This window comes from Pezoporus occidentalis, unplaced genomic scaffold, assembly GCF_034315485.1.
Source record: "Pezoporus occidentalis ecotype Australia unplaced genomic scaffold, CSIRO_AGI_Poc_V1 ctg114, whole genome shotgun sequence".
Classification (NCBI taxonomy): domain Eukaryota; kingdom Metazoa; phylum Chordata; class Aves; order Psittaciformes; family Psittacidae; genus Pezoporus; species Pezoporus occidentalis.
Genome location: NW_026912929.1, coordinates 2,173,718 through 2,234,492, shown reverse-complemented (window position 1 = coordinate 2,234,492; position 60,775 = coordinate 2,173,718). Strand labels below are relative to the sequence as shown.

Below are 60,775 nucleotides of genomic sequence, written 5' to 3'. Positions count from 1 at the left end.
TCTTGCTGGGAATGCAGACTCCTTCCTGCTGAGGAGAAATGTTCTGCAGTCTTCATCTTGGGATCCTTGCCAGTTCTGGGCCAGTTTCTTTGCAAAGCAAAGCTTATTCTGGTGCATGCTGCGGTGGCAAAGGGCCTTGCTTGTGACTGTCCGCTCCTTGAACAACTGCGCACAGGTACACTCTGTGCTTTGCTCTGCCTCCTGAGCTAAAGCAGCCAGTGCCAGGTAGAGATGATGGACTTGGGCTCCCTGACCTGTGGATCAGTCAGGGAGGGCTGTGTGTTGGTCAGGCCAGTGGTGATGGTGTAGCAGAGCCTGATGCACATGAAGCGGGAGAAGGCAGAATCAGATAACACCATTGGGATCTCTGGAGGTCTCTACTCCAACCTCCTGCGCATGCTTCAGAGTCAAGGCTGCTTCAGGTCTTGCCCGGCTGTTTTGAAAGCCTCTAAGGGTGGGGATCTCAAACTCTCCATACAATGGAAGGTGAGATCCGGGAGGCTGAGCTTGGGCTTGGTGTGGATATAAATAAATCATAGAAAAATCAAATGGTTTGCATTGGAAAGGACCTTAAAGCTCACCCAGCTCCAACCCCTGCCACGGGCAGGGACACCTTCCACTAGAGCAGCTTGCTCCAAGCCCCTGTGTCCAGCCTGGCCTTGAACACTGCCAGGGATGGGGCAGCCACAGCTTCTCTGGGCACCCTGTGCCAGTGCCTCAGCACCCTCACAGGAAGAGCTTCTGCCTAAGAGCTCATCTCAGCCTCCCCTCTGGCAGGTTCAAGCCATTCCCCTTGGCCTGTGATGCTATGGTTGCAGTTTCAAGGCCCATTGTGAATAACCACTTAGACCTGATCCCGAGCTGACAACTTTAACTACTTCCAGAGTTCCCTCAGAGCTCAGTACTTTTGGGACCCAGGAGTGTGCATTTGGCCCATTTTAAAGAGAGCCACAGAGCTGCAGCCAAGAAGACTTTCCTAACCAGGGCTATAAATCCAGGCTCTGTGCAGGGACAAATGACCCAGGAACCTGAGGCTGCAACTTCATCGTTCTGCGTTAAGCTCTAAAGGCACAATTCCAGCCTTTTCCTGGCCTTTGCTTTGTGGCAAAACTACAGCTCCTGTGACTGCATGGGAACTGATCCAGCTGAAAAATACCCTGCCTGGGGAAGAGATCCTTTCTTTTCTGATCACTGTGATGGCTTGAGGAAGAGGGATTCAGGGGCTGGGAGAAGGTGGAATTGCCCCTTTCAGTGCTTTGGTTGTCTTAGGGAGATACTGAAACTGCAGCTTTGTGCTGGTAAAACAGGCTGATCCTGAGAGCCCTGCACGCAAATTCCCTTCCACAGGGGTGTATGGAGCAGACCAAGAAGGATTCATAAAGTAAAGCTATAGGTCATGCTGATTTCTGAGAGCTGCAGTGGGAAGCAAACGCTTCATGGCTCCAAAGGGCTTCTGCTCATGTGGAATGGATTAAAGATAAAACCAACCCTGTCACTCACTTTGCTCCTGGGCTGTTTCAGCCCTGTCTGTCTCATTCTCCAGAGATGCTTGTGCAGGAACTGCTATTTGTGATCCAGAACTGTGGCTCATACCCCCAGGGTAGCTCATGGGATCCACGCTCCCTTGCCAGGGAATGAGGTGCCGCTGGGTACCAGCAGCAGTGGTTTGGTGCCAGCCTGGCTGTTTGCTTGCAGGATGCACCTATTTGTATCTCTGATTTAATGTGGAGTTCTGGGGCACAGAGAAGCAGTGATTCCACTGATGCTGTGCTTTTGGTGGGACAAACCCCAAATCCACCTCTTGTATCTCTTTAGCTGGAATGACGGACAGCACAAACATGCTCCTGATGCAATGGCAGCTTCATTACTTGGAAATGCTAGGAAGTTTCCACATCCTGTTCCCGTTCCTTTGTCTGCACCTGAGTGAATGCCCGCTGTTCTCCCCACCAGGATGTCATCAGATCCCCTGGCTTGTTTTCCACTGAAATGTCTCCTCTTAGGTAAATATTACATCTGGGGTTGCTTTGCCAGTGGTTTTCCTACCTGGATTTGTACAACGGGTCAGTGCCCTGCTCAGAGATAAGAGGAATACCTGCTATGAGTGCGGTTTGCTGCTGTGATTTGCCACCCTGCTCTTCCTCATCAGCTTCTCCTTTAAAGGCTCTTGAATGCTGCTGTTGTGGAGGCTTTAGCAAAGTGAGGGATATCTAAGAGAAGCCATGGAGTGCTCGGCCGGAGCAGAACTTGTCCATTGCAACAGCCGTGACTTGTGAATTATTCATCTCTGTGTAACTGAAACACACAGATCCCCAAAGGCCTTGTTACAAAGAGGGGAGGGATCAGCGAGCATTGAGCAAAGCAGGAAGGGGAACAGGTCCAGGGGCACCCTTCTCCATCCACCTGCATCTGCTCGGCGCTGATGCTTTTTAATGCAGAAGAAAGCTGACAAGTGAAGCAACGCGCAGATCTGTAAACCAGCTTCTTGTGTCAGTTTTCCCTCCCGTGGGAACCCGAGGTTTGAAGCAGTGAAACCCATACACAGCCTGTGGGCACGACCCAAGCATCTATGCACAATAGGCTCTGTGAAATGAAGACATTTCCAAAGGCCAAGAGAGATCGGAATAGCCGGCTAAGCAGAAAAGAAGCCAGCATGGGTCTGCTCAGTACTGCTGCCTCCAGACAAAACCAGACTTCAGCTGATTAAAGAGAGCAGATGCAAGCTGGAACATCAATTGGAGCTAATTAATCTGTGCTTCAATCTGTATTCTAGCTCTCCCATAGCAGGTTTGGAGAAAGAAAGAGTTAACCCTTCAGGTGGCACAGCATGGCCTTAGAAGAGAGCACAGTGAAACATCCATGAATACCTTTGGATCCTCGTCTTTTCAGAAGCAAAGAGTTCTCTGTCTAATCATGCATCATCACCCCAGCATTCTCACCCCTTCCTTCTCACTGTGCTGTCAGTAACGTGATCTTGCTCGGCTTGCAGAGCCCTTGTAAGCAGTGCTGGGGACAGGGCCATACATATTGTGCTAAGAAGACACCTCTTCTTTAACCTGTGCTCATTTGCTTCCCTTGGCCTGTGTTCCCTCTCATTAGACTAGATGTATGATCTATAGAAAGTGCAAAGAGCTCAGCTGACATCTGATATGCTTATAAATAGCTTGTCTGCCCTGCCACGGTTCTGTAGCCATCCCACCATGAGCAATACTCTTGACGTATTGCACTCTTCCTGGAATTGGGATGCTACTGAAGATTTTCCTCTAAAGCATCCAGATTTTGCCTCTGCTGGAAGCCGGGCGCTTGACTGCAGGCACCACTGGTCTGTTCCGGATGGGCAATTCCTTGGTCTTGTCCTCTACTCCAGTTCCTCCCTAAGAGACCAGGCAAAGGCATTGTTTGAGTATTGAGGTTCTACCACTGTTCCCTGCCCTCCCTGCTCCAGTCCTCTGCAGAGGCTCCGTCAGCACATCTACAAGCCCTGGTCCTTTCCTCTTCACTCACATGCCACCCCCATGCTCCTGTTCCTCCCTTCATTCCCATACCCCGGGTTTCCTCCTTCTCCATCAAGGGCCAGATCTCATTTCCTGGATGGAATCACCAGGTCTATCACGAATCTGGCAGTCCTTGCTGAGATCTCATAGAATCATGTAATCCCACCCTGGTTTGTGTTGGAAGGGACCTTAAAGCTCCTCCAGCTCCAACCCCTGCCACGGGCAGGGACCCCTTCCACTAGAGCAGCTTGCTCCAAGCCCCTGTGTCCAACCTGCCCTTGAACACTGCCAGGGATGGGGCAGCCACAGCTTCTCTGGGCACCCTGTGCCAGCGCCTCAGCACCCTCACAGGGAAGAGCTTCTGCCTAAGAGCTCATCTCAGTTTCCCCTCTTTCCTTTGTCCAGTGATGCTGTCCTGAGCACCAGTGCTCCCATCTAACCACAACACACTCTGGCTTCCGTGGACCAAGCATAGGTAAGACAGCAGCCCCCAGTGCAAACTCCTCCCTGTTATATACCTTCCTTGGTACATATCCCTTAATGCCTTTTCCTTTTGCCTCCCCCCACCCCGAGTGATAACTATTGCCATTTCCCACCCCTTATTTGCACTGAATGAGCCTCAGATTCATCTCCCAGAGAGATTGCCAGAGAGAGATGAATTTAGGCAAGAGATCTATGGAGGCTTGGGGGGCTGATTGGGATATTTAAGATTATCCCTGACTCACTGTCTTGCAAGTCTGATGCAAGAAGTGAGTCAGATCCCTCCAACACTGTTTGACCCGACCGCAGCAGTGTGCAGAGCTCATGTTGTTTTGCAAATGGAATAAAGTTCATTTAGCACAGCAGGCAGCTGCCTGTATTTGCTGTTAGCTGAAAGGCCTCTCACCTCAAAACAACTTGCAGATCACTTGCCCCATCACTGCTCGCAGGTGGAATTAGCTCCTGAGAGCCACCAACGCTGGTGGAGGAGGTGGGTATTTGAGGAGGGACTCTTTTTCCCAAGGCAGGGTAAAGGTCCCTTCCCTGCAATGTTGAGTTCGTTGTGCTTGAGATGCTCTCGGCCCCTTTTAGGTACCCAGGATCCTGCCTGAAAGTGCTCTCCTGCATCTGGGCCTTCTCTCTTAGCAGTGATGCCAATATTGGTGTTAATGTAACTGTGCTTTTTTAGGCTGCTTTCTCTTCCTAGCTGTGACTGCTGTCATCACTGACACCCGCTTCCCATGGGTACCTTCAGCCTGTAGGATAATCCTCCTTTCCCCCCAGCTCAGCTGCAGGCAGGCATCTCCTGAGGCTGGTGGCTTAGGTAAGTCGCTACCCCTGACTCAGTTCTTGTCATGCTGAGCTCTCAATGTGTGTCTTCCTTGTGGATGTGCCTTGTTGACAACTGACAGCCATGGGTGAACGGCTCACTCACTGATTGATGTCTGGTTTTCAGACATTTGGAGGTTAGGAGATGAAGTTGATGGAAATGCGTTTCCTAATACATACCTCCCACGTTCTGCCACCATCTCCCCCTGTTGGCACCCTCTCCAGTCTCTGGTGGTCTGCTGTTTGCCCTCTCAGCCAGGTTCTGGTTCAGACTCTGCCCATTGTCTTCCAACAGGAGACAAACTTCTACTACAGGTTGTATTTGCAGCTGAGCTCTATGGGGAGAGCATCAGCATTGCTGCACCTGGGCTGGGGGAAGGATTTCCCTGATTTACCTTCCCTTCCCCATGCACTGTGCTAAACCCAGGCCTTTGTGCTATGCTCATCCTGGGTCACAGCTCAGTCTCCTTCAGGTGGCAAACCCTGCAGCACCATTAATGTATAGCTGCTCAAGACAGCCCCTTGAAGCAGCCCATGTGGCTCCTCAGCCCTTACGTGGGCTTGGAGGCAGCCAAAGGAAGCTCCTGGCAGGTTTTCCTCCCAAACATGGGGATGAGGGAGGAGGCGGCTGCAGTGATTGAGTTGACAAAAGCTCTCGGCTCCTCTCTGGGTCTCAGCAGGCTCCAGAAGAGGGTTGGGAAGTGCCAAGTCCTTGGGCTGGCCCTGTCCCATGTGGAAGCTGCCTTCCAGTGCGGCTCAGGAGCCTCTGCTCAAGGTGATGTCTTCGTCATCGTGCTTATTCCTTCCTGCGCCTCTCGCTCTGGGTGGATGAAGCTTTTCTGCTGGCTCATGCTTTTACAAGCTTCCATCTCGCCCACTGGGACACCTTCCCATCCCCTGGTTCCAGAACAGCCATGCTGCAGCCAGGCCTCCCCAGGGATGCCTGGACACGGCCCTGGGAGGCTCAGCTCTGCCCTTGCTGGGAAACAGAATGCCTGAGCCCATTGGGACCAGGCAGGGCCCAAACAAGATGAAAACCCTCTCCTTCACCCAATGCAAACGGGTCTTTTGTCCATCATTTTTCTGCTGCACAGTGATGTTCCCTTTGCTTTAAAATGTGTTTGCCTGAAGGCAAATTATTAAACAGCATTTTGTGCAGATTTGCACCAATTTCAGTGCCAAACTCTTGCTGTTTCTATGCACTGAAGGCCTGATCCTGCCGGTGCTGAACCATGGTTATGCCAAATTCCTCAGTAAAGCCTTTCAGCATTGCACAACACGCCTGTTCTATCGGTGGGGGGGAATGGGACATGCACAATCTCTTCTCGGGACAGACGTCTGAGCTGGTTCCCGCTGGAATGACGTCAAAGGATGCAATGTTGAACCTCTTCCTGGCACAGGCAGAGCCCTGCCTGGCCATGTGCTGCTGCAGTGGCTGCTGCTGGTTCGACACGTGCAGCACGATTAATCAGTTACTGAATGGCAGCAGAGATGTGCTTCCATGCCCGGCTCTTCCCTGCAAATCCCTGCTGCTCCAGAAACCTCTGACTGGGAGCACATGGAAGTTGTTTCGAAAAGGAGCATCTTCTGATGCTGACCTATGAGCACGTACAACTCCAGTGCGTTTGCAGCCTTTCCCATGCGTTTGGGACTCAGGCTGGCACAAGCAAATACTGGTTATCACAGAGATGCAGCAGGCAGCACAAAGGAGGATGCCAGGAAGTTGCTGGCTGTGGTTTAGTGCTCATCCCCATGGCACTGCTTAGGAGAATAGGAATACTTTAAGAAGCTATATTGACTGCTTGCTGCTGAGGTTTGGATTAGACATCAGGAAGAAGCTCTTCCTTGTCAGGGTGCTGAGGCGCTGGCACAGGGTGCCCAGAGAAGCTGTGGCTGCCCCATCCCTGGCAGTGTTCAAGGGCAGGTTGGACACAGGGGCTTGGAGCAAGCTGCTCTAGTGGAAGGTGTCCCTGCCCGTGGCAGGGGTTGGAACTGGATGTGCTTTAAAGGTCCTTTCCAACCCAAACCATTCTGTGAGGTCTGCTGAAGGCAATGGTGGCAGCTGAAGCAGCGCTCAGCTCGCACCCATCAGCCACAGTGAGATAAAGGTGATGTACACTGCTCCACCTGACTGCAATTGGGAAGGTTTCCCAGTGCTGTACAGCACATCCTTGGGGCAGAACAGACTTCCCCATGCCCCAGGGCACCCCAGCCTGTTGTGGTGTTGTGAAACCCCACTGTGCTGCTCAGCAGGACGTGATTCATTGTGACCTCTTGGCATCACTGCAAGCTTTGTCTGTGCCTCTCCAGCCCTTCACCGGACCTACCCACTGGTGAGGCAGCTGCTGACATTTCACATCTGCCAGACCTGGTCTGAAGTGGGCTGATTCAAGCCTTAGATGGGTGAAATGGTGTTTGTGATTCAGTTGGCTGCGTGCTGGCCCATCCTAGGGTCCATCTGACAGCTCTGTGCATAGGTCAGGGGGAAAGAAAGAGTGTTTGACAGTGTAAGTTTTTATATGAATGCCCAGGCCGTTCTTGGATTCTTCCTAAAAAGGTGCTGACACATTAGGAACAGCTCCCAAGTTTTGCTTTTGGAAATACTGGCATTTTCCAAGCTGTAAATCCAGCAGGAGGAGTTCCAGCATCCGCTCCTTGAGGCAGCTCAGTGCTGTACTGTGGTCGCTGCTCCCTGGGCACTGCTGCACTTGGTGAATGCCTTAGGGAGAGCAAGAAAAGATGCTCTGCTATGTTAATAGGCATGTTATTGATGGCTCATTAGGTGAGGACTCTATAATAAGTAGAAAGCTGCATTAAAAAAGCTAGGCTTACAGAAATGGGAGAGTTTGGGTTTTAGCAGGTAGAGCTAAGGTACCTTTAAAACATGTAATTTTGAGCTGGAAATAGGACTGAGACAGGTCCTGAAAGCAAATATTTAATTACCAGATCAATTTTGATAAAGACTCAGGGTTTGTCATTGATTTCTTTCATTTCTGCTGAGCTCACCAGTGAAACTCCTGGTTAGCATTGGTGGTGCTGTGGGTCCCATCAACAAATAACTTATGCTTGTGATTGCAATTGATTTTTGCATGCTAGAAGTGGAAAAACCTGACATCCCAGCAGCAACATCCTTTCTGTCTTCTCTGATAGTGATAACTCTCTTATTTCTGGGTGTAAAGGCAAAATCAGCTTTCTTGACTGGTGCCATTGAGGTTGTGAGAAGAAGGGCTGTTGAGGCAACGCTGTGCTCTTTGCAGGGCAGGAATTAGCCAGTGGGTGCCTTAGGGGCTGCGAGACAAGAATTGCAAGGAGAATTACAATAGTGAACTTTCTCTGATGAGTTTGCATGATCAACACTTAACTGTAAGAGAAGGGTTGATTGACAGGGACCACAGTGCTATCTAGAGAAGCCCCACTGCCCACACTGCTGCACAGGGTGATCACAATTAAATGCAAGGAGATCTGAACACTACTCAAGTGCTGAGGTTAAATTGGCTTTAGAGCCAAGGGAGCTGGATGTGCTGTGGCTCTGCAGCAGGCAGATCCCAAGCCCGCTTGGCCACGTACTGGATGATGTGCAAAGGTTTAGGGTTACCTTTTTCTCTAGTGCAAAATGAGCTAGCATGTCATTAAGTAGAGGTTGTGGAAGAATCAAGTCATTAAATGGGATGTGATGTTTTCTGCCATTCAGTGATTAAAGGTTATTCTCATAGGAGCTGACATATTCCTGGTGCCACTGGCATAGTTCAAGCATCCTGAAAAAAAGGGCTGTTTGTCATCCTTTTTCCTCTATGTTCTTCACCAGACAATTGAAGTGCATTTTAAGAACATCATTTTGTTCAGTGTTGTACAACGTGAAGATTATTGTCCTTAGGGAACAGGTGGAGAAACCAAAGAGCGAGGAGATGAGGTGAGTTGCTTCTGGCTGTGTAGACAACTAAATAGTAGCAGAATTAAGAAAGGATGTGGTTTCCTCTCAAGCCATGTTTATGGGAGGAAAAAAAAAGCCAGTAATCTGAATTTAGCTGTCTGCTATTTCTCATGACGCCAATAGGGGTGAATATTTTGCTCCCAAACACCTACAGAATAAAGAAATGTGCATCTCTACCTCATGGGATGTATGACTAAACTGCCCCCAAACTTTCTGACAAGTCCAAGGTTGGTGTGAATGAAAACACTGGCTGGGATCACATCTGTATTGTGAGGATGAATAATCCAGGTCTGATTCAGTGTTTTTTCCTTCTTTGCTTCCATTGCTACCAAGGGCTCATTAGCAGAGGAAACAGCAGATTACATCACAAGGGCTGATATTTTAAATGAGCAATCCATTTGCTCCAGCTTTTATTGTTTGTTTGCTTTTAATGATTCTGCTGAGGATAGCTGCCCTGCGACAAGGAAAGCAGGCAGCGCTCAACAGCAGCGCAATAAATCTGAGCCCAGGGTGACACCCATTGGGAAGAAGCTCCAGAGAGTGGTGCTGCTCGAAATAAATTGAGGCATGATTTTGAAAGCTCGCATGGAAGAAGGGAGTTTTGCCAACTATTACAATTGAGAGGAACTGCTGAGTGGGTAATTAGTCCCTGAGGAGCACGGGAGTCTGGACAAATGTAAGACAGAACGAGAAAGGGGGGGTGGAAAAGAGCGCATGAAGAATGAAGTTTAGAAAACAAGCTAGAACATTAGTCACAGGAGGGATATAGCTCAACTTTCATGTAGCGTTTATTTGCGTGGTGAGCAGAAATGTTGTTCTTAACCCCTGTACTGAAGCAGGAAATAGGAACCTTCTCTCTTTTGGGGGGCAGCTGGAACTGCTTTATTGAAGCTCATCTCTTTGATAAGAGAGTGAAGGGGAGGGCAAAGGAATGTGCTGAACAAAGTGCAAACTCAGCAAAGGGGACTCAGACTCCAGTGGAGATTCATGTCTCTTGTCCTCAGTGACTCCCCCATCATGAAGGCAGAGAAATTAGCTAGGGTTTAAAAGGTAATGCCCCCTAAAACATATCCTCACAGCCTGTCTACAATGCGTGGTCTCATTTGCCCCTGTGCTGAGCAGCACCCCAGCTGCAAAGAGGTGATTCCCCTACCCAGCATGTTGCAGGATCTTGGCATACCTCTGTGCTGGGTTTAGAAAGACTTGGTGAAACACAAGTGCAAAGACAACTCGAAGTATGTGAGATACTTTTGAGGTGATGTAGTGCACATGAGGTTGGTCCTGCCATTCCAGAGCTCCTGGTGCGTAGTGCTATGCTAACTATTGAACTATAGACTTATCCATAGAGTTTCTACACTTGTTTTTTTTTGTGGTTCATTGCTCCCATTACCATCTCAAGAGCAGCAATTTGCTAATCAGTCCTCTTTGTAGAACAGGACTAGTATTACTTGGCATGTTTGGTGCTAAGAAAGAAGAAGAATGTAATTCATGTGAGTGGAGAAGAAGGAAGCTTTGCAAAAACATCGGATGCATTCAGGTGTGAATCTGTGGAAATGGATCATATTCACTGAGCTGTGTGCTGGAAGGTTAATAGTAACATCAGAGCTGAAGGTTCAGGGTAAGACCCCCCAATAAGATCTTCCCAATTCTGAGGATTTCACACTTTGGAACTGTCTCTATAACCTCCAAAGAGATTGAGTCAACCTCCCTGCTGGGCTCTTCCCTTGTCATGGGCTAAGTGATGGGGTCCCACCTGCCCATTCTGTGCCAATACCAGTTGGTGCTGTGCTGTTGCATTTCTGACCTGGCAATGCTCTGCTATGACCTGAGCGAAGGTTACTGATGGTTTCATGTAGTTTCATGTATTTTCATCTCGGTGTTTACTATTTAAGGTGAGCAAGAGGATTCCATGTGTTGGGTCACCCTCTCTGTTTCCCAATTCAATGCAAACGGCCAGACAGGCAGGCAGCTCTTCCTTGAGAACATTCCTGTTCTCTGCAGAGGTGTGCCAGCTCCTGCCAGACATGGTGTTGGCAGCGCACCATGGACACAACACGGTCATAGCTGTTCACCCCTGCAAACACTGCCTTCAAAACCACCATCTCCTCTCACCGCCCTGAGCCACTTCACTGGAGTGCAGCACAAACGCCCCCAGCTCTGGCGTATTCCTTCCAGGAGAGGGCAGGGGAATACAGTTTATTGCAGATGCACTCCTGAGCTGGAGCCCGCATTCCGCATGTGGCTCATCTTCCCGTATGTGTTCCAGTCTGTTTCGCTTTCTTAACTTGGATGAGCAAAGGTAGGTGCTGAATCTCCTCGCAGTGAGTCAGTGGGTTACAGACCTGTCTGTCCCTGTGTCATCTTCAAGACGGATAGTGGGGGTTTGGCTGCTTCCCTTGCTCTTGAGCCTCATGTCACATTGAAGGCACTGGCAGCTTCAGGACCAGTGTTTCAACAGCGGAGTCCCAGCTCTTCTGTTTCATCTCACCATCAATCCAGGGGAGGCAGCAATGGGACAACTTGCCTGTCACACACTCAGCGCACCCGTATCCCCATAGAAGTGGTCCGATTCCCTCAGACATTCACAACGTTCACAGCTCCAGCTCTGCCAATAGATTAAAATGCAGGAGCTGTGCACGGAAACCCGAGGTTGGAGCTGGACCTGGCTAACGATGGCCTAGAGAAACAGCAGCCAGAAATCAGCTGGCATTTTCCCTCTCAGTATCTTAATGAATAAGAAGTTTGGGAGCGAATCAGGAACTCAGCTCCCCACTGTCTTTAATAGTCCAAAAGGGTATTATCATAAAAAAAAAACCCTAAAATGGGTTTTATCCAACTCATCACCCCCTGGACCTATGGCTCTGATTTGAAAAGACAACACAATTCCCAAACTAGTGAAGGAAAGGAAAGAAGCAAATCAATAGCCTGTCAGCCCTGCAGCACAGATGCCCTTTCAAGGCCAAAGAAATTAAGTCCTGAGATTGTTGTTGCCGTTTCCACCTTGTCCTGCGGAACCACGGCCAGGGATAAGCATATTCTTTGTGTCAATACTTCTGTAGTACCCAGAGAACTCGCATTCCTTATCTATGAGTGTCAAGGACTGCTGAGTTAAAGTGGTCATAACAGCTCTGGAGAGCCTGACGGGCTTTTTTGTTCTCTCTGTGTCCATGTAAATGTTCCGGTGCTGAAAGGCACAGCCCATCAGAGCTCAGCTGCACGCAACCATCGGCTTTGGGACACATGGAAGGGATCCAAAATAGGATTTGAACTTCCTTTTATTTTTTACTTTGATTTCCTTTTCTTCTTTCTTTGGAAAAGAGCAGCTTTGGTTTGTAAATCCCATGGAAATGTGCAAGTGATCAGTTCAGCCCGACTAACCCCTGTTTGGCCAAGTGGCTGGTTGGCTCATGGGGTTACTAATAGCCTGTTGCAACAGTCAATAGTGAATTGCAGGGGCTGGGGCAGACATACCACAGGTGACCTCTAATCACAGCAAAGCACTTTACCCTGTGCAGCACAATCCCTCTTTTTGCCCATCCATGATTGTCAAGCAATTTGCCTGCCAGTCCCCTCAAAATCAAGATGTTTGTAATCCAGAGCTGCACAAACAACCTATAGGATATGGCAAAACCTGGGGCAGGAAAAATCGGCTTCCTACAGAAAGGCAATGTGTGGGCAGAGCCAAACAATTCTTAGGTGTAAATTGTAGAGCCTTTTGCTGCTTTTCCCACCTTTAATGGGTCTGTGCTACGTGGCACAGCTCGGGAACAAGTGCAGCCTACGGTTTCTTTTTAACTTTCTAATGCAGCGCTATTATTATCTCCATGGAAATTTCAAAAGGCTTTAATGCCAAGGTTTATTTGTCTTTCCTGACTGGATCTTTAGCACACAGCCATCAGACAAAAGCCAATGAAAAGGTCCTTCACTTTGTATTAGCCCCGGTGTTTGACTGGGCTGTAGGAATGCTGGAGAGGTCGTCTGAGCCGGGGAACCAGTTTGACCAAAGTTCTCTCCCAAAAGGTGGCAACAGAAAGAGTGGAAAATCCCCAGGCGGGATCACGGGACAGAGGAATAACAGATTTTAAAAGGAGCTGGTGAGGAGATGAACAGAGGGAAGGAAATCTCTTAGTGATGAATGAAATGATGGGGCAGGGGACAAGAAAAATGTAGTTTACAGCAGGGAGCAGGGCTCAGTTTTGTTGCTGTACCAGGTGAAGGATGCTGATGTGAGACATCGGTCACAGCTGCACAAAACCTCTTCCCCCAAAGCCTGTCCCAGCCCAGCAGTCATTCCTGGTTCTCAAGGAAGCTGGCAGCTAGAAGAGATCAGAAGTCATTATATCTATCTAGATCCGTGCTGTTCCTAAAAGCTTTCAGAACCCTGAGCACAATTTCGATGTGTGTTGGTTTATCAGGAGGCTCCAAAGGATGAAGCAGTAAATCAGTCCACAGCTTGAGAAGTGCTGCGCTTCCAGGGGTGGATTGAAATGAGCTCTTAGGCAGAAGCTCTTCCCTGTGAGGGTGCTGAGGCGCTGGCACAGGGTGCCCAGAGAAGCTGTGGCTGCCCCATCCCTGGCAGTGCTCAAGGCCGGGTTGGACACAGGGGCTTGGAGCAAGCTGCTCTAGTGGAAGGGGTCCCTGCCCGTGGCAGGGGGTGGAGCTGGAGGAGCTTTAAGGTCCCTTCCAACCTAAACCATTCCATGATTCTATGAAAACTAAGATTGTAACTGATGGTTGTTTCAGTGGTAATAAACATCATCAGGGAGGTTCCTATTTGTACAGCTGCCAAGTCAAATTCCATTTAAGCCCAGTTTCGAGGGCTTGGGATTTTAGCTCTATCTGTATCTCTTTGCATTGCATCAAGCTAAACTTCACCTACTTGGGGAATAAAGGGTTTTAATTGAGAAAAAGCAGAAAAGGAAGGTTTGCCAAAAATCTATTTTGGGTAAAAATACTTCAGACCAGTGTTGTCACTAATGTAATGCTTTTTACATCAGTGAAGTTACGCTAATGCAAAACTTGGCCCTGATGTACTTGTATAAATATAGTATCTAGGAATTTGATGAGTGTGGATTTGTGCATTATTCATGGAGAGAACGTTAGGAAGAGCGAGGTCTGTGCAGGAGAGCAGAGCCCTGAGCACCCCCAAGTCCTTTGGCCATCCTCACAGCCCTCAAAAGGGTGCACAGACCTGTTGTCACATGGCTGCATCCCGGTATCCCTGAGTGCACATTCCCAATGATGTGAAAAATGGGAAAACGAATGGGAAAAGCCACTGACTGGGCAGAAAACCTCCCTGGTGCTGCAGCTGGCTCCCCTGCAGCTTCCTCTGCTGGGCTTTGCCACTGCGGAAGTTAAATACGGGTCCTGATCCATGCTGAACATTGCGTAACCACAGTGTGAGTGTGTGTGTATATATCGATACACATAAATATTTGTGTGTATATATGTATTTAAGTGTATGCATCTATATGAAAAGCTACTGAATGACTGCAATACTGGGGTGGCACCCCAATCCCCCTGTCAGGCAGGAAAGGGGCAGGTATGAGATCTGGGGCTTGCACTCTTCCAAGGACTTGCTCATCTCCAGGAGCCTCTACAGGTCCATGTGCTTGCACCCCTTCAGGGATTCACACAGCTGCAGGAGCGTGCAAAGCTCCAGTTGTGCACATCCATCCAGGCAGGGCCTTGCACACTTCAGAAGCATGCAGAACTCCAAGTGCCTCCCTCCAGGGATCTGCACGCTTCCAGGACTGTGCACCCACCCAGGGATTTGCACAGCATCAGGAGCATGCACCCCTGCAGGGATTTGCACACATCCAGCAGTGTGCACACCTCCACGAGCATGCAAAACTGCAGGGGTCTTCATCCCCAAAGGGATTTGCTCACTTTAGGAGCATGCATCCCTGCAATGATTCACACACTTTAGGAGCATGCATTCCTGCAGGGATTCCCACACTTTAGGAGCATGCATCCCTGCAAGTATTTGGACATTTTAGGAGCATACATCCCTTTAGTGATTTGCACACTTTAGGGGCATGCATCCCCGCAGTGATATGCACACTTTGGGAGCATGCATCCCTGCAGTGATTTGCACACTTTAGGAGCATTCATCCCTGCAAGGATTCACACACTTTAGGAGCATGCATTCCTGCAGGGATTCACACACTTTAGGAGCATACATCCCTTTAGTGATTTGCACACTTTAGGGGCATGCATCCCCGCAGTGATATGCACACTTTGGGAGCATGCATCCCTGCAGTGATTTGCACACTTTAGGAGCATGCATCCCTGCAGTGATTCGCACACTTTAGGAGCATGCATTCCTGCAGGGATTCACACACTTTAGGAGCATGCATCCCTGCAGTGATTCGCACACTTTAGGAGCATGCATCCCTGCAGTGATTTGGACATTCTAGGAGCATGCATCCCTGCCTGCAGTGATTTGCCCTCCCCGCAGCAGATGGCTATGCACGCTTTGGGAGCGCGCTCCCCGTGGATTTACACAACCGAGGAGCGCACACCCCTATGGATTCGCACACTCGAGCACACGCACCCCCGCTCGCCGGCGCCGCCACCTCCGGCCCCTATCGCCACCGCCTCTCGCCCATGCTCCGCCGCGGGGGCCGGGCCGGGCGGGACCGCGGCTCCCATTGAGGCCGGTGTCGGTCCGGCCCCCGCCGCGGAGGGACCAATGGGGGCAGCGGACGCGGTCGAGCCTCTCCCCGGCCTCCCCCGCCGGCGCCGGGCTCCCGTCCGGAGCGGGGATATAGTACTACGGGAGCGGGGCCGCGCTCCGCAGCCGTGCACCCGCCTCCCGGGGGAGCTGCGCCCGCCGCCCGCCGCTCCGCGGGCCTCTTGTCCCGGCTCCCGCCGCTGGTTCCGCTCCGTTCTGCGCCTTTATTCCTTTAATCAGTTGTGGTTCCTGTAATTATTTTTTGCTTTTTATTTTGTGGGGATTTTTTTCCTTTTTTCAATTTTTTTCCTTTTTTTTTTTTGTCTGTTTGTTTTGTTTTTTTTTTTCCCATTATTTTTGCCGCCTTCTGCTCGTTCTTGGTATTATTCTCGGTATTTCTCCCCCCTCCCGGCCCGCAGAGGAGTTCAGGTAAGGGTGTGCGAAGGGCGCGGAGCATTACGCAGGTGCGCATCGCGCCAGCAGCCCCCCTGCGCCCCGTTACCGGGGGGGGGAAGGCTTGGGGGGGGGGATGTGTTTAACCTCCCACCCCCCTCTGTGTCCAGGGAGCAGCGGCACAAACTCCAAAAGCCGTGCCGCGGGGGGGGGGGAGTTCGGGGTTGTTTTCATGCTGGGGCTGAGTCGTGACAGGCGCGGGGGGGGATGATGCCGTGTATCGCGATAAGGGGACAGCGCCGGGTTGGGGGGGGGGGATTGGACCCCCCAAAACTCCTGAGAACGGATGTAGGGAGCACGAAACCAACTCTAATGAGGTGGGAATTGCCCCCGCCCCAGCTTTATCCGGAGGTGCGGGTGGGGGTTCGCCTCGGGGGCTCTGTCGGCTGAGATAGGGCTTCCTCGCAATGAAACCACGACTGGGGATGCAGGGGGCATAGCTCTGGGAAATGAGCCCTTGGGAATGTGCCTGCAGCTTCCCAGAGGGGCTGGTCTGGGGAAAAAAACAACGGGGAGACCCGAAACACAACACCCACCCCGTGTCCAGGGAGCAGCGCAGCCACCTTGCACAACAGATGGGCGCAAACGCGTTTCCTCCTGGCTTTTGCCTTCTGTATTCATTTACCCGTTTATTTATTAAGGGGGTTTTAATCCCCTCCCCATGCATTTCTAGTTTAGCTTCTTAGAAGTGCCAGGCCTGGTTCGGTGCCTGGTTTATGGCTCTGTTTGGCTGCGGAGCAGGGGTCAGCCTGAAGAGATTTAAAGTCTTAGGGGGAACAAGAGAAAACGCTGAGGAGATCAGTCCTAAACTAGAAAAAGCTGTAGCAGCGCACATAGGAAACCGGTGTCGGTGCTTCAGAGCCCTTGAACTGGTGTGGGATCGGTTGTGCTGCTCTGACCACCCCAACGGGACAGGCTGGGGAGCACATCCCGTGTCTGGGCAACTTCCCAGGACTTTCCATTTTAACGTTACTTTGAGTCAGAATGTGCCTTCTCTGCTCTCTTTTTTTTTTGCGGGGAGGTTGCTGCTATTTTCTGTAGCTGGCGATGGGTTTTAAACAGAACAAGATGTTTCTGGCAGAAAGGACATCATAACAACGCAGGGAACTTAAACGTTGGAGGCAGCTGTGCTGCTGAGCAGCTGCTGTATTTCACTCCAGAAGCAGCTGGTTTTGGGTGGCTTGGGCACTGCGGTCCCCATCGAGGTGTTTGCAGGCTTCATGTAAACAGCATCGTTAATGTTCATAGCGTGCACAGCCCTGGCTTGTTTGGGTTTGTTTGGTTCTGGTTTGGGCTGTGCCTTCAAGCAAAGTGAGGATGAAAGCTTTCTGGTTGTTAGGCTGGCCTTGGGGATAAAATATAGCCCGGGCCTGATCCTGCATTCCAGGCATTCCCCTGAATCTTCTTGGCTGTTCTGCAAGTTTTGAGAGTGCACAGAAAGCAGATCTGGCCCGTGATGTTCTTGGATCTATTTTCCTCTTGACAGTCCCCTCTCAAAATGACTCTGGTTACACCGAGTGACATTGCTCCTTGTCAAAAGAGATGGCGAACATGCATGCTGGCTATTCGCTGCCAAGGGACCTCAGGCACAGCAGTTGCTGGGGGTTTGTCGTTCCACCACCACCCCCCCCTTTAAGCCCTTATTCAAGTTACAGCTTAGCTCTATTCCCAGTGAAATATATGGATATTTTGGTATGTGGCTTCCTAGTTGTCGCAGGCATTTAAAGAGAACTTGAGCTGTCTATGTTAAATAACTTTACCAGGTGCAGTCAGTGCACGCTGCTTCCCCGCATGCAGCTTTCCTTACCGAAACCCCACATTTCAGTCCAGATTTCACTCGCCATTCCTTAGAAATGGAAGAGAGGGAGGATCAGAAACCATCCAAGGGCAAGGCCTCCTTTCTGCCCCACATCTCATGAGGTAGGAGCAAGCTGCTCGGGTGAATTCTGACTGGAAGGCAATGCAAACTTCTCGGCAGCAGGTTGTGCTTTCTCTTTGAAAGCTGGGAAGAGCCCAGCTCTGGGACTTCAGCTGGGGGAACTTCCCATCCTGCGTGTTCAGCTCTTCTGACTCTTCACTTTTACTATAAGACATGATTATAGGCTAAGGTCACAAAGCAGAGCCGCTAACCTCCGCGTGAACTTCCTCGTGCTCGGCGCATGTGGGTATTTCATTATCGGGTCAGAGGCTCTGCTGACTGACAGGCTGTGCACGCCAGGAAAGTCTGCAATCTCACTTTTAAGTCTTTCTTTCAACCTGCCCCTGCTTCCATTCCCCCATGTGTGAATGGAGGAGGAAGCTGTATCTTTAAGAAACATGTTTTGGTTTAGGTTCCCCCCCCCCCGTTTCCTATGAAACATTATTAAGTGCTGCCAATGGGATGGAGCCCTTTAAGTGTGTTGTGTAAAACACCTCGCTCTGCATTCACTGCAGCACTAAGATGCCTTCTGATTCTTCTCTGGAGAAGGCAAAGACAGGGCAAAACGTGGCGATCGGGCAGCAAGGATGCTCTGCAGCAGCAGTAACAACCATCCCCTTCCCTGCACAGAACTGGGAGCTATTGACTATTCATGGCAAAGCGTGGCCAAAGCGGCAGAGCCTGTGGAAAATGACAGCGTGTAACAAGATTGAGTGGCATTTCCTTCGCGCCGGGTCACATGCCTCCCAATTCACACACACACAAACCCTCATACGCTGATCAAATGACTCCTATCTCTGCAGCCCGCATACCTTCCACAGAAAGAGTTGTTTTATTATGCACATGGACAGCTCTGTTTTCAATCAGTCACCTTGAGCGGATGACTGAGGGCCAGTGTTCGCTCCATCTGGAGGGCGCTGCGTTTGCTCTCCAAGAGGCAGCGTCTCCATCCGTAAGCAATTTATTCATTTTTCCTTTGGGAAAGGGGGGAAAAGAAAGAAAACAAATATGCAGATTCCTTCCTCCCCCCGCCTCCACCTTCCCCTACCCATAAACCTTCCTAGGAAGTTTGCATGGCTTAGCTGGGAAAGCACAGGACTGTCGGCTGCTCTAGGAAGGATGGATTTTGCTCTCGTGCCTCCATGGCTCGCGGTAGGATTATGGATCTCGTGAATGGGGGGGGGGGAATGGGGAGCATTTGCTGTGGGTCACAGCGCATTGAGGTGCTGGGGGTCAAATGAGCCCTCCCAGTTTAGCACGAGGTTGGGATCACCTTTACCTCCGTACCTGGAGTATGGAGTGGTGAGGTGACACCAGCCACCCGCTGCCCTGCCAGCCCATGGTTAATGAGCTCAGTGCAGCACCAGCCTTATTAAGGGCAGTGCAGGTGATGCTGACGTTGGCACACTGATTCATTACACCTGGAGGGGAAAATCTGCCTCCTGGATGCTGAAGCACAGTAAATATTTTTGGCTCCTGACAGATTGATCCTTGCATTATGCTGATTAGCCTGTATTTGTGGAACTGGGGAAGTTAAAAATAAGGTTGGTGGAAATCTACAAGAGATAAGGGAAGGATTTGTGTTATGGCCGCCAGCAATAACCTCCTTTTTTATATTTTTGGGGTGGTTTTATTTTTGGTGGTACAGATTTCAACACTTTTTTCTCCCCATTCTTTCCTTTGGCTTTAAGGCTCCCTCTTAGCTGAAAGCCCATCATTTATCTTCTCTGTCCAGTAATATCCTGTAAATCCAGAGCGCACCCCGTTGGGAAATGAGTTCTGAAAGAATTCTTTTGCAAGCATCTGGTGCAATCCCATGAAATGCTTCGGCCCTGACAGTCCTTAGGGGGTGGTACAGACGTACCAAAGCGTGTAGCAGCATGTGTACTCAGTGAGGCTGGGTGCTTCGGCCTTTCCTGCGGGCTAGAGAGCTTTACGAGCCTCAGTACATGGACATAAATGATTAAACCAACTTCTGACTGTGGCTGTTTTGTTCTCCTACACTCAGGCTCTCACCTGAACTTTCACCGCCTGGTATATGCTGTTGGGATATCCATAGGAGATCGCCCAGGAATGGTGGATCACTTGCTGCCTACTGATGAATCCTTTTCATCTACAAGATCTCCCCTTGGATACTTTGGGGACATGACAGCAGGGGTGAGGTCCTACCAGATGCTGCCCTCTCCCCTGTCTGAAGATGACAGCGACTCGTCCAGCTTTTGTTCTTGTTCCAGCCCTGACTCCCAGGTTCTCAGCTCCAGCTATGGAAGCACATCCAGTGCAGAAAGTCAGGACAGTATCTTAGACTACTTGTTGTCCCAGGCATCTTTGGGGAATGCCGCAGCATCATGGTGGGACAAAAGGAGACTTCAGCCGATAGTGAAAGAGGAGTACTTTAGGTTGCCTGAATTTGCTGTGGATATGGAAGACTCAGGACCATTTCAGCCCACGCTTGAGGAAATTGAGGAATTTCTGGAGGAGAACATGGAGCTGGAGCTCAAAGAAAGACCTAAAAGCGAGACCAAGGACTTGAGAGCTTGCAGCCAAGTTTCTGTTGCTTCGCTACAGCAAAAAGACCATATGTTACCCAGCGCCAGTTTAAAAGAGAGCAAAAGTGAACAGTCGAGCAGCTCAACAACGGAAGGTGGCCAAGCTTCAAACGGAGGAGTGTCCCTGGAGAATGGGATACCGGTTATGCTCCAAATTCAGCCTGTACAGATCAAACAGGAGTCCAACACGAGCCCCACTTCCCAAGGACCAGCACAAGAGAACATTAAAATTGCCCAGCTCCTAGTCAACATCCAAGGACAAACATTTGCCCTTGTGCCTCAGATAGTTCAGTCGTCCAATTTGAACTTGTCCTCTAAGTTTGTCCGCATCGCTCCCGTCCCCATCGCCGCCAAGCCAATTGGGCCAGGAGGCATGATGCCGGGGCAGACGGGCATCCTCATGGGTCAGAAGTTTCAGAAGAACCCTGCAGCAGAACTGATTAAAATGCACAAATGCTCTTTCCCGGGTTGCACCAAGATGTACACGAAGAGCAGCCACTTGAAAGCCCATCTGAGGAGGCACACAGGGGAAAAGCCCTTCGCCTGCACGTGGCCGGGGTGCGGATGGAGGTCAGTATCGGGGTGCAGTGCTACCCAATCCCCCTTCCCCTTTTGACTCCATTGACCTGACTTGTTGAGCAAGTGGGTTTGCACTCTGGTTTGTAAAGTGCTTCTGTTCCCAAAACTTACCCGGTTGGTTTGAGAATTAAGACCTTTCTCTTCCTGTTAGGTGATGGAGGGGCTTTGGGAAATGAACTAGCAGAGCATCCCCTGCCTGGCACCTAAGTGTCTTCAAAACTAGCTCATCATAGCTTGTATTTCACTCCAAGAGGGTCAGGTTAAGCTTGTTACCACCAGCAATACCTTATGTTCACATTGCTTTGGTTGCAACACACAGGCTGCAGCAGATCCTTGGGGGGGGTGCGAGCTGAGGGCTGCAAGTGGTTTAGGATGGTTTAGGGCAGAATCACTGCACGTGGCTCAGCTGCATAGGGCTAAATGTGATCACTGAAGGGCTGTGATAAGCAAATGAGCGTGGTTAGGAGCAGTATTCTGTGCAGTTTCATGGTAAACATACCTCATCCCACTCCTGGAAATGCTGGCAGTGACAGCCTGGCATGCTCTGGGGTTTTATTCTCTCTGCCTTGATTCAGGAAGATGAGTGGGTGGCACTCGAAGTTGCAAAAAGCTGTCAGATGCAACAACAGAACCAGAAGGCTGCAGTGGAGTTAAGCACTGCTTGAATGGGAGATTGCAGTTTGGTTGAGCAAAACGTTTCTCAGAGGGCATCTCCCGATTTATTTTATTTATTTACTTATTATTTTTAATACTAGTTGAAAAATTGAGGCTGTTTTTAAAAGCCAACTTTTGATATTAAGGAAAGTTTAATGGAAGCTTTCCTCCCTCGTTCCAATAAGCTGCGTTAGGAGCCTGCCTGCTGGCAACCCTTAATTCACAGCGCCACAAGTGAGGATGGCAGAAACCAAAATCTCAGCTCCCTTGCAGTAAGTTAAACCAGATTTCTCGCAGGAGACTATCCTGCAGAGCTTTAGCGAGCAATGTCTAACGAGGAAATGGGCTGTGATCACGGGCAACAGACGAGGTAAAAAGTAACAGGCGAGCATTGTGTAAAAATGCAAGTATGTGAGACACGCAGCAGTTAGAGATGGCTGGCTTGGTCTGAGGGAAAAGGTCAGAGTGGGGCTGAATCTCTGCTCCCCAGTGGGGCCAGCTTGAAATTTGCCTCCGAGATCAATGGCATTGATTTTCTTTCCCTTTTCGGTTTGTGGTGGCTCTACAAACTGGGGGTGATTCTCTTTCCTTTCGTCCTGGTGGCACTTCTCATGAGCTGGGCTGCTCAGGATGCGCTGACATTAAGCCGTGTTATTTAGCTCACTGGTCCCATACAGGCTGATCTGCTCCTGACCTGCAGTAGAGGCACTCGCTCCTCTTGATTTGCTTTCCAGAGTACATGCAGGCAGCAGATGTGCCTCCTGCCTGCAAACATGCCTGTGAGTGTTGCGTTGGCTTCCCTTGTGCTGGGATGTGAGCAAACCCCTTGATTTTGTGACAGATGCACGTAGCACGTGAGGGTTTGTCTGATCCACGCTGAGGTTTCTACAATGCACACAGGGACTTCTATGGCTCAGGATGACCTTCTCCAGGCCTGTCTTATTTCAAAGCTGGCATTCCCCAGGCTGCAAAACCAAGGGGAACATGTAGGAAAAACATGACGTGGTAAGGGATGGAGATTGAGTTTACACTGGGGTGCCTGCCTTCTGCCAGCATTACAGTGAATGGTGTGGATCAAAAGGAGGGTGCAGGGGTGAGGTGGGACAGGAGAAGTGCAGGTCCTGCATCCAGGAGCATCCTGAGCTTTCACTCGCAGCCAGCCACACGTTTTCAAAGACGGTGATCCCAACAGGGATGAGAAATCCATCACCTCAGCTATGAGAACGTGCGTGCTGTGCACAAACGGTGTCTGGAAGGGCTTTTCAGGCTCTCTGTTGCTGTTTGTCCTGTTGCATTTCACTGACCCCCAACACCCCCAAACTTCAGAAGGGCTCTGCTCTGAGGGGGAGGTTTATAGCCAGCAGGAGAGGCAGCGCTTGGGGAGTCACTTCCTGAGCTCACAGCGATCCTTAGCACCAGCCTGAGGTTGTGGCACGTCCCCTGCACGGCTGCTCCCACATCAAAGGCCAGACCCGGTGCAGCTCTGCATTACCAGTCCCCTTTCATCAATAAAGCTTGTTTACCTTTTCCAGAAGTTCAGCGAGAGCTGTGATCTCACATGACTTCACTTGAATGCATCTGGACTCGCTGTCTGCCCCCAGTTTATATCAGCACAGATGAATCTAAGCCCTAAACCACTGCTGGGCTCTGCTTTCCTCCTCCTTTCCCGGCAAGCTTGTGCTTGTGCATTTACCTTTTCACCAAGGGCACTTCAGACCTGACCTCACTGAAGATGGCAATCTCAAAACCAAGACCAAATGTTGCCTAGCACCAAGTGGCTGAGCTGTGGAGTGGGTTAAACCTTTCCCAGCTGGGAAATACACAGCCCTGCTATGGCGAGGTTGCATGCTTTACATGCACCAAGGTAGGGGTGTACGCACAGCAAACCGTTTTCTAACCCCTAGGACAGTGGGAGCACCGCGGCCTCTTGAGGAGGCTGAACCCTGTTTGCTTGTGCCCTTCCTTGGCACAGGGCAAGAGCTGTTTTCAGTGCTTGCAGAGCTGTTCATCAGTGGCCCGTGACCCGTTGCGTTCAATCCGCACTGTACCGGTCGGCGCGCTGATCCGTGTCGTGCCAGTTTATACCTTTGGCACACGGCAACCTCTGGTTAGTGCTGGTCCTGAGACCAGAAACCAGAGCTGCAGCATGGGCTGGTCCCCAGCGGCTGTGTCATGGCATGGAGCAGGGCAAGCTCTATCTCTCCCCTGGTGCAGCAGTGTACAAAGCTGCAGTTGTAAGGCTGGAGGGATTAGGCAATCGCCTCTCAACGCCCTGTGCATCTTCTGCCTGGTGGCACTTCCCTGCTCTGCATATGACAGTGGGCAGTACAAGCTCTGCCTGCTTTGGTAGGGAGGGTTTAAAGCCTTATAACGCATGTGGTTGGGAGCATGTATTGGGACCGAGCAAGCGTGGGGAGGATCGTGTGTGGGGCAGGTCAGGGCAGGCGTCTCGCATTGGTGTTTTTTGCTGGTGCTGTGCAAAAGGGTTTGTGGGTGTGTAGGAGGTGTGCTGGTTTGACACAGGGGAGCTTTGGGGATGGGGAGATGAGTATGGAAGTTCAAGCCTGGCTTGGAGCAACCTGCTCTAGTGGAAGGTGTCCCTGCCCATAGCAGGGTGTTGGAACTGGATGAGCTTTAAGGTCCCTTCCAACACAAACCATTCAATGAGTCTAGAGCCTCCTCTCCACTGTGGAGAAGAGGTACAGCCTGAGTCAGTCTCAATGGCTGGTAGCCATGGTAGGAACCATGGAGCACCAGGCTGAAGCTATTGTCCTTTCGGGCCCTGAGAGCCACGCAGCAATGTCACTGTATGGCTGGGAGACACAGGACACGTCCTACACATCAGGGAGCTGCAGGATTTATTTTCAAGGGAGATGTAGTTACAGCTCCTTTGAGGTCCCACCATGTAGAAGGATGAAGGAGAGTCTTCTGGTTGCTGTGGAATTGCCCAGATCCCTCCACCTTCCATTAGAAGGAGGAATCCCTCTGGAAACACCAGTGACCCAGGATAGTGAAGTGTTCCTTGCTCTTACATGGGTTTTGTTTGAATTTGCCATACCACTGGGGTTTACTTGCAGTTTTCTGGGGGTGATGTCAGTGCCAGAACGTGCTGCAAATACCCTTTCACTGCAGAGCGAGGCCACCAGGTCCTCCCGGCTTCCTTGCCCTAACCTTTGCGTTGTTTTTGTGTAAACACCCCAACAGCTTGAGGTTTATTTCTGTGGGCTCTGTAAAATGATCTTTCCATGACTGCTGGGGAACAGCGTTGCAACATTCCTGCCTCTTCAGCTAAGGACATCGCTATGAGGCACAGTGTATTTTTATCGGATGAACTCATCCGAGCTCATTCCTGACGTGCGCCTCTTGCTCCCCCACCCTCCATGCAGTTCCCACCGAAATGCACTCGTGGAGCTCTCCTGCGGGATTAGGCATGTGCCGCTGCACTTCTGTGGCACATGGTGACCTCAATGGCCACGGGCACGGGACAACCCAGCCACATCTGGTTTTACTCCTTCCGGTGATAAGCCTGTATGTAAAGAGAACGGCTCTTTGCAGAGGTGCTTTTGCCTCTCTTTTCCCTTGTCTCTGGATGTGGTTGTCACCACTGGCCACCGCACTGAGGCCCACTGAGGCAGTCCATGTAGGAACATCCTGCCCTCTCCAGAAAGATGCTGAGTCCTACGCATCCGTAGCTCTACAACAGCAACCCCCTCCAAGGATGTAGCACTGGGACTAGTGCACTGCTAACGACTTGGCCTTGCTGCTTCCATGTCCAGACTGTGGTTTTGGGAAGCCATGGATGGAAGAAGCATGGGTGCCAGAGAAAGCAAACGTGCAATTACTAGGGGTGAAGAGAAACCCCTGTCATAGCCTTTATGTCCCAGGCAAGGAACAGGTTCATGGCTCCATTAGGGCATCTGCCTGTTGCTCTTAATGGTGAGTTTGATTCTTTCGTCATGGAGATACAAAAGCAAGGAAAGGGAGAATGGGAAGAGAAAGGGTGAAGGAATCTCCCTTACAAATCCTCCTGGGAATGATGTGTCAGCACCATATCTTACCCACAGCGAGTATCTGCATCTGCTTTGTGCTGGCTGAACGCTCTCTGGGTTGCATCACTGGGCTGAAGAGCTGCAGGAAACACTCCCAGCTTTCCCAGTGCCTGTGCCCTGTCTCTCAACTGGGAGATCAGAGCTCATTGCAACTTTTATGTGGACGCTTGTTTTTCTTGCATGAAGGACTCATTCACTCTTGCATGAAGGCCCTGTTTTCCCCTTTTCATGAGAAGTGTGTTCGCTTCGTTGGCGATGTGATATTTTGCTCCAGAAAGGCACAGTTTTCTACATGTTCTTCCCCCCATTTATTCAGACAGTGCCCATGACTTCATTTATTTATTGTAAATAAACAGCTGATCCCGTTTCTTGCAAGCCCTCTTTCTGTGCCCCTCTTTGTCCCTGCTCTGGCAACAAAACACTTCATTGCCCTTTGTCAGGCAGCAAATCTTTTGTACCCATCTGGACGGGGCTGTTTTAGTGTGACATTATCAGTTAACCCTCTGGCTCCCAGTGTCCAAGTGCCCCGCTGTTGAGAGTGAAGGATTAACTGGTTTGAGTTCAGGGTGGCTATTTGGGGTCTTTTCTGTGGAGGTGGAAGGTGCAAACCAGCTCAAATTGAAATGACTCTGGGAGACATTGTTGGTAATGAAATGCTCAACGTTGAGTTCAATTTACCCACCAAGTGACTATGCTAATGGCTGTTGCAATGTTGAGCATCTCTGGTACTGAGATGTTAACAGCTCTTTATTTAGCCCAAAGGAGTAGGTACAAGAGCCAAAGTTTCTGCTGGATCTGCTAAGCCATGTAGCTTCTGGGGAGCTCTGTCTGGCTGTTACCTGTGGGTCCATCTCAAACTAGGTGCAATTACTGGGTGTCTGTTGTGCTTGTGTCTGTGGGAGCTGGGAGCAGATCTCATGCAGGATGCTGGGTGTTATCTTTGCTTGAGAAGTGTCCTTGCTTGGATTTGCAGGGGAGAGGTTATGGAACAGGCTTTGAAAGGGACTGGTAGAGGGATCAAGAGCAGTGCTGGTTTTGTTAAGCTGTACCCGTGCTATTGGGTATAGGACAAGGTTGGTACAAACGCATTGCTCTGAGCCCGGATTTGATGTGGGATGAAGTTGATGGCTGTGTGCTTCCTTCCATCACTGCCGCTGGCTTGGGACCAGACCAGCTGTGTTGTGTGTCCCTTTCAGTTTGCATGTTCGGGCTTTGCCACAAATGCAGTGTCCCAGTGGCCTCAGGGGTCTCTTTTATGCCGTGAGATGCTGAGCAATGTAAACCCCGTTTCCCTGACCAGGCTTCTCTTCTCGCGCAGGTTCTCCAGGTCAGACGAGCTGTCCCGGCACAGGCGCTCCCACTCAGGGGTGAAGCCCTACCAGTGTCCTGTCTGCGAGAAGAAGTTTGCTCGGAGCGACCACTTGTCCAAACACGTCAAGGTGCATCGGTTCCCGCGAAGCAACCGCTCCATCCGCTCCGTGAACTGACCGGGCCCGCTCCCCCCTTCCCGCCCAGCACATCCCGCAGCAGCCGACGACAGCACTTTGCTCACCACGTTTCTAGTGATAATTTATTTGTCTCCACGGAACAGTCAATGCTGTTACATGATACCACCGTGTCCGAGTGTCCCATGTCCTTTAAAGATGATTTGAGAATGAAGTTCCTTTTGGGTCAGGGGAGGGGGATGCTTCTTCCTCTTTGTCTTCTTGTTTAAGGATGTTATTTTCCTTATTTCCTTCTATCTTTCCCTCCTTCGCTGCTGCTTCTTTTGGAAATTATAGTGTTTTATTTTTAGCTGTTTTCTGCTGCACAGGAAAATGTAAGAGTTGCTTGCTGCTAGTTAATTATAGCCCTGGCATTCCTGAGGGCTTTGCTCATGTACAGGCCATTCATTGTGAGTTTTTATTAAGCTGCTCTATTTGTCCAGTTTGGAAACAGCAAATTCCTTTGGAAATGAAAACAACTCCTTTGTTTTTGGGTCGCCTGAGCCAAGGATTTGTAGGGGGCTGGCTATAGGAGGAGGGACAGTGGGAGTTGGGGACAGGGGGAGGCAAGGCATGGAGAGTGCTGGAATGTGCCTCTGCACCTCTCTGGTTTCTCCAGCTCACATTTACCTTTTCCTTGGCTAGGGCTATATATAAATATTTATGTATATATATTCATACTTACATATATATATATATATGTATTTAAGCAAAGGAATATCCCAAACAAACCTGGAAGCTCAGGATGGATGAAATGGCTTGGAGTGGAGCCTTTTGGCATGGCTAAGTGCATACTGTGTGCATGCTTCTCCTGTCCTTTTCCTCTGTGGGGTGAAGGATGCCCATGTGTTGAAGGAAACACTGCTTCCTTTGACTCTGGTCTGCAGCATCCACTGTCTTTAGCAGACGAGCTGTTGTCTAGCACAAAAGCAGCAGGAAGATGTTTGTGAGAGTGGCTGAGCTCTATTCCTGTCTCTGCCTCTGTCCTCTTGTGTGATCTTGGGGGAGAAACCAGTGCACCAGCTTGGAGGTGCCTGGTGGTCCTGGTGAGCACCAGGCATCCCAAGCATCCACTGCGAGCCATTGCCTCGCTGGTTGGAGCTAAAGTCTCTGTCTGCTGGCCAGCAGGGTCTTGTAGGATGGACCTGTACCCAAGGGAGGGTAGGAGCCATCGTGGCATGGTAGGACAGCACCTTGAGATCTGGGTCTAAGGGTGATCTTCTCCTTGATGACAGCCATGTCAGAGCTCCGTGCAGCTGGGGTGGGCGAACGGGTGAGAACAGTAGCCAAAAGAAACAAATTGGTGTGGTAGCTGGCTAAGAAGGGAATTAAAACAGATAATCAGATGGTAGCAGGCAATGATTGTGTTTGTGTTTCCTCTCGTTTGGGTTCTGTTGTTTTTTTTCCTTTTGAACTCTGGCGATTGTAAGAAGCTTTAGGAGAAAATAGAATTCAGTGATTAGGAACAATTTCATAATGGATGTTGCATTTCCTTTCCATTCGCAGGTGGCATCTGTTTGTCTTTTTGTTGGCAAAATGGGAAATGGGAAGCTGCGATTCTAGCGCTAGGCAGAGCAGGAGCCCGCGCTGTGCCAGAACAGCAGGTCTAGCTAAGGCAAATGCATTCCTTTTGTCCTCTAGAAATTAATATGAATGAACTATCATCTATTGACTGGTTTATATCACATCCTATGAATGTATGTAAATAAAACTGTACATAGATGCTATATCTATATAAAATATCTTTTAATAACGTATCAAATTTGTGTAAATTGGAAACAAAAAAATACCTATAAAACCAGTGTACATAAGTTACAATTCTGTATATTTTCTTTTGTTCTTCATAAGAAATATATTTACTTTGACAATAAAATGAAAATGGAAATTTTAAATCCCTTCTTGAAATTATTATTCGTTAATTTCCTTTGTAATGAGGATAATAGCGCTTGAAATTCTGATTCACCTGGATGTAACCTTTCAGGTGCTGGGTAACAGGGAGAGGATGGAACAGATCTGGAGTTGCCTTCAGTTTCCTCATCTCAGAAGGTTTCTGGGGGGCAAGAGATGCTCCAGCTCTCCCTTCACCGCAGACCTCACACCTTGCCTGGCAGCAGCACTGGGACCCAAATGCCTCCTGTGGTTTCTGACCACTATGGAACAGGGCTGCAGCTGCAGCAAAACTGTGGTTAGTAAATGAGAGCGAGCAGGTTTTGAGGCAATTCAAGCTCTAGTGGTTAGCGTGAAGGAGGAAGGGCTTCAGAGTCTGCTTCAGACTGCGGCGGTGACTCGCTGTGTGACCCGGGACAGAGGACTCGATTACCACGTGCTGCAGTTCCCTTTCTTGTAAAACAACAGTAATAACGCATCATAGGGATGCTGTGGGACTTAGTAAACGTTTTTGTGATCCTTGGATGGAAGGAGCAAGCAGTAAGACCAGCAGTCACAGGATTAGATTATGTAAGAAAGGCTTGGCATGGCAGAGGTCTTGGTGCCAAGGCGCTTCAGTTGGCTCTTCCGTAAATCCCACGTCTGAAAGAGTGATGTGAAGGATCTGTGGTCCGAAGCATGCCTCAGGCCTGAGGAGAAGATGCCCTGTTCTGCAACAGCCATTGCTTCCCATTCAAAACAACAGGAGCATGCACACGATGCTCTTGTGATCTGCAAGCCTGGGACATCTCTTGCATTGTGCTTTTGGTTCCACTGGAAGAAGAAACCAGCAGCACTTCCTGTGTTAAAATAACTTCTGAATCTCCATGGAAGCAATGGTGCAGAGGGTCCAGATCTTCTCCCAGCAAGAATCACTCTGAGACTAATGGGCACTTGGGGATTACAGCCTTTCCCTGAAGAACAGCCACCAAACCTGCCAGCTGATGAGCCAGGGCTCTCAGACCCTGACTGTTTTGCCTAGAGAACCCCTGTAAGACTGTCAAGAGGACCATGGGGTGAGGAAGACTGAGTCCTGTTCACTCCAGGTTGTTGATACCTCCTCAGGTGTAGCCTGAAGACCAGAGTCCTAAGGACTACCCTAAGAGTCCTAAGTCATGTACGTGTTTATGCTAGCAAGCCTGCACCAAGAGGATCTGTGATTCCCTTCTGTTCTCACCCTATCGACATCATGCCTTAAACCAGCTGCTTTATTCGAACCAGCATCTTGGTCTCCTGCCCTTCTCACCTGGAGTTCTGATATTGCTGTGACAATGGGCGATCCACCCTGTGAGACACAGTTGTTCTTTTTCTGCAGGAGATGATAAAGCTGGAGTGGAGTAATGTAAAAATACCTGCTGTTGGAGCAGAAATCTGACATCTAAGCTAGGTTTTAGCCTGGAATATTTTCCATGGAACACTTACTTAATCTCTCTTTTCTTTTTCCTGTTTTAAGTGTGGTTTCTGAGCGTGGATTGTGTGGGTTTTTCTGGCTAATACCTGTAAGGAAATATAAGTCTATGGAAAAGTTGCAACACTTTTTGCTCATAAGAGTAGGGCTGTGTTTGCTGTGAAAGAAGAGTTAGTTCTGCATGAGAATTAATGATGTTTTCAGAGGTTTGTCACAAAAAGAAAGTAGGAATTTCCCCAAGAGATTCTGATGTTTGTTTTGTGTGGAATTACCCTGCCTGGGCCTTGCTGATTCATGAGAAAATGTGGCCTTGCCTTTAGCCTGATTACTCCTCACCCACCTGAAGATAAATACATATTGAGGAGCTTTGATGCCACAACTGTAAATAAGTTTATTATGACTCTGCTTCAGCAATTCTGCATGGCAAAGCACAGCATGGCATCGTTCTACATATGCCTAAGTCCCATTGACTTAAAACATCTATAATTGGGTTTCTGAGGTGTGAATCACAGCATGGACATGTGTGTAGTGTTAGAGGCTTCAAACAAGGTTAATGATCTGGTTCTGAACACTTGCAAGATCTCTGTATGTTTCTACAAGGTTTTACAGGGTATTTCTGTCTGTTTATAGTCTCTTCAGCAGAGCTGGTGGCGAAGGAATGGTGTTGAGGGGCGAGGAGCCATCAGCTGGGAAGGTTGTACTCAAGGCAAAGACTAAGCATAAGGGATAAGAGTAAAGTGACATTTCTGTAGGGGGCCCTGGCTTCTGTGACCCATGGCTAAACAGAGCAGTGGAGCAATGTGTCCAAGACCACAGAGCAACACAGAGGGAAAATGGGAACAGAACCAAGAAATCCCAAATCTCCTTTGCCCCAGACAGTGGCACAGAGCACACGTCAATAACACGCGGTGGGTTATAGAAGGCAAAGTGTAACAGGACACGTAAGTGAGACATCAGATAAGCAAAGAAAGGTAAAGATAGGGCATAAGATAAAGTTGGGCTGCACTGATAACGTCTACTGTTGGAAAGGATGCCAAGGAGACAGGAAGGAGATCTTGCTTGCTGGTGTGTTCCACCTGGGAGCTGCCAAGGTACAACTCCCTGAGAAGGGTCCTGATCCCCTGGCATCTGTTATGGGGAGGGAAGCTCCTCTGGCATGTGGTGTGGGAGCTCAGGGAGCTGTACCCCTGTGAGGTACATTGAGCAGGGTCCTGTGATTGGGTTTAGACCCTGCCATGTTTGCAACAGTCCCCTGCTCCCTGAGGGGTTGTTTCCACTTAAACCCTTGTGCCGGGAGCCTTCTCCTTGTCTAAATGGCCACTATACATGTAATCCAACCGACCAGCTGACTCTAGCACAAAGCCAGTGGCAATAAGCCAGTGTTAATGATTACCCAGGCCCCTCGGCTTATGTAAGCCTGGATGTGCTGTACCATGGGCCCTTGGCTGGGACTTGCCCTCCCTGTCTGGGAGAAATACCAAGGAGCTGCCAACACACAGGGAAAGCTGTTTGGAGCCAGCTGGGATTTTCCTTCTCCCCTTTTGACAGCACCTATGAAACCCGTTATTCACTGGGTTCAACGACTGCTGTGCTTTGCTTGCTTGTTATTCAGAGACATTGCTTTTAAAGAATGAGTTGTGCTCAGCTCCCACTGACTTTGGCACAAGTCAAGGACAGTGACCACCATGGTTTATCCAGGGAAAAGATTAAGGCAGGGCTGCAGATCCTGGCAGGTCCTCAGATTCCCTTGCTTGTTTCTTCTGGGACATTCAAGTTTTTATGGCTTTTAGTCTCTTATCTCACAGGTTTTAGCTTATTGGGTTTGTTTTTTTTTGGGGGGGTGGTGTTAGGATGTAGGATGTGTTGTGTGTGACAAATAGACATTGTAAGAATCTTCTAGCCTTAACATAGTGTGAGGAATCTTCTGGGCTAACACATCGAGTGTGTGTTTGCGTACAGCTAGAGGGGTGGGATTTAATAACTTCTGGTTAAATGATCCTGTATCATCATGAGGTCTGTAGCTCCTCAGTGCTCAGTGTTTTGCTGGTCTGAGCTGGAGCACATCACCTCTTGATGAGTTCCCTACCTGAGTACCACTTTTCTAATGGTTCTGTGGTTAGGCTGACACAAAGCCCATGCAAGTACTTGATCTTTAGAGCTAAGGCTGGATGAACCTCATAGTTCTTGAAGAAGTCTGTTGCAGAGAGCTTTCACCAGTGCACCCATCCTGCCCTATGGAGTGTGTGTGCCTTGGCCAGCATCACACTGAGCACCAGCTCGCTATTCAAGTGTCCTGCAGCTTAGAGCAACATCTGACAAGGCTCTGGCCATGAAGAGAAGGGGGCAGTTTGCATCTCTGCTGAGGGCATGAAGTTGAGGAGTTAGGTAAAATGGGAGTGAAACACATGAATGACAAGTAACTGTTGGGGAACCCAGCTCTCCTCTTGCTCGCACTGCTGCACATCTGGTAACTCATCCCCTGTTCATGTTGGATTCATAACCCTCCCGAAAGGGAGAGGAAACTGATGTGAACATGGCCTACAGTTTTCTGGAGGGGAGCAGAGGAGGGAAACCAGAAACTGAAGCAAGTTATGGTGTAACAGGCACTGTTCTGTGTTTTCCAGCACAAATGGAGTGACAGGCTCTTTGTGCAGCAGGGTTGTGGTCTGAGTGAGCAGCCAGCATAGGAGCAGCCAGTGTACGGCATTCTGGGGCAAGAGCAGCTTCATTGCAGGGGGTTAGTGAATGACAGTCAGAGGGCTGAGCCTTGGACAGTTGGCAATCATAAAGAGAAGGGGCTGTCAGTCCCTTAGGTCCCTTTCCTTGTGTAAGGATACTGCTTTTCTCCTGACTCCATAGCTGATTCTTGGAGTGGCCTCAAATGACTCTTAACACTTCCCAAAGCAGGAATATTATTTATCCATATGACCCATATACCGGGAACCTCACTAATTACAAGGTTCTCTGAGATCTTTAGTGGAAACATCTCTCCAGGAATTGTTTTGCATGTGATGGAGGGTGGAGTCCAGCAACCCACAAAATGAAAGGTACAAAGAAATACTGTTCTGTATCTAAAAAAGCCTTTGGCATCTGCCTCTCCTGTTGAGTCCAGTGGGCACCAGCTTAAGCCCTGCTAGTTATTCCAACATTATGGTTGCTAATACAGGGATCGGGATATTGGCCTGAAAAGCATCCAGGCATTTAGTAAACTTGCCTTCCATAAGCAAAGGAGTGACGTGAACGTTCGAGTTTGGCTGTTGACTGCTGGCTTTTTCTGAGAAGTCTATAAACAGCAGCCAGGTAGTCTCTCACTTTGTGTCTCTCTGGACTGTGTTGTTTTTCCATGGACAACATGTCCTGGACCTTAGAGGGTTGGCTGGAGCTCGGTTCATTTAGCCCGGCTGTCCCTAGTGGCAGGTAATGCATTGGGGAGGGCAAGGGGCTTTGAAATGTCGTTGTCAGAGAGGTTGGAAGAACACACGGGCTGTGCTGACGGCAGCAGCCGTTGCAAGCGGTCCCATGGACCAGTGCCTGTACTGGACCTTGGGTCCACTGCGTCTGACCAGGACACTGTGGCACCGCAGAGCTGAGATGGGGATGTGGATCTCCTGGGGCAGGGCTGGCCTGGGGAGCCCTTTGCTGTAAATGAGACCTCTTTGTGCAGTGTGAAAATGGTCTCTGGTAGGGGCTTGTCCCTTCTGGAAGGGGCAGATGCTCCTGGGGAAGGTCAGATTTAGCTGGGAGGGGAGCATGGGCGGAAGAGCAATCTGAACACTGAAAACTGAGTTAGTTACGGCTGACAAGTTTGCTGGCAAACCATCCTTCTTGCTCCCCAGGAATTAATGGCACAACTGGAGGGTGTTCATTTACCTGCCACCCTGGACCTTTAGTCTCCTCTCAGGGTATTCCAAACACAAACATGGGTAACACATTTGCCTTCCAGAAAGCATGGATTTTCTTCAGCACTGAAGCTCAGCACAACCCTTCTCAAGCACTGCCTGGTTCCCTGAGGGCTTACCCCTCACTCGGCATCACTGGCTCTGCCTAGTAGATAACCCAGCCTTGTGCATGAGATCAGTGACACTCATCAAAGCTTAATGCAAATCAATCTGTGTCATGCCTAAAGGAATGGTTAGCAAATTAGTATTGGTGTCCTGATCACTTCATGCAAGATACCTGATACCCTGTGACAGGTCTCTGGTGGGGGCAGGACCGTGGATCCAGGGACAGCTGGAGCCATCCTCCTTGCTCTGCTCCTGTGTTTTCATTCCAACCTCAGTGAAACAAATTAGCTGTGCTAAGTTAATAATAATATCTGGCGCTTCTTTAGCATCTTACAGCTGAGGAACAGAACATGTTCCCCAGAGGAGAATTGGGCATTTCAAGCCCTACGAAGAACAGTTACCACCTTCACTGTGCAAAGTCAGGAAAAGGATTTAAATGATTTAACCAATAGTTCTTGGGGAGCTTGTGGCAGTAGAGCAAACCCAAATGTACTAGCTCCTTCTTAGACCCAGGTGTTAACCACAGCTTAATCATTTGTTGTGATTTTGAGATGCGTACGCACTGATGTATAGATGCAATCAATTGGAGCACACTGGGGAGAAGTGGGAATGCTTTTTAGCCCTCTGGACAGGCTTATGACCTGCATGAGGTCAAGCACAAGGCATGCTAAATGTGTTCAATTTGCTGATGTAACATGAGTGATGTTGGTACAGATGTGCTGTGGCTCTTGCAGCTGCTGCAGGACCTGGGCAGTAGCAAGGGAACAACTTGACTATGTCTGTTTGTGACTTTTTCAGTCCTTGCAATGGCCCTCAGTGATCTGTGCATGTGGGTTCATGTTCTTCATCTTCTGTGGGGTCTGTGTCTGTGGGGTCACAGTAAGCAGCAAGAAGTTCAGATATTGATTTATTTCTTTTTCTGACTTTATCACCCCATTAAGCACTTCCACACTGCTCAGGACTTCACCCTACGATGTGATTACAGGAAGGCTGGTTAGCAGAGGTTTCCTTGCGCTAAAAGCCAACTTGCACCTTGCAGTACCTTCCTATTGTACATGTACCTACAGTACACCTACCTACAATCTTTCCTCCCTTAACTTTGATACTTTCTGCTTACTCTTCTCAAACGCATTTGGTTTAAAGGAAACGACTGTCTGCTGATGCAGTACCTGTTATCTATTAACACAAACATTTTGGATTGCAAAAGAGTGCCCCTTTGGAAAGTTAGTACAGAAGAACCAGTCCAATGTAATCTCTGCTGTTTATTCTGATCTTTCATTCAACTTCTGCAACTAGACAATTTGTGTGGGCTTTAATAAACTATCTTTGGTGTGATAAGTTCTAATTATTACTTTCAAGGCAGTTTATTGGAACAACAAATAACTTAGTCACAAGCTAGAGGAAGGTTTCTACTTGCCTTACAGTGACTAAGTAGGAATATGTAACCCACACATAGTGGGGATGCTGGTTGTGCTGGTTCAGTTCCCAGAGCTGCTGGACTGGTCCCTTACTGTGGCTATGCGATGCCTGGACCTGTCAGCGTTGGGTGTCTTGAAGTGATGCTCCTTCTTCATCATTTTCTTTCCACCTGTCAGATTTTATCTGTAAATCTGAATTTCAGATTGTTTTCAGTTTCTGTAGAAGATTTTTGTGCCTTTTTTTTTTTTTTTGTCAAATGCAAATGTCAAGAATTACGTGGGTTTGGTCAAACCTCAACAGTTCTCTCTGAAGTTGACTTTTCAGCACCCCCAGAAATGGGATTTCTATGACCAAAGCATGAACACCTCACTGGAACAGACTCCTGTCATGTTTGTAGATATTTTCATGGGACAGTCCCCACCATTCCCTGGTTGTTTTTGGAAAACATCCACCTAAGCATCCCATGGCTTCAACCTCTGAATGCAACCATGTGATAAAGCCCATTCGCTGTTCCCCCTGCCTGGCACAGCACAGACTACACCCATGCAGACCACCTCAAGGCCTTTTGGATTCAGGGGAAGTGCAATACTGAAGAGAAGACTCTATTAAAGTCTTTAGGGCCTTCAAGTGGAGGCAGCACAACAGAATATTTCTGATTAGTGTTGCAATCATCACAGAACCCCAGCCTGGTTTGGGTTGGAAGGGTCCTTAAAGCTCATCCAGCTCCAACCCCTTCCACGGGCAGGGACCCCTTCCACTGGAGCAGCTTGCTCCAAGCCCCTGTGTCCAACCTGGCCTTGAACACTGCCAGGGATGGGGCAGCCACAGCTTCTCTGGGGAGTCTCAGCTGGGTTTGGGGCTAATCAGAGGTCTCAGCTGAGAGCATCTCCAGGCTCCTACAAGGGGAGGAGCTCAGGTGGATGGATGGGATGGTGATTGGGTGCAGACCCTTCCAGGGAGTGATAAAGGAGGGAGACTGCAGCAAGGAGTGGTTGATGTGTGGAGTGAGATGCTTTGAGGAACGAGCCTGCAGGTATTATGCTGGAGAGGCTGTGACTGACATGATTGAACCTTTTGGTTTGGTTGGGATTTTGGGGTGTTTTTATTGAGGAAAGAAGGTTCATTCAGAAGTGAAAGAGTATTGGGACTGGTGGTGTTTAAGCCTGGATGGTGATGAATTGTGCTTGGAGAGAGGAGGTTGAGGTCCCTGAGCTTAGGGTCCTGGTTATGTTTGGTCTTGCTCAGGGGGATGTAGGATAGGTTCCTAGTTCAGTCCAAATGGCTTGGCCCAGGCTGTGCCACAACGCGTGACTCAGGGAATTGTGCTTCTTTCTGGACCTGCTGCTCCTCTCCTGGTGCAGAAGACGGACTCCTCCTGCTCCAGTGTCCTAGTGCAAAAAAGGACCTCTTGTCCACTCTTTATTTTCCTCTCCTCTGCATAAAAGAAGCTGTGCTTTGAACTATAAAGGCCGAGCACACAGGCTGTTTTCTGGGAGGCAAGGAGGAGCAAGCACAGTTTAGCCTCTGAGCTAGAGAGTTTCCTAGTACAGGGCCCAGTCCAGATTTTTCCACATGTGGGCTTGAGCCCAGACATCACCCTGACAACATGTGGGAACATAAATACAAACAAAAATAACTTCCAGATGAGGGATGTATGCAATATGTTCTTTTACTGGCATTTATGCTTGCTTATTTGGCTGAAGTAGACAATGAGCTCTGCTTATTGCAACAGGGTAGCAGGAGGATGCTAGGAACAGCGAAAGTGCCTGCTCAGCTGTGTCTGCATCCCGAGGGGGATACGAAACCCATGGCAGCGACCTCAGAGGGGGCTGAGCAATTTTCAGAGGGAGACAGGGCCCAGGAACCAGAAAGAACAGTCTTATCAGAGCAAAACTTTTTAGGGGACCATGACTGGTGTGTAGATGTTCAGGATCTCATGCTTTGTGGTCCATCTCTTGAGCTGCTTCTTATCTGGCTGTGCTGTGTTAGGTCCCCTTCTTGTGGTGTGCCCTCAGGAAGTGGATGCAGTTCCCCAAGGAAAGGAGGTTTTGCATTGTGAATGATATTCTTGGTTTGGGTTTTCTAAGGCGAATTTTGGCTGGCAGAATCCTTCAGCAGCCTGACCTCAGTGGGAGCAGGGCTGGTTTGGGCTCCATGCCCAGCATCTTTCAGGTGTCCTGTGAGGTAAGAAAGGGACATACCTGGGGCTGTAACCCCTTGTCTTATATTGGTACCAGCTTCTCATTCCCTTCTGCATTGTGTTCTTTCTTATGGGGCTGTTGCTTCTGGTCTCCCCTGAAGCTGGGGCTACGAAAGCAGTATCACAAGCTCCAATTTTTTATATCAGAAGATAAAACCATAATCTCTTACATGTGTCTCTATATATTCCCATAGATGGTACAAAAATATGCTGTTCTAAGCAATGCTATCAGGATGCTTATGAATGATTCTGTACTGCAGCTGTTAGGGAGGGCCTGGTCTACCTGGATGCTGGGTGTCTTGCCAACTCATCCCCATGGTAACATCATGGAGGACAATATTGACACTGTTTTCAAACTGGTGAGAGGAAAAAGGGGCTGGCTGGTGTGGGATGCCCTTATAACTGCATATCCTCTTTTTATCCCCCTCTGGAAAAATCGGTCTGTGAATACAGCTTCATTGTATCCCAATAGCCAGTCCCTGATGTTGCTGCTTTGAGACTGTATGTTTAACAGGTCTAAAAATAACTAACTAAATCACTCAAGGCAGCAAGCAAATAGATTTTTCCCACCTGTCTATTACTAAACACATGGACATGAACATATATTTCTATATTAGAGCATGGCTCTGTGTGCCCCATGGGTATAAAAGGAAAAACACCTGGCAAAGAGCAAGAGCAGTAAGGCAAGTACCAAGCTGCCACATAAACATATTTGTGTTTGCTGAGCAAGTGCTGCCATAGGCAGGCAAGGAGAGCGGCTCCCGCTTGCTTGCGGAGCCTCACATTACCAAGCATAGGGAGAGATGACTCTGACAGCTGCAGATCACAGTTAGGTCATACAGGGGGGAGTATCTGAGAGAAGGGAGGTGCAGGAATCCTTCCCAGCCTCAATCTGTGCTGGCCGTATGTTTGTAAAGTCCAAGTACATTTCCTCCTTGGAGTTTGGCTTCAGAAGGCAGCCGGGAGACAGCGCAACAGCAAAGCTGAGATTTGGTCTGGTGTTCTTAGAACTATTTTTCTCCTCTTTTCCTCTTTTTGTAATCATAGAATCGTTAGGGTTGGAAAGGACCTTAACATCATCCAGTTCCAACCCCCCTGCCATGGGCAGGGTCACCTCACACTAAACCATGGCACCCAAGGCTCTGTCCAACCTGGCCTTGAGCACCACCAGGGATGGAGCATTCACAGCTTCCCTGGGCAACCCATTCCAGTGCCTCACCACCCTTACATAAAGAACTTCTTCCTCATATCCAATCTAAACTTCCCCTGTTTAAGTTTTAACCCTTTACCCCTTGTCCTGTCACTCCAGTCCCTAATGAAGAGTCCCTCCCCAGCATCCCTATAGCCCTTCTTCAGATACTGGAAGCTGCTCTGAGGTCTCCATGCAGCCTTCTCTTCCCCAGGCTGAACAGCCCCAACTTCCTCAGCCTGTCTTCATACGGGAGGTGCTCCAGTCCCTGATCATCCTTGTGGCCTCCTCTGGACTTGTTCCAACAGTTCCATGTCCTTTTTATGTTGAGGACACCAGAACTGCACACAATGCTCCAAGTGAGGTCTCCCGAGAGCGGAGTAGAAGGGCAGGATCACCTCCTTTTCTGGGGTTTATTGCTTGGAGTGTTGTTCCTCGGGATGGCTCAGTACATATTCTAATCCTTGTCCTTGCAGGAATATCTCTGCTGGCATGCAGAGCAGTCCTTTCACAGCATCAGTGTAGAGGTGACTCAAGGCAAACCTTTCCTGTCAGATTCATGGTCACAGAGCTGTAAAAAAAGGGTGAAGGAGGTACAGGAGGAAGCTGTGGGAAGAGTGTGCCCAGGTCATTCCAGGGCCTGGGCAGGGAATATCAGGGTGTCCCAATGACAAGTGTTATTCATGTGTTATGAGGTTAAAAAAACCCCAAGTGGATGCATCCATCACAATGGCTCCTTTTCTTGCCTTCCCATTCCTGTTTGCAGGCTGTGGTGTACAGCTCTCCCAGCCACACTATTTCTGCTCTCTCACAGGGTCAGCTCAAACATGCTGAACAAGGGGCAAAAGGATAACAAAAAACCCCCAAGCAAGGTAATGTCTAACTGGGACATGTGAAGACATGCGGCCAAATCTGGGGCTACGTGGGTGGGTGTCTTGGGAAGCTCTAAGCTGCCTTTTAGCTCTGTAAAGAGACCTGAAAGTTCAATTAAGGATGATACCTCTTTGTCTTAATCCAATGCAAGGCTGTTTGTTTAGTTATAAAGCCTTCCATCTAACTGCCTCCAGCTGTAGTGGTGCAAAGGAGATGGCAGGTTCATGCTAAAAATGATCTGAGCCTGTGACAGGCACGTGCACCTAGTTGCATCTAATTGCACCTAGGCCTGGCTCCTGTAGCAGTCCATCACCAGTGGCAATGAAGCTGTTGAATAACATAATCATGCTTCACAGCTTTATTTTACATGGTGTTTTTGCTGATCATTAATGTGCAAAATCCAAATGTTTGATTTAGTGGTGCAGTCTTCGCTCTGGGTTTGATACCTAGGGGAGGGAGGACCAGAAGTACTGAAGCGCTGTGATTCAGAGATGTATGTCACTGGATTTGGCTGCATGGCCTTGTTTTCCACTTGGGATCTGCTGTTGTTTAATCAGAATCACAAAATGCTGTTTAATTGGGCCACAAATGGCAATAAACTGTTGTGTCCTCTTTATTAAGAAACATACATGTTTTCTGTGTTAAAAGCCTTGAATAACCTGGAGAAATGCTGTGGAATGGGCTTGCCATCCCCTACCCCTCCTAGAGGAACTCTAGAATAGGATAGATTTGACAAATCACTATCCTAATAGGTTCTAGTTGCATCCAAATATTTTGCGTCAGCAGCTACCTGCAATGAGATCTCCCAAAATGAAACTGCACACAGAGGAATGTTTCCAGTGCAGAGGTAGTAGGAAGTAAAGAGGTATTTTACCTCCTAGTATTCTCATGAAGAGCTATGTTCAGCTGGGATTTATGTTATCAGAGACAACGTCTAGTCTGACCATACCATAGCCACAAGAAATTACTGAAAGCAATAGTCTACTGAGGTCTTTTGGTATCCATGTACTGTAAATGATGTGTTGCTTTATATTACTACAGTAGAAGCTGACCAAGTGAGGTTCTTTCTTCATGTGTCCTTGTTCTACTGGTGGGCAAGCATAAACTAGCCCCACTTTACAGGTCCCTCCTGGCTGTCCATAGATGCTATTTCATTGATGAAAACCAGCAGTGCATATTGAAAGCTGTGGAAAGAGTGGCCTCCCAGACACTTGAAACAGCAGTGAGGGAGGCTAGACATGTTTAAGCAATAGTAGGGGATGGGTCATGTAATTTTGCTGCAGCAATCTGTTTCCATTTGGTGCTGCCTGCTGGGCCCAAGGCTAAGCAGAGCTCATCCATGGAATGGTTGTCCAAACGACAGAATCTAATGAGGCTAAAAATGGGTCACACACATTCTCTTTAGCTCTTGAAACAAGATAATGTACAATGCTGTCAGAGTGTGGAAATCACCAAATATTATGGTAAAACACATGCATGTAAAGTGATTATCACACAGAAAAGATCAGAGAAAATAGCTCTACTGAAGGGTGTTGTTGCATGTTGCAGCCCCATTGAGGATCTGGATGTTACGTGGGATATGTATGAACACTTCAGTGGTGTCAAGGTTCTACAGCTACTTCTGTAGTAGGTCCACGAGGCAACAGCAAACACAAAGTGAGCTGCATGTTTTTAAACAAACAAGAGGATTTAGGTTAAATATTAACTTTTGGTCATTTCAACTCTGATAGCTTTGGCCTTCGGGTTGATCATTTAATGGGCTCCTTCCTGTTGCTACAGCAACTGCAGCCCTGGAAGACCTTGATGTTCAAGTCAGCAAAATAAATTAATGAAATAATGGAACTAAAGCTTGTCCTGAAATTTGCTTAGGTTTCTATCGATAAGTGTTTGTGCTCAGAGTCAATTGTTTAGACAAACAAGGCTTGGAAACGTACCACAGGGTTTAATGCAACCCTTGTGCAACCCCATCCCAATCCATCGGCTCTTGGGCACTGTTAAAAAGACTTCTAAAAAACCCAATAAGCCTCAAATTCTGTGCCCTCCTCTGACGTGATTCACGTCCAGTGCTGTTGTTTTAAGAAAGCAAACAGGCTCGTTTGTTCTTCTTGCTGAGTTATCATTGTACACACTGTAATTCTGGCCCGGGAACGTGCATGCTCGCAATGTGCTGTGTACCAATGGAGCACGCGAGGTGTGACAGGAGCTGACTCGTGGAAGGACAGCCTCCATCTGTGACCCCATCCAGCATGTGCTTGTACACAGTGCCAGGTCTCAGCTGCTTCTTTCCTGTCCCTTTCAAATACAACTTCTGGCTACAAGGTCCTTTCTCCTTGGATCTCTCCCAGGCTTAAAGCATTCAAAACTTCCCTTGAATACTGGTCCTATTTCACAAACTCTTTCTGGGATGACTTCTTGGCAGGCATAAAACAATATCACTTTGTTGGATTCACTGTAGGTGTGCCATGTAGAGTCAGATGAGGTTTTGGGCAGTTGTTTTTGCAGCAGAAGAAACCTCCTCAGTTCTGTTTGCTTCTCTGAATGTTGATCTTAACCCCGTTGTTTGAGTTCTCCCTGTCAAATATTCAAGGGCAAGACTTCTTCCTATGTCTGAGCAATTGTCTCTCCATCTCTGACATGAACAGATGTCCAGAATGAGAGTGTGAACATAACACACTTTTCTATGGGTAAAATGCTCCCTCTTTCTCTTACAGAGATATAAATATTTTAATGAAATGTAGGGCTACAGCTGTATTGCTGAGTGCTCATCAAAGCTGCTGCTGTCTTTAGTGTGCAGCCCTGAGGACATCTTGTTTGAGTTGTGTTTCACCGTTGTTTTTAAATGTAAAGCTTTATGGCCCAATTTAAAGTGCAGCTGGCAGGAAATGGTGGTTCTTCTATCCTGAAGAACACTTAAAACCTCTCAAAAATAGTCCTGCTTCATGCTGAGATGGACTGGCAGCTCCCAAACTGGAAAGCAGTAGCACTCATTGAAACTAGCTAAAGGCCCAGTAATATGGATTCTCCTGGAGAAGCTGAGGCGTACCTAAATCCACAGCCCGAACCTGACTATAGGTCTCCTGGATGAGGGTGGATGGCCTGGCCAACAGTACTTTGCTACTTCACGTTCTATCTTCCTGCTCTGGTTCTAAAAAGTACATGGTGGACCTGAGATAACAACGTTTTTACAGAGCTATCACTGCGAAAGCTGTTCCCAGGAGCTGCTTCAGTTTCAGTGTCAGAAACTTCCAGCCTGTTTCTCTTCCAAAGCCTGCTGAAGTCAATGAAAAACCACCTTCTTCAACAGAATCTTAATTACTATTAAGAACAGTGGAATAAAAGCACAATGACATCAGGGATTTGCTCTCTTGGTGGAGGTCTGTATTGATCTTTGTTTTTTCTGAGCTAATGAGAAATGGGAATGGGGCTGTTGGAGAAAGATCTGGACTTCCCCTGGGTGTGAAAAATGGAGCCTGAGACCTGTTCATGCCTGCCAGAATCCATGTGCTCCTTCGATTGCTGGAACAGTCCAGCAAGGAATAGGCTGCCATAAAGGATGGACCACATAGTGATACCCTGGTCAGATGTGTGTTAATACAAATTCATTCCAAAGGTGCTTTTCTTCTTTAAAGCAAAACAAAACCAAATCTTCAACCAGCAACACAGTACTGTCCTCCTTGTAGCGCTTGGCTGATAGAAAATCATTGATTTTAAAGATCACTGGAAGAAATGAAAGAGGCAGCAGCTGCAACATCAGAGATGTGTCTTGTTGGCGTTTAACAGTATAAAGGTAAGAACGAACGACAATAAAAGACAAATGAAATCACCTCTCCACCTAACTTCTTCCATAGGAATGCATGTGTGTGTACACGCACAAAAATATCCCGGTGAGCTATTAGCCTGGAAGTTACTCAAGTCTTGGAGCGATCCAATTCTCTCGGGAAGAAGAAGAAAGTAAAACTGCCAACTTCATGCATCAAGTGGAACAACAATCCTGAGCTGAAAGAAAAGCTTCCAAGTCTTCAGATGGTGAATTATTTATCTGCTGACATAGAACAATACCCACTTTGTAGTTGATGTGCGAGATCCCCTATGCGTGTGGCATTAGAAAGCAATTGGGAGTGGAGTTATACCATTATACTGGTTGGGTTTGTTAATGGCGGAAACACCCACTCCCTCCACAGCATTAAAAAGCTATAATTAGCCACAAGGGAATCCTAATGTCTCTGGCAGCTTCTTTTGAGGTGTTTGACTATGATGTTACTGGGACCAAAGGATGCTGCTGGCAAAAGGTATTGGAGAAGTCTTTCATTTCTCTGGCTTTTTATTTTGCCTGCAAGCCCTTGTCACAGGGCTCTTGTCTCCAAGACCTGCCTGTAAAACACCTTTTGCACTGTGCTGCTGGGAGGATAACAGAAACATGGCTTGCTTCTCAATAGGGAAGAACCCTCTTTCAAAGTGAGTCTTTGTCCCAGGATTGCCAAGACTTGGCTGTCAAGCTGAGCTCACAAGCCAGAGGCCTGGCTGAAGATAACTGCTTTGAGTCTTTCATTGCCTGAAGCCCTGTCTGAGAACTGGGCTCATTCATGCGGGAACTACCTGAGCTCTAATAACTTCACAACATCATCATGGATCTATATAATTAGCACCAGTTATCTAGAAGCAGAAAGACTTTGTATCTCATCACCAGACCTTTGAGTCAGCTTTTAATTGCTTTAACCCTTACTGAAGGTAAGGTCTGTGGGCTGGTTGCATCATTGATCAGAAAATGGGTATTGCTCTCTCCAGCATCCCTGGAGCAGAGAAGGTGCTGCTGCATGAATGGCAGAGGCAAGCCCTAATACCCCCTGCTACAAAAAGCACCCCCCCTGCAGATTTCCTCTGTATGCTGTGATGCCAGGGTATGAGTTGTAAAAAATAGAATCATAGAATGGCTTGGAAGGCACCTTAAAGCTCATCCAGTTCCAACCTGTGCCAGCACCTCATCACCCTCGCAGGGAAGAACTTCTGCCTAAGATCCCATCTCGATCTCCCCTCTGGCAGGTTAAAGCCATTCCCCTTGGCCTGTCCCTGCAGGCTATTGCCCAAAACCCCTCTCCAGGTTTCCTGTTGGCCCCTTTAGGCACTGGAAGCTGCTCTAAGGTTTTCCCCTTAAGGAGCCTTCTCTTCTCCAGGCTGAGATGTTCAGTAGTCAGAGATGTTCAGCAGTGTTAAACATTGGTATCTCCTGATGGGAATAAGTGCACCTAATAGGCAAATGTCCTCTGCCTCATCATCACACTGGTGACATTACCTGCCCTCTGTGCTGGCTTTCTCAATGGGGAGGTTGGGTGCTCAGGAGAGGCTACCCCTGCAGCCAGCCATGCGGGTCAGGGTCAGGGCACATTGCATTGCTGTTGCCTGTTGGGGAAATCAATACAGGACTTCAGTCTCCGCCACTTCAGCACCTTTCATTGGAACCATGCTGACATCCATTTAACATGTGAAAAACATCCACATGCATTCCAAGTTCCCGTTGATGCAGCATGCATGCCTTGCTCAGGTTGCTTGCATGTAGTGATTGCTGTCTGGATGCATCGCCTCTGCTCCTGGAAACTATGCCTTTTGGTGTATATCACTCAAAGTAGAAGAACAGTATGGAAAAAAACCCAATCATGCATGGGGGAAAGAAAGGAAGATCAAGGATATGAAGGCCCCATCTCATGTTCTAGTGCAAACTAACTTCATGTATCACTTTCCAGAGAGCTCAGTGAGAAGCACAAGGCATTATTTAACTGAAATACCATGGGCAGGAGGAAGGCACCGTCAGCTCTTGCAGTGTCATTCAGAAAAGGAGAAGGCATTGTGGAAGTGTAAGATAAATGTGGTTTGGTGGTGTTTCCCTCCTACACCTGTAGCTGATGAGAAGACCAGTTCTCATGATCAGTCTGGGGTTTACTGGTGGTGAGTTGGCAAGACTTTCTTGTGCTAAGCAAGATAGGAGACAAGTTCCAGTCATATTAATCAGGCCAAATGTCAATGGAACTGATTTAATCCATTCTCTCAGGCTCAGCTCCTTCCTTGGCTGTTGTTTTGCAAAGAAGCATTGATTATGATTAGTGCTGATTACCGTGTTTTTGATAAAGGTGTTATAAACCACCGTTTAATCTTGTGGTATCAGCTCCAGCTAAAAGGAGAAACCACACACACGAAACCTTACAGTGTTTGCTGCATTCAGTCAACCAGCCTGATGCAATAAAAGAGCTCACATCTATCTCTTGTCAGAGCCTTTGCTTCCCTGTTTCAGCACTGCAAACACCTGCAAGACCTTCTGCAACTATCTAATCACCACCTGTAATGTGACTGAACGGCCGGACCGTTCTCAGCCTTCATCACCTTCACTGTCCTGGGCACGATTGCCAAAGTTGCTCTTTGCCTTCACTTTCTTTGAGCTTACACAACTGTGCAGTTAAGCACATTGCAAACAGCTTGGTGACTGATGAAATATCTTGCAGAGATGACAGCACGCAGTGTGGAACTTCACACTGCACTCTCACACGAGGGAGCCACGTGTTGCAATGGGATCTGTCAGAAAGCCTCAGGCTTTCTGTCTGACATACTCGTGCTACAAACTAGACAGTGATCTGGTGTTTTGAACAAGGAGAACTCCTCTGAACTTGCACTGAATTCAAGTTTGCAGCTAGAGTGATTGTTCATTCGAGCCCTACAGTTTTTATCTTAAGACTTTTACGTCCTGTTAACTTTAGGATCCCACCATTGCAGAGGCATTTTATAGTATACGTTCAGAATAGCTATCAGTGTGCCAAGTATACATTAGGAGTGGAAATAACCATTGGACTCAATGATCTTGAAGTTCTTTTCCAACTTAGTTAATTTTATGATTCTAATGTGAGGGCATTTGGCTTGCTGGCACCATGGAAGACCTCCTGCCGCTGTAGCAAGACCAGGCCTCCTTTGTTTGAAATGGGGGTGTTAGCACATGCCCATGCCTGTGTTGGGCTTGTAGGACTGGCTCTGCACCCTAAGTTGCCTTTTATATTCAAGTGGTATAAGCATGTAGGTACCCAACTCCTAGGAGGTCAGAGACACTGAAAAGAAAAGCTTTTTCTCCACCTTGGATTCTTTCCTTCATCACTTCCATTTCCTCCCTGATGTCCTTGCTGCCAGCCTCCTCGGTGCCAAAACCCAGTGATGCAGAGGGAGCAAGTCAGCCTGGTGTCGCAGCAGTGCATCATCCCCCTGCAAAGAACCTTACCACCTAAGCAGTGACTGCACTGCCAGCATGGAGCAGTGTGTGGCTCTCGGCAGACCTTGCACCTCTTCCAGGAGCCATGTGGGTTGTGGTGTTGAGAGGGTTTGTTGTGGGTGCTGTGGCAATGCCAGGCACTATCAAATCTAGACAACCTTACTTCTCTTGGAGGAGAGGCTGAGTCCGGAAGGAATCTGATTCCCAGTCAGCATAAAAGCAAATGGATTTTGGGCCTCCAAGGTGCCCAGCTTCGGAAATCTCAGCCTTTAATTCTCATTGATGTGTGTGATGGGCAAGCCTGTTCTCCCGAGCGAGGCAGTGCCCTGGGATAACCGACCAGGTTCGCTGAGCTGGAAACTTGACCCTCTAGAACTCGGTTTTGGACCCTGTAACTGCTTAGCAAGTCTCCCATTTTAACCAGTGCACGCATGTGGCATGGTTTTAATCCTTCACTGCTTTTGGGGAACGGTCGTTTAAAGTGAAATCCTGGCCTGGATAAGTTGGTGGGAATTGTGAACCGACTCCATCCAGAGCCGCTGCTCTGCCTTTTGTGTCCTCACAAGGGCACTGAGCGAGCAGAGTGTGGAATAAAGCAGGGGGGTCAGGAGGAGGAAGTCAGGGTGCAGAACTGCGCGTTGTGCTGCTGCTGCCACCAAGGGACTCCTGCCAAGGAGGGGAATATGTACTTTATATGCCTCGTACACACGGTCTCTCCTTGCTCGGTGTCAAGGCCACAACGTGCCCAGTGCTTTTGTGAGAGAACAAAATACGCAAGTAAATAGCAGCAGCCTTCAGCTCCAAACGGGTCTCGGTTGGTTGCTCCTGTTGTTCAGCTGAGGGAAGGGTGATTGAACCATTACCAGAGGGGAAAAAACACCTATTAAAAGTGAAATAATTCGGAATACTGGAAGTGGCTCCCTAGTGTGAGAGCAACTGTTTGCCTTGGCCACTGACCTGTCCTGAGTCCTTTCTCTTCTCTGCTGGCAAAGCCATGCTCAAGAGCTTTAGGATGATTCCTGACCCTGGAGGGAAAGAAAGCTGTTGGAGTGTCCTTGTCCGTACCAATACGTGGGTTAGCTGGGAGAAATGGTGAACAAGAACAGGGCGTTTGAACTAGCTGCAAGCATCTGGTGGCTGTGAACACTGAAGCAAGGCAAAGGAATGGGATTCTAGCTCCAGTGTGAACATTAGGAGTAAAAAGCTTAAACTGAGCAATGGAAACTGTAGATTTAAACGTCAGGATATATTTCCTAACAGTGATTGCTGTCAAGTTGTTGAATAATCCCAAAGGGAAGTGGTGGAAATCTCGTACATAGAGATATTTCTCAAATTAGGTTTGGATGAAGGCAGCAGGGAATACATATTTGCAGAAAACCAGTTGAACTAGATAATCTAGGAGTATTTTCCCATCTCTAAAGTGTGATTTATGCTATAAACACTGCCAGACCTTGCAAACTAATCTGTTGTACTCAAAGTGACTCAAACACGATTGCTTATATTTTTATACCCCTCATGATGTTAAACATTTGGTTTGCCAGGAAGAGTTGGAGTATTCACTTTACTGTGAATGGATTTCATGAACGGTAATTACTAGGCAATAAATCCATACTAGTGGGAAATGTTTCAGGCCTCCTGCTGGATAATAGGAAAGGAGAGGGACTGACTGTTTTGGGGGGTTACGTTTTTGTGTGAACTCGGAAGGAATTGAAACACTAATGTTGCTTTTGAAGGGCCAGTTTGGGCAGAGGCCACAGAATTGTTCTTTACATTAACAGTAAAGAATGTATTTGCACAGCTCTTTCTGGGATGGAAGCTAGCACAGGGACAGCTGGTTTGGATTATGCAAACAGATGCAATAGCTGAGCAATTGCAACTTGATCATGAGCCCATGTAAGGCCAGGGGAGCTTTATAGTCCATGCTTAAACTGCTTGTGATGGGCAGGATCAGACCTGCAGATGGGAAACCTTGGGCATGCCATAGTGGTCCTATGAAGTTGTTGGGAGTACGATTTTGTCCTGTGGCAGGCTCTGTTTGTGCACTGGCACACCTTGGTCTCATTTACTGGTGGGTACAGGCACTGGGGAGCAACCAACTTGACTGGTTCATTGGCTTTGTTGGTGTTTCTTCCTGCTATTGGGGTAAGCAACAGGAGAATATGAATAGGTAGGTGTACCTCTGGGCAATTCCCCGCCACCATTTACAAGGGAATGTTGTAATAGGCCAAGGGGAATGGCTTTAACCTGCCAGAGGGGAGATGGAGATGAGCTCTTAGGCAGAAGCTCTTCCCTGTGAGGGTGCTGAGGCGCTGGCACAGGTTGCCCAGAGAAGCTGTGGCTGCCCCATCCCTGGCAGTGTTCAAGGCCAGGTTGGACACAGGGGCTTGGAGCAAGCTGCTCTAGTGGAAGGGGTCCCTGCCCGTGGCAGGGGTTGGAACTGGATGAGCTTTAAGGTCCCTTCCAACCTAAATCACTCCGATTTGGGGGGAGAGGTTATTTCTTGTGTGTTGCCAGAGGAGTTTGCTACTGATCATTACAGTAACTACTCTCAGTGGTAACCAGGTTTCATATTTCCATGGACACACTGAAAAGAGAGCTTTTTGTCCCAAAGAGTTCAAAATCCAAATGTGCATACGGATCTATTGATCCATGACTGTTTTAGGCACAGGTCACCACAGTACCAAAGCATAACCAGGCTTACCACCACCCTGAAGGCAACAGGGCTTTGATTGGTGGTGGCAACAAGAGTAGGGTTAAGGCCCTACAATCTGTGTCTCTCCATTCAGTGTTTTTGAGTATTGTTTTCCTCTTCCTGTTCATTAAAAAGGATGTACAGGATATCAATAAGCTGCCTGCAGCTTCATCTGCATGTATATATATGCACATAAATATACTGTAAAAATGTTAAGAAGAAGTAATTACAACCCATCATTATCTTATAATCCTCAGTCATGGGGCTGCATTGGAACTGTGGTCCAGCACTGCTGAGGACAAATACAAACTCATCAGGGGAAAGATGTGCACTTGTACATTCAGGAGCTGTGCAAAATTCAGCCTTTAACTGTTTGTCATAAGAAGCCATGGTTTGTGCAGGGGATTCCTGTCCCCCCTTCACCTCCTGTGCCCCAGGGCAGAGCCTGTTCACTGTGTCCAACTGAACTGAGAGGAAAGTCAGAGTCCAACCCTCAGGCTCTCGATGTGACCCTGAAAATAGCATCTGTGACCCATGTGAGGCTGGGCCTTCTCACTCTGTTTAATATCACTGACAACTCTGTGTAGGAGGATTGTTTCTGGCATGTCCAAGAGCACTCATAAAGCATTGCTCTGCTGATTAAAACATGTGCAAAACAAACCATGTCAGGTCCTGCCCTCTCCCTCTCCTGAGGCAGTCTGCCCAGCGAGACCCTCTGTGAGCCTTTGTTAGAGGGAAACAAGAGTGGGAGACTCCAGAAAGCAGCCACTGTCCTGTGGTTTTTAAAGCTCTTAATAAAAGACAAGCTCAGATTGCTCCCCATCAACATGAGCTGTCTGTGCAGTCACTGCGATGCTCTCTGGTCTGGGCTGGTTTCTCTATGCCTCCATGACAGCAAACCGTGCTGAAGTGGAGCTGCTTGGTGCAGGGTGAGAAAGGAAAAGGTGACCTAGGTGTTGGAGGAGAGCATCCAGGCTCCTGCCCTCCTGCTGGGCATCAAGCCTGCCTTCTGGCTGTTAAATCATAGCTGGGGCGCAGGTTGGCCAGGTTTCCTCCTGCCCTCAGCTGGACCTGGCTCTGGGGGACATGCTGCCTGCATCTGCCTTGCAAATGTCTCTCTTTCCCTGTCCCCTGTAGCTCAGATCCTTCTGTCTGGTAAAGAAGGGCATGAGGGGATCTCCCAGGCCTCCCCTTCAGTGATGGGTGATACTGTTTTAACCGCCCTGCTCATTCTAGTCTTGCCTTATTCTGCAAAACACACCAGGTATTCAGTCTCCTTTTCCATCTCATGCTCCTGTTTAAGATCTTTCCCTTATCACAAGTTTTTCCTGTGCTGGTGTCCTCACAAACTGTGTTTGAACTACAGCTCTAAGCAAGGAGCAAGTATCCTTATCTGTTTAGTAATGACTTCTGGTCATCTCAGATAAGCTTTCTCGAAGCACTTGAAGATGCTCAGAAGTGTATGAACAGGAGGTACTGAACACTGCTCTAGGTTTAGATCTGATAGAAAATGGTATTGAAGGAATGACAAGACTTCACGTTTGCTTAGTGCTCTGCCATATGGCATTGGGCAGACCCTAAACCTTCACTCCTGCCTTTGTGATGGGAATAATAAGCAGCTCACTTCAAATCAGAGTGTGGACCTCTTAATTCCTTCTCGGATTACACCCTTGCTGTGCAAAGATTGAGTTTTATTACAGATCCCAGACCAACCTTTATCTGTGGTGTTTGATCACTGAATATTTTCTTTGGCCAGCTGCTTTTCCACTGCAATTCCTCCTGTGACTTTCCTAACACTGCCCTTTTTGTCAGTCTATGTATTTTTTGGGTTGGAACTGTAGATCTCTGGATAAGCAGTATCAAGTATTGCTTTGAATATTGAGCAATTAGATGATAGAAAGCTCTTCCACAAGGCCAATATAATGGTCTCTGGTTCACATACAGCTATCAACAGTGCTTTGGTGCTCTGTTCCCTTCTGCTTTATTAACCCTGGCCCTGTGGGCATTGAGCAATGACCCAAAAGATATCTGTGCTGCACGTACAGTGCATTCTGCTGGCCACTTCTACACAGCAAGAGAACAGAACAGATTTCCAAAGCTGAGGATTTGTACTTCCAAACACATTTGAAACGTCAGCATTATGCCTGCAAACATCCACTGCGCATGCATGGCTATTTGGGCAAGAAATGGGCATTTGCTTGCACTAACCTAAATGGGGACAATTTGCCTCTTTACAATGGCTGTAGCTCCAGCAGCTATAGGAATATCCAGCAGGAATATTCTGCACCCTCCCTGACAACTTTTATCTGCAATGAGGTCTTAACTCATTCATAAAGTGACTCTCAGTGAGACACCATCCTTCCTTCAGGTGAAATCTAGGTGATCTGTGTTTTCTCTTTGTGCAAGTGAGCAGGATGTTTCCTAAAGCAGGGATTGAGGGAATGGTGTGGAAAAGAGCTGTCTGATGGGATAGGGCACACACTCTTGTGCAGAAAAGCTTATTCAGTATCATGCAATGGGCTTTATTTTTACTTCTGAAGGCTTCTCTGGGGCTTTGTTGGCTATAGGACAGCAACATAAGAGCAATATGTTACTCATCCAAAGCTACCTGGCACGATTACCTCAAGAAAGAATAGAGCAGTGCATAAATACAGCACAGAGGGAAGTGATGACAGCAGCCACATTTCAAATAGGTTAATCTCTGTTTAAATGGTGTTTTGATGAAGAAAGATTAAATGATGTGCTGGAAGTGGTTCAGAATGACTAATAAGAGAATTCACAGTTAGAAGTGATAGGAGAGGAAATATCAGAAGGGATATAAACCATCAGGCATCCTCACACTGGTGGATTGTGAGGATAAAAATTTGCTGATTGGCAAAAGTTATCACTTTTGGCTGTATTTTTAATCATCCTCGGAGATGTTTCAGCCCATTGGAACTGTCTCCAGAGGATCCAGAGAGGAAAACTGTGGCCCAGAAGTGTCTTGCAGCAGCTCCAGGCGATGGCTGTGTGAATGAGTTGGCCTGAGATAAATTGGGGCTGGTTTCTGGCTTGTCTGCTCCTGCCCAGTGACAGCCCAACTGCCCACTATGGGACTGCAGAGGGTGGAAGCAGCTTCCCTTGTTTTCATGGCCAAGGAAGAGCACTGACGTTTGTCCAAGGGTGCATCCAACTGCAGACAGGCAGCTCCTTGCAGGATGGCAGTCACCATGTGTTGTTTGTGTAGCTGTAAAACAGGAGGGAACAGCAAGCACGTCAGAGCCCCATTGATTTGGCAGGGGAGCTGAGATTTTCAATTACATGATGAGTACTAACTTTGTGTTGCAACTCTATGTGTACTTCTTCATGGATTTTCCAGTATTTATTAGGCCCCTTAGGCTGGGTACAAGTCATATTAGTGACATATAATAATAATTAGTTCTGGTTTACAGAAAATAACACCAGAGCAGAAAAATGATCTGGCAGGTGCTTAGCTTAGGGCTAGAACAAAATCCATTCCCAGCAGCTCTCTAATGAAGCTATATTGCCATAGCCCTTGAGATGATGACACTTCAGCTGTTGTTCAGCTGAATACCCTGGGGTCACTGTCCACTTCAACCGGTAAAGCTCAGCCCATTTTAGTGGGATATGGAAGAATTTGCCCTAAGGCTTCTTCTTTACTCTGTGAGATTGTGCTACACCCATGTCCCTGGGCAGTACCATGGTGGTACTGCAAGACCTTGGAGATACCGCAGCGCTAGGAAGACAGGACCCATCAGCTCGAACCAAGCCATGCGCCAATGCTGCAGGGACCACACAAAACATCTTCTGGCAGAGATTTTGATCCTTCATCCCTATGGCATTGGACACGCAAATGAAAATACCAATAGCAGGAAAACATCCAGCAAGAGAGACAAGAGGTTTCCATGAACTTTTCAGTTCAATTACTGTACTTTAAGCCCTATCCAAAATCTAATGGATCAATGGGAATCCTTCCAGTAACCTCAGCTGCGGTCTTATAAGGTTTTAATTAATGTCCTATTTGTTGTGATTATGCATGCTCCTCTCTCAGTACCACTTGGGGTTGTGCCTCCAGAAAAGAATTAAGCAAACGAGGCTCCTTGGTCAACGCTCTGCAAATGGCAACAAGTTAAGTCATTTGGGAGGGATTTGATAGCAAAGGTTTGTCTCCAACTGTCAAAAAGATTTCTATTATAAATGGAGGGAGAAAAAGCCATTTTGAGCCTGTTTATGGCTGAGTTCCAGCTGTATTAGGTTTAAGGCTAATTTTCTGATGAGAGGTAGACATTTATTGTGAAGACTGGAAATGTCTTACGATGAAGTAGCTGTTGGAGTTAATGTGAGTGTTTGGCATCAGACTGCAAACTCAGCTGGCTCAGAGCATGCTCTAGTGTAAAGGCTCAGGCTTCTCCTGTGCTTACCTTTTTCCCTTTGGGCAAGTGTCAGTGCGGTGGTGTACCAATCCCTCATTCTCCAGGTTTCCTGTGTCTCTCAAGGAATCTGTCCCATGCTGCTTATTAGCTCAGAGAATCCTCCCTTTGCTCTCCAGCATCCATCCCATGGCCCATCCTCAGCAGCCACTGTGTTCCCTAAAAAAGCAGACAGGGTTTTAATGACCAGCCAGCCAAGAGAGGCTGGTATTGAGTGGCAGCTTGTGGGTGCTCATGTACCTGTTTGCACCCACAAATCCCTGCCTTGCACTAGAAAATAACTGGGTTTGAAACCACAGAGCAGCAGAGGCAAGGACAGGGCTGTGGTCAGGGCTGAGCTGAAAAAGCAGTGCCCATCCTGGAGAACATCAACTGGTTTATGACTGACTCCCTTTGGGCTGCTTTTAGTGATGTGGGAATAGAAACAATAGTATGTATTCTGTAGGAGTGTGTATGTGTCTGTGTGTGTGTACACCCAGAGACAGGCACATTCAGAAACAAACCACAGAACACATTGCAATGCTTGAACACACTCCAATGTGTCTATGGACATCTTGTTCTCCTTCTGTCCTTGAGGTATCGGGTTTCCTTGTTTACAGTCTGCCTCATTCAGGATCTGGAATTCCTAAAGAGCAGCAAAACACTATCATGTGACTGAAGACTTATTTCCAGGAAAAGCGGAAGAGGTTCTAGGAAAGGTCAGTTCTCACTTGCTCCCGTCAGGAATACCGAGTGAAAGAGATGGAGCCAATGTGAAATCTCTGATCATTTGTCTCTCTTGTGCCTGGGATGAGATCTAAAGGAAAATCCGATGCTTGATGCAGAGTTCCTCATGTTTTATTCCCTCTTTAGTGGGTTATTGACACACAACGTTTCACACAGTAGCAGGATTCCTGCCTCCTGGTATGTCAGCCTTCTTAGATGCTGCGTTCATGGTTCCTGCCACTCTCAAGGTATTCCTGGTCCTGGATGAGATGGAGTCTGAAGGATGAGCAAGGCTGAAGCCTGCTGCTGACAAGCTTTGTTTAGCAATGGATGGAAGATGATGGGTGTGATGGAATGAAGTGCTAGACAATGTGATGGAAATCCCTAGCTACCTATCCAATGGAAGACTGGGAGAAGCTCATAGGGTTGTCTTGTTAAGAGCATGGTAGATGTCTGATGGCTGCCCTGTCCTGCAAGGCCTATTGCTGCTATGAGGGAGGGACATGGTGTGAGGGACACTGGGAATTCATGGAGACCTGCTGCTGAATCTCTCCTGAAGGCTGCAGCTACTGCTTCCATCCTTCTCACCTTGCTGGCGGCAGCAGGAGAGCCCTTAGGTGATGATAGATCTTGAATCTTGTTCTGATAACATCATGGTCAACAGCAGAAAACCCCATTGTCTGAATTGTTGCCCTGCAGCGCTGTGTCTTTGTGCTTTGAGGTGCTGGGTTTCCTGCTCTAGCTCCAACAAGAGCATGTGAAAACATGCTGAAGTGTTAGCAAGAATCCTGCAAAATACTCACGTGCTTAAGCCCTTCCTTAGATCCAGGCTCAAACTCTCAGCCCCAGGCAGGACCAAGCCTATGATGATTCTCTATTTCTGCACCAATCTGCTGGAAAATCTGCGTTTAGAGCTTTCCTCAGGCATCCTCCAATGAGGAACCTACTCAGACGTCCAAACAGGTCACCCACACAAAGTCCTGTTGTGCTGTATCAGCATCGCAAGAGTCAAGGGTGAAGTTGCAGGGGTTTAACTATCAACAAAAAAGCAGTAAACACACTGCAGCTCTATTGCCATGTGAGAGCTACTTTAGACTCCATTGACTACTCCAATGCAAATCAATGTTGGCTTATGGAGCAAATACAGAATTTGGAGAAGGAAAGAGGGGTCTTAAAGGTTACCACCAGAGATCAGCCATGGGCTGATCCTTGTTTTGAGCAGTTATGCCTTTGGACTCATAACATCCTGCAGCAACCAGACTCATGGGTCCATGAGGCTCAGTGTGAGATATACTGTGTGCTTGTTTGAAAGCTATGTACTAGTATAATGAAGCATTTAGCACTTCTGCATGTTCTCCCTTGCTTAAGTGACAACATCAGGCAGTTGTTCCCCAGGTTCAAGTCCCTTGTATCAGTCAGGCAGTGCAGAGGCACACTCTGGTTCCTGTCAACGTGCAGTCATCTGGCCACTGGACTCTGTGTAGAGGAGTGACTTCGAAGAGAAAGCCCTGGACCAGAAAAGCCCTACCCCAGAAGGTGCCTGCCTTACCCTATTGTGTTGGAGTTTGTACTGAGGGAAGTCTTGGACCATGCAGTCTATTTGCTAATAACCAGAAGGCTTACGTGCTGCCAGGCTGCAATGCCGTGTCAGTTTGAATCAACAAGGCTGACTTTTACTTTCCTGCGATCTCACCTGAGCTGCTATCAGCTTGGATCCAGCCTGGTGGATCAATGAAAGCCCTGACGCTCTACAGACTTGTTTTCCAGTGGCATTGATAAACCAGTGTTGCAAGATCCTCAGCTCAGACTGGGCCTGGCTAACTGATGGTTGTGAAACTTCCAACGGCGACAAGGGGGGGGGGGAAGGCAAAAAAAGAGCAAAAAAACCCCATTCTCCCTGTGTTGCAATTGTGAGTGCAATCAGTTGCAAACAATACTTCTTTCACTGGATGCTCGGGTTTGTTTTAGTTGGGTTCATGGGAAGTATTTTCTCTATATTCAGCCTGATGTGTCTGACCTGAGGGTTAAACCAAAGAAATGTGCTTGCAGGAAAGTTGTGAATGCAGGATTCTGCCATGGCAGCCCAAGTTCTGCCTTCAGCTAATACCGTTTGTCTCAGGATTGTGACTGCGTTGAGCAGTGGGACAGGGGAATGGAAGAACATCTGTAAGCTAAAAACCAAGCAGTGAGAATCACCAGGATTGGAAGTACTTGATTAATGAGCAATGCTTTAATGAAGATATTTGCTGTGAAACAGCTCCAGGGGCCGCACTGGTGCTTCAAAGCATTCTTCCTCATCTGCTTGGGCAGCGATGGTTTTGGCTGTTCTGTGCCATAGATAAATGAGAGGATGCAGATGACCCTATTCCCCTTGCTGAGCATTTCAGCAGCCTGCTTTGGCTCAAAGTGTAGGTTAGTGCCTGAAACATGAAGATCCTGTGTTTAATTTGATCTGATTCCCACAGCAACCTACTGAAGTATCCCTGTATCATGTTCAGGTGTTAAACTGCCCACCGATACCCAAGTCAGAGCCTAGTGAGTATTCAGGGATGGTGGCTGGATTATGGCAGAGCAGCGAAGCTCAAGTCTTGGGCTGTGAAGGTGATGTATAGGCAGGCAGTTCCTACTTCAGTCAGCCTGGCCAGAGCTCAGCAGGACTTTCCCAGGACAATCCCTTAAGTAAATTCAGAGGAAGGGGAAAAAGGGGGAGAATCCACACAATTTGCACCTTGGAGTTAAGGGAATCAGCATAGGTCTAGGGAATTCTGCTCCAGCTCTCTGCACTTCGAAGAATGGATTTGCAATGAGATTTCAAGCCTCCAGAAATGCCCCACGAATACAGACCAGAACAAAAATAATCTAATCCAATCTAATTTCACTTTTTTACTGTGAAATGGCCATAAAACAACTAAGACATTTTTTACTTCTTTTAGATGTTGCAGTATCAGGTCATGCATGCTGTCCCCTATAGGGACACTGTTCCTTAGTGGAATTACCATTTAACTGAACCACAGTATGTTGCAAGAGGAAATCCTTGTTAATGACAGCTCCAACCAGGAGAAGCCTTGTGAATATTTTTACTAGGATCAGTGTAACAACAATAGGAATATCCCATGCTATGAGGATCATTAAACCTCATCCACTGCAGAATTGCTATTGCGGGTGACCTTTCTTTCAGTGAGGGCAAAGTGTAGCACAGAACAGGCTCTTGAGTTAGCTTACCTGTGCCTCAGTGGGCCTGTCTTCAGTGATCTTTCATATGAATGCAAGGAGGAACTAAGATGATGCCCCATCTGAATCTGAAAGGACAAGGACAAAGCCCTTCATACCTTTAGATGCAGTAAATAGTGTTGCATGTGCAGTATAACAGCTACTGAGAGCAGAGCTTAACACCTCAGTTTTCCATTTTGCCTTGACTAGTATCTTGATCATCAGACTCCTGTATTTGTAACTGATGTGACATTGGACTCTGAATAGAAAGACTAATGCCAAGAGAAAGTACAGTCATTTCTGACCCAGCATTTTAATCAATAAAAAACAATTCTAAAATGACTGACACTGCACCAGCTGGGTCAAGAGTCTGATCCCTCTGTACTTAAGATACTGCTTTGAACCATAAAAATCAAATGAGGTCACGTATGTAGCAAGGGGCATGAGTAAAGGCATCACAATCTGACACGTGTCTTTGGTGAAGCGCATTGAAGTCCTCCAAAGGGAGGTGCAACAGAAGGGGGAAGTGTTAATAGTTCCTTTGACTTTTTATGACTCCTGTTTTGCACAGAGTTATCATGTGCTGTTGTTTTGAACTTCACTCGTGTTTGTTCTGTTTCCTAGATCTGCCTCTGTGATGGCCACTCCCAGAGTATTCAGCCCTGAGGATATTCATGTCTGGACTGATGAAGCTGAGCTTTATTCCCAGCTTCTCACTGAGAATATGGACGATTTTCTTCTCCTTGCATTTTCCCCAAAGCCTTCCTAGTTTAAAGCTCAGTGGGTTCGCTCTGGCTGCTTTGGTGTCAGCTCTTTGATGTAATCTGCACATATTCTATTACTTCCAGATTCCCCAAAACCCCACGTGGTATGTGCCAGACTTCCTGTTGCCTGGAGTTTTGTATACAGGCATACACAAGGTCTGTGTTTAAATTCTAAGCCAGATGTACCATGTCTGGATTCCAGTGAACCAAGAAGTTCTGATGACACTCTAGACATAGACTATGGCAAAAAGCATTTACACCAGCGAGAGCTGAATCTGCAGCACGTGGTGGTGTTGAGACCAAGGTACTAATCCCTGACACTGGGTTTGCTTTTTTCAGTGGGTACAATACCAGGTCTGTGTTAGGCTACTGCAGATGGTTTGTGGCTACCCAGTGTGAGTACCTCTGTATTATACCTCCCCACATTGCCCATTTTGGGCGCAGAAATGTCTTGGGATGCTCTTCTTGTTAAGGGGTACCCAAGGCATTGTTCCGAGTTCAGCTTTGTTTCTCTTCTCCTTTAATGAATGGTCACAGAATGATATTTTAGTTCTGAAAAGAGAATCATTTAAACTCCACAAGTCAAATGTAGACTGTGCTCTGCACAAAGCAGTGTCAGGCAGTGAGGAGGTCTAGGGTTATGAAAATAACCATTCAACACCATTGACTTCTTGAGTTCCTGCAGAGTCAGGGCTAACCTACCTCCCCACCAAAGCACTGATGGCTGGCAAGGGCAGGAGCAGCCCATGTTTGGATGTATGAAGCCTCCATGTTACGAAAACATCCCCAAAACAATACAGAGGGGAAAATAGTGTTTCAAAACTGGAGCCCAAAGGAAAAGCACATTGACATTAAACAAAAGACTGATTTTCTTCTCCCGTAGAGAGGTGCCTGCCACTTACTCGAGCTGGCAAGGCAGCGTCTCAAAGGGCGATTTAACCAAGTTGCATAAGGCCTTGGCTGGGTGGCTGCAGGGCCTCTTATCTGAGTGCTGGCCACAGCTGCTGCAGATCTTGAAGGAATTATCTCTGTGCCTGTCAAACATCTGCTTCGTAAGCAAACAGCAAGGCTGAAACGTTAGCGGTGCGCGTGATGCACTGCAGCTCATGGGGCAGAGCCAGAGGCAGCGCATGGGAGTTTTTCTTCTCACTGGCATCAGAAACCTGATGTCCCAGGAGACTTTGATGGATGGATAGGCCCTAATCCCTCTGTGTTATATAGACCTGAGCCTTGTCATAGAAAAATAGCCAATGTGGTCCAAGCACTGATCTCAGTGCCTTCGGTAAGCTATAAATCATCTACATTTCTCATGAATATTCTGGCACGTAGCCTACAGAACTGCATTTATTGTCTCTCTCACCACCCAGGAATTGTTCCATATAAACGTGGGTAGACCCAAAAGGGCTGATGCTAAAATCAGGATGTGCATTGGATCCCTTTGAATTTAAATATCTTCTTGCTTTTCTGTCTTCCCTCCCTTAGTCATCACTATATTTTTCCTCTCCAATACAGTCACAGTGCTTCCTCTGTGACCAAGCTAGCTGCTTTTCTGTATCTCTGGTTGTCTCTCCCTTGCCAACACCCCCACACACACATAATAAATACCTGGCCACAGGGAGT

At 48.0% G+C, this 60,775-nt stretch overlaps 1 protein-coding gene and 1 long non-coding RNA gene across 4 annotated transcripts; both read left to right on the top strand.

Annotated features, from left to right (window-relative positions):
* Positions 1-464: 464 nt before the first annotated feature.
* On the top strand, positions 465-28,984 carry KLF15 (KLF transcription factor 15). 3 transcript variants are annotated; one of them, XM_062637146.1, is made up of 4 exons: positions 465-486; positions 4,678-4,794; positions 19,786-20,896; positions 26,927-28,984. In XM_062637146.1, exons 1-4 carry the CDS (start codon positions 480-482, stop codon positions 27,093-27,095), a joined length of 1,404 nt encoding a protein of 467 aa, XP_062493130.1. In that variant the 5' UTR covers positions 465-479; the 3' UTR covers positions 27,096-28,984. The 3 variants fall into 3 exon arrangements, with proteins under 3 accessions (XP_062493130.1, XP_062493149.1, XP_062493139.1); XM_062637165.1 differs by lacking the exons at positions 465-486; positions 4,678-4,794 and adding an exon at positions 15,706-15,835; XM_062637155.1 differs by lacking the exons at positions 465-486; positions 4,678-4,794 and adding an exon at positions 18,324-18,729.
* A 27,904-nt stretch (positions 28,985-56,888) lies between these two features.
* LOC134172603 (uncharacterized) lies at positions 56,889-59,185 on the top strand. Its single transcript, XR_009967967.1, has 2 exons — positions 56,889-57,593; positions 59,016-59,185. It is a non-coding gene; the product is annotated as an uncharacterized LOC134172603 (long non-coding RNA).
* The last annotated feature ends 1,590 nt before the right edge of the window (positions 59,186-60,775 follow it).

Excerpts from the sequence above, each read along its gene's own strand:
- KLF15 (XM_062637146.1), top strand. Across the intron at positions 4,795-19,785 it reads TCCTGAGGCTGGTGGCTTAG|GCTCTCACCTGAACTTTCAC; the intron begins GTAAGTCGCTAC and ends TCCTACACTCAG. Across the intron at positions 20,897-26,926 it reads TGGCCGGGGTGCGGATGGAG|GTTCTCCAGGTCAGACGAGC; the intron begins GTCAGTATCGGG and ends CTTCTCGCGCAG.